Below are 72,089 nucleotides of genomic sequence, written 5' to 3'. Positions count from 1 at the left end.
CAAGGAAATGGAAAGTCCCCAAAGTAGATTTCCTATCAACCAAGTCACGTGCGTAATCTGAGTCTGAGATCAAACTGTGCTCCCTTATGATACCTGTAGCGACTATGATCCGAATGGACCGAAGTCTCTATGCATCAGTGCCATCCCTGGATCTGTAATGCTGACACGGACAGTACTTGAGGAATTATAACAGAGTTCAATCATGCACTTATTACATAGAGTCCTCATAAAGAGTATGATTACACAAAAATATCATGGCTTAAGGCCATCTAACTAAATAATTGTGGGAGCTTCGAAGGTAAATGAGTCCATCAACTCCAACGGCATAGCTGAGTGTAAAACAATGACCTCTCGCACCTTATTTGTCCTCTGAGTAGTCTGCAACATGAGACGTTGCTGCCGTGTAGGTCAGCACATTGAATATGCTGGCAGAGTTACACTGTAAAGCAATGAAATGCAAGAACTATATCTACATGCAATGTTTGGCTAGTGGAGGCTCTAAGTTTATGATTTTGCATAAAGCTAGTTTTTCCCTACAACAAAGGAATACAATTATTTAACTACTCCCAAGTTGCCCAATATTTGAGAAGGTAACCCCAACTCAAATCCCAATTAAAAGTATCATCATTAACCCAACAAATTCATTAAGTAAAGTGATGAGATCAAATCAATAATTCAAATACCAGATACTCAAGATGTCCATAACCGGGGACACAGCTAGCCATGATTAGTTTATACACTCTGCAGAGGTTTTCCCACTTTCCCCACAAGACTTGACCGCATCCATGATGGGATGATCGAGACATAGTCTTTTTGAAGCACTTACTCTCTACTCCGGGCGGACCAGTACACCTACTTTCCCCTAAATATGCTAGTCCACCTCTTAAAGAGCTCACACAACTTACTCAACTATGCCAGAGCCCATAATGGCTTGTGGTTGCACACGGAAGTTTCTAGGCATGAAATATCATATGATCCCTTTGAGCCTGGGTGGCGAACCAAAGGAAAAATTACATGGGTACTCCAGGATTTTCTTAAATAGACAACACTGGGTTCCCCAGGTGCCTCAACCAATCCACCCAGATGTATATTAAAGTTGCCACCTTAATGTTATCCAAGATTAATAACTCTCAAACTTCCATGTGTAAATCACGATCCAATCCCTGTCTACGAGCATGGCTAAACAATAATTAAGCATAACATATATTCCCGGGGTGATCAAAAGGTATTAGGTTCCTACCTCAAGTACTATAACCAAACCACATCTTCCCAATCCCACTCATGCAAATTCTTGAAGGGCAATACTAATGCATAGTACAAACTGGGTATAGAAGAGTATGATCAAAGTGTAACTTGCCTTGCTGACGATCTGCAAACTCTAGAGATTCGTAGTAACAAGCTTCGCACTCCGGGTAATCTAGCGTACACAAACAATAGCATACATAAGAAATCACTCAAACGAAACAACGAGAAAACCGAGAAAAGATCCAAATCAAACACGAAACAAGCAAACGGCTTAGACTAACAAAAAGTAAAACCTAACAACATTATTATCATGTGGATTAGATCTTAATAGTAGGTACAAGTGATTAGCTACGATTTGTAAAAAGAAACAACTCAAACGGAGAAACGAAACTCAAAATACGAACGAGACAAGATCGTTTACTAATCTGGACTAAACTCAAATTTTACAGTGTCAAAATCATGTTCAAGTTGGTTAACTGCAAAGAAAACAATGATACGAATATTTAGGCACTGGTTTCATCTAATTTGGATAAATGAGTAAAAAGTTACGCTAGTTTTAAGACAAGGGGCTAAATCGCGAGAAAACTATTCGTGGATAGGTCCCTGGCCGGAAATAAACTAAAAAGAAAAAACTATGGCGCGAACGTTCGCTAACAGAACTAATCTGACGAAAACTGTCCATTAAAATGAACGAACGTTCGTTAAATAAGTAAACCTAATATATCGATCTAACTACCGAACCGACTAAACCATAAAAAACGGGAAAAGACCGAATGGTTTTATACCGTTAGCCGAGGTTTAACCGATAGAGAGATCCGGCGGTGGCGGCGGCTCGTGAGGGGCGGGCGAGGCGACGCGAGCGGCTGTGTGCAGCGACGGTGGCGCGAGGCGCTGGGGCAGCGGCGGCGGCTGGAGGCGGCACGACGCGACGGCGGTGGAGCGGCGGCGGCGGTGGGGCTGCGGCGGTGGCGACGGCTTTGGTGGGGTGGAGAGGCGGCAGCGGGGCGGTATATAAAGGACCGGCGGGGGGCTCCCCAACTTGGAGGCGAAGCCGGCGAGGGGCGTGGCCGACCCGGACTCCAGCGAGTCCGGCTCTCGCACGACGCGGGGAAGGCGGTGGCGCTAGCTGGGCCGGCTGGGCCTTTGGCCCAATTCGGTCCGAAAAGAAATATTTTTTAAATATGATTATCACGCCGCAAAATAAAAATATGAAATAAATGTAAAAAAATTCTAGAAATTCCAGAAACTATTTTCACCGTCCAAACCTAATATTTAGGACAAGATGAACATTTTTCTGGACTAATATGCAATTTTCAAAAATGCAATTTTTTTTCTAATTCAAATAAAATATCAATAAAATAATAATTTGATTTAAAAATTCTTTCTCCAATATTTCTCTTAGGTTGAAGAAGTCATATTATCTTCTCTCATTTATTTTTGGTTATTGGAAATAATTGGAGAGAAAAATATTAAAATCAAATTCATCCTCTCTTCAAATTTGAAATAAATTCAAATATGAATTTTGTGAAACCTCCAACTCTCTCCTTGGGTCCTTCTGTTGCTTAAGATTTTTAGGATCACAACAAAATGCAAAATTAAATATGATATGCATATGATGATCTATGTATAACATCCAAATTGAAAATTGGGATGTTACAAACCTACCCCCCTTAAGAAGAATCTCGCCCTCGAGATTCGGGTTGGTCAGCAAAATGGTTTGGGTGGTCTTTGCGGAGATCTTCTTCTCGCTCCCAGGTGTCTTCCTCCTCGGTATGGTGGCTCCACTAAACTTTGCAAAACTTGATAACCTTGCTACGGGTAACTCGACTGGAAAACTCGAGAATCTTGACTGGCTTCTCTTCATAGGTCAGACCACTATCCAACTGAATTGCTTCCAGTGGCACTGTATCTCTCAGAGGAATATCGACCATCTCTGCGTGGCACTTCTTCAATTGGGAAACGTGAAACACATCATGAACTCCTGACAATCCTTCTGGCAATTCTAGCTTGTATGCAACTTCTCCCATGCGTTCCAAAACTCTGTATGGTCCCACAAAATGTGGCTCTAGCTTTCCCTTGACTCCAAAATGTTTAACTCCTCGAAGTGGGGACACACGAAGATATGCTGTGTCGCCGACTTCGTAAACTATCTCCTTGTGTTTAGTATCCGCATAACTCTTCTGCCTGGACTGGGCTACCTTGAGTCTGTCGCGAATCAACTTATGCTTCTCTTCAAAGTCTTTGATTAAGTCTGGTCCGAAAAACTGTCGATTTCCAACTTCATACCACGATAACGGTGTCCTGCACCTCCTTCCGTACAAGGCTTCGAAAAGGGCCATCTTCAAACTGGCTTGATGACTATTGTTATAAGAGATCTCTGCATATGGCAAATTGTCATCCCAACTAGATCCATAATCTAGCGCACAAGCTCTCAACATGTCTTCCAGAATCTGATTGACTTTCTAGGTCTGTCCATCGGTCCGTGGATGAAAGGCTATACTGAACTCTAGCCTGGTACCTGAAGTTTCATGCAATTGATTCCAAAACTTTGAAGTAAACTGGATTCCTCTATCTGATACAATGGTCCTCGGAACTCCATGCAGACATACGATCCTGGTCATGTATATCTTTGCCAACTTAGCACTCATATATAAATGTCTTCACCAGGATAAAATGAGCTACTTTCGTCAAACGATCGACTACAACCCAGATAGAGTCACAGCCTAAATGAGTCCTGGGTAACCCGGTGATAAAATCCATGCCAAGTTTATCCCACTTCCATTCGTGTATCGGCAATGGCTGTAGCAATCCTGCTGGCTTCTGATACTCTGCCTTGACTCTCTGACATACATCACATACTGCTACATATTTGGCAATATCCTTCTTCATTCCTGTCCACCAGAAACTTTCCTTCAAATCCAAATACATCTTGGTGTTGCCTAGGTGAATAGAGTATGGTGAATCATGGGCCTCCTATAGAATCAACTTCCTGATCTCGGGGTCATTAGGCACATATATGCGATCTTCAAAGCATAAAGTGTCATGCTCATCCTCACGAAATTCTTTAGCTTTTCCTTTGCATATCCTTTCCTTTATCTCAACAATCTCCTTGTCAGTCTTCTGGGCTTCTCTGATTTTACACAACAAAGTGGACTCAATTTCTAATGCTGCAACGTAACCTCTTAGAAATATTTCCAAGCATAGCTCTTGAAGGTCATCAGTTAACTCCTTTGGTAATCCTCTGGTTATTAGCGTGTTAACATAACTCTTGCGGCTCAACGCATCGACTACGACATTTGCCTTTCCTGGATGATAATGCAATCTCATGTCGTAATCCTTTATGAGCTCCAACCATCTCCTTTGCCTGAGATTCAACTCCTTCTGCATGAAAATGTATTTCAAAATCTTATGATCCGTGTATACATCACAATGGTTTCCAATGAGCAAGTGTCTCCATGTCTTCAACGCATGCACTACGGCGGCTAACTCCAAATCGTGCGTAGCATAATTCAACTCATGAGGTCAAAGCTGTCGTGAGGCATATGAAACAATTATTCCTTCCTGCATAAGCACACCTCCAAGTTCTCGATGTGAAGCGTCGCAATACACTTGGAAATCCTTATGTTGGTCTGGGAGAATCAACACTCGGCTGTAACCAAACGTTTCTTCAACTCCTGAAAACTGGCCTCACAATCCTAAGTCCATTTGAACTTGGTGTCCTTCTTCAATAAATCCGTCATGGGTTTTGCAATCTTGGAGAAATTCTCGATAAACCTCCAGTAATAACCTACGAGTCCATGTAAACTTCTGATCTCTCCAACTGACATGGGTGCCAACCATTTAGTGACAGAAGCAACCTTGGTAGGGTGTACTGCTATTCCTTCTCCGGATATAACATGTCCGAGAAATCCAACTTCCTTTAACCAAAACTCACATTTGTTGGCATACAACTGATGTTCTCTGAGCTTCTCAAGAACCAAACGCAAATGCTCCTTATGCTCTTCTTCATTCTTCGAGTAGACCAATATATCATCAATAAACACCAGGACGAACTTATCCAAAAACTCCATAAACACTTTGTTCATCATACTCATGAAATAGGCAGGTGCGTTAGTTAAACCAAATGACATAACTGTATACTCATATAGCCCATACCTTGTGGTAAAGGCTGTCTTAGGTATATCCTGCTCTCGGATCTTCAACTGGTGATAACCTGATCGAAGATCGATCTTGGAGAAAACTTTAGCTCCTTGCAACTGGTCAAACAAATCATTGATCATCGGCAGAGGGTATTTGTTCGTGATCTTCACCTCATTGAGCACATGATAATCAACCACCATCCTCAAAGATCCATCCTTCTTCTCCACTAGAAGTACTGGGGCTCCCCAACGTGATGAACTTGGTCGAATGTAACCTTTCTCCAGTAACTCCTTAATCTGCTTCTTAATTTCCTCCAGATCTTTTGTGGGCATCTGATATGGTCTCTTTGATATTGGTCCGGTGCCTGGCAATAGCTCAATCAAAAACTCAATGTCTCGATTCGGTGGCATGCCTGGTAACTCTTCCGGAAATACGTCAGGATAATCTTTCACCACTGGTACTTCCTCTTGAACAACTCCTGATAAGAAATTCACCTGAGTTCTCCTCGGTGCATGCCAGGATACATACTTGATCCTCTTTCCTTCTCGGGTGGTGAGAAGAATTGATTTACTGGCGCAATCGATGTTTCCCTCAAACTTAGATAGCCAGTCCATGCCTAGTATCGCACCCAATCCTTGTGACTCCAGAACAATCAGGTCGGTGGGGAAAACATGTCTACCTATGGTTACTGGCAACTGATAGCATCCCCTACTAGCCATATACTCCGCTCCTGGGGAACTTACTAACATAGGTGACTTAAGGGCTATGGTTGGCAATTTATACTTATCCACAAATCCCCTTGATATGTATGAATGCGATGCACCAGTATCGAAGAGAACAAGTGCGGTAAATGCATTAATCAAAAACTTACAGACAACTGCATCGGGTTGATCTTCAATCTCCTCCACACTAACGTGGTTCACCTGGCCTTTGGTTAAGGGGTTGGGCTTCTTTGCCGAACCTCCATTGCCATTTCCATTCTTTGCTTCAGGACATTCAGTGGCATAATGTACGGTCTTCTGGCACTTGAAACAAGTAATGTGGCTCAGATCCCTCTTGGCTGGCATTGCGGGGTTGGAACGGTTCTGGCTGTTGCTTCCTCCATTCCAATTTCCATTCTTAGGGCCTGATAACCCACAAGTGTAGGGGATCGCAACAACTTTCGAGGGTAAAGTATTCAACCTGAATTTATTGATTCGACACAAGGGGGGCCAAAGAATATTCTTGAGTATTAGCAGTTGAGTTGTCAATTCAACCACACCTGGATAACTTAGTATCTGCAGCAAAGTATTTAGTAGCAAAGTAGTATGATAGTAATGGTAACTGTGTTAAAAGGTAAAGATAGTAATAACAATATTTTTGGTGTTTTGTAGTGATTGTAACAGTAGCAACGGAAAAGTAAATAAGCGAAGAACAATATATGAAAAGCTCATAGGCAATGGATCAGTGATGGATAATTTTTCAGATGCGATTCCTCATGTAATAGCTATAACATAGGGTGACACAGAACTAGCTCTAGTTCATCAATGTAATGTAGGCATGTATTCCGTAAATAGTCATACGTTCCTATGGAAAAGAACTTGCATGACATCTTTTGTCCTACCCTCCCGTGGCAGCGGGTTCCTAGTGGAAACTAAGGGATATTAATGCCTCCTTTTAATAGAGAACTGAACCAAATCATTAACACATAGTGAATACATGAACTCCTCAAACTACGGTCATCATCGAGAAGTATCCCGATTATTGTCACTTTGGGGTTGTCGGATCATAACACATAATAGTTGACTATAGACTTGCAAGATAGGATCTAGAACAAACATATATTCATGAAAACATAATAGGTTTAGATCTGAAATCATGGCACTCGGGCCCTAGTGACAAAGATTAAGCATAGCAAAGTCATAGCAACATCAATCTCAGAACATAGTGGATTCTAGGGATCAAACCCTAACAAAACTAACTTGATTACATGGTAAATCTCATCCAACCCATCACCGTCTAGCAAGCCTACGATGGAATTACTCATGCACGGTGGTGAGCATCATGAAATTGGTGATGGAGGATGGTTGATGATGACGACGACGACGAATCCCCCTCTCCGGAGCCCCGAACGGACTCCAGATCAGCCCTCCCGAGAGAGATTAGAGCTTGGCGGCGGCTACGTATCGTAAAACACGATGAAACTTTCTCTCTGATTTTTTCTCCCCGAGACGGAATATATGGAGTTGGAGTTGACGTCGGTGGAGGTCCAGGGGCCCACGAGATAGGTGGCGCACCCTATAGGGGGGGGGCTGTCTCGTGGACAGGGTGTGGGCCCCTTGGTGTATTTCTTTCGGCCAGAAATTCTTATTAATTCCAAAAAGTGCCTCCGTGGATTTCCAGGACATTCCGAGAACTTTTATTTTCTACACATAAAACAACATCACGGCGGTTCTGCTGAAAACAGCGTCAGTCCGGGTTAGTTTCATTCAAATCATGCAAGTTAGAGTCCAAAACATGGGCAAAAGTGTTTGGAAAAGTAGATACGTTGGAGATGTACCAACTCCCCCAAGCTTAAACCTTTGCTTGTCCTCAAGCAATTCAGTTGATAAATTGAAAGTGACAAAGAAAAACTTTTACAAACTCTATTTGCTCTTGTTGTTATAAACATGCAAAGCCATCATTCAGGTTTCAACAATATTATAAACTAACCATACTCACAATAACACTTAGGTCTCACAATTACTCATATCAATAACATAATCAGCTAGCGAGCCACAATAATAAAACTCGGATGACAACACTTCCTCAAAACAATCATAACATGATATAACAAAATGGTATCTCGCTAGCCCTTTCTGAGACGGCAAAACATAAATGCAGAGCACCTTTAAAGATCAATGACTGACTAAACATTGTAATTCATGGTAAAAGAGATCCAGTCAAGTCATACCCAATATAAACCAATAGTAATGAATGCAAATGATAGTGTGCTCTCCAGCGGGTGCCTTTTAATAAGAAGGGTGATGACTCAACATAAAACTAAATAGATAGGCCCTTCGCAGAGGGAAGCAGGGATTTGTAGAGGTGCTAGAGCTCAATTTTAAAACAGAGATTGAATAACATTTTGAGCGGCATACTTTCGCTGTCAATGCAACAACTATGAGATGGTTGTATCTTCCATACTACATGCATTATAGGCAGTTCCCACGCAGAATGGTAAAAGTTTATACTCCCCCAACCACCAACAAGCATCAATCCATGGCTTGCTCGAAACAACTAGTGCCTCCAACTAACAACAATCTTGGGGGAGTTTTGTTTAATTATTTTGATTTGCTTTGATCTTTTTGGATCATGGGACTGGGCATCCCGGTTACCGGCCCTTTCTCATGAATGAGGAGCGGAGTCCACTCCTCTGAGAATAACCCACCTAGCATGGAAGATATAGGCAGCCCTAGTGGAAACATGAGCGGCTAGAGCATACAAAACAGAATTTCATTTGAAGGTCTAGAGTTTGGCACATACAAATTTACTTGGAACGGCAGGTAAATACCGCATATAGGAAGGTATAGTGTACTCATATGGAACAACTTTGGGGTTTAAGGAGTTTGGATGCACAAGCAGTATTCTCGCTTAGTACATGTGAAGGCTAGCAAAAGACTGGGAAGCGACCAACTGAGAGAGCGACAACAGTCATAAACATGCATTAAAACTAATTCACACCGAGTACAAACATGAGTAGGATATAATCCACCATGAACATAAATATCATGAAGGCTATGTTGATTTTGTTTCAACTACATGCATGAACATGTGCCAAGTCGAGTCACTCAATTCATTCAAAGGAGGATACCATCCCATTATACCACATCATAATCATTCTAATAGCATGTTGGCACGCGAGGTAAACCATTATAACTCAAAGCTAATCAAGCATGGCACAAGCAACTATAATCTCTAAATGTTATTGCAAATATGTTTACTTCATAATAGGCTGAATCAGGAATAATGAACTCATCATATTTACAAAAACAAGAGAGGTCGAGTTCATACCAGCTTTTCTCATCTCAATAAGTCCATCATATGTCGTCATTATTGCCTTTCACTTGCACGACCGAACGATGTGTATAATAATAAGAGTGTATGTGCATTGGACTAAGCTGGAATATGCAAGCATTCAACTCAAAAGAGAAGACAAGTAATATGGGCTCTAAGTTAAATAAATAATCATGCATATGAGAGCCACTAAACATTTTCAATATGGTCTTCTCGACCCCCAAAGGAAAGAAAAGAAAAATAAATCTATTTACACGGGAAAGCTCCCAACAAGAAAGAAGAAGAATTAGAAATCTTTTTGGGTTTTCATTTTAATTTCTACTACAAGCATGGAAATTAAACTAACTAATTTTTTTGGTTTTTCTCAAGGTTTATCAAACACACAAGAAGAAAACTAGAAAAAGGAATTTTAAACTAACAATGATATTACAATGAAAGAGTATGAGCACCGACAACTAGTGTGTGAACATGAATGTAAAGTCGGTGAGAAATACGTACTCCCCCAAGCTTAGGCTTTTGGCCTAAATTGGTCTAATACCAAGGACCGCCGCTACTCTCTCCGGTGTAATGAGAGGTGGAATCAGGATACAACTGGATGGTCATCTCCGGATCCCACTGGACAGATGATGCACGATAAGGGTCCAGTTCAGGTTCCGGCTCAGGTTCAGGTTCTGGAGTAAAAGCTTGGGCTTGATGATTGTTCACTGCTTCCGGTGTGACCAGAAAATTTTCTGCAAGCAAATCAAACAATAGAGGCGCAGGCAAAATAATAATCTCAAAGTGTTTCTTATTGAATGTAAGTTTATACAAGAGCATCCTCTCTGCGTTGTCGACAATAAACTTGTGTGCTACCATGCTCTTGTAATCCAAAATGCGAGAAGGCAATGTTGTCTCCTCTTTCTCAAGATGCCTAATAGGTATCCTAAAATGTCTAGCAAGACGTGAAGCATAGATACCTCCAAATGTGGGGCCTTTGTACGATTCAGAGCTAGCCTTTTAGCAACGACGGCACCTATACTAAAAGTATTATCTCCAAGCAAGGCATGTTGAAGAATGATAATATCAGGAACACTTAAGTTTCCACTATTTCCATGACCAATCAAGCATCTACTAGCAAATATGGCAAAGTAGCGTAAAATAGGAAAGTGTATGCTAGAGACTTTTGCCTCGGAACCCTTCTTTGACTCGTCTACAGAGATAGTGTTAACAAAGCCATCCACATCTTTACGATGGGGTTCCTCTAATTCTCCCTCATAAGGTATCCTACACACCGCGCAAAAATCACGTAAAGACATTTCTCTGAATTTATCATATAAATGAAATGATACTGCAGGCGGTGACTTCTTAGGATAATAATAAAAGTTTTACACGAAAGTATTAGTGAGTAAGAGATACTGATAAATCCGGTCGTTTATGAAACCGTTGAGGCCTGCAATCTCGATCAAAGAATAAAAATCCTCATGAATTCTGGCTTCCTTCAAGAAATCATTGCATGGCCATTCACACGACTGCACTTCCGCTAAGCGAGGAAGATTATACTTGTCTTTTTCCTTCTCTTTGGCTTGTTTTTCCTGAGAGCCTTGGCTAGAAGAGCCCCTGAAAAATTTCCTTAACATTTTCTGAAAGTTTCTGAAATTTTAGTAACTTCAAAATAAAAGTGAATAAAACTTAACAAGAATGGTAGCAACTACTCCTACAAGTGCCTAGACCCTACATCATGCATCAGAATTACTTGGAACCTCATAAATTTAACATGCAAGCTCAAGAATAGGGTCACCAAGGCAGCAAGGATTTGCAATGAATAAAGCACTAGAACAAAAACTAATTGAACCAATGGAGGAGTCACATACCAAGCAACAATCTCCCAAAGCAGTTTTGTGAAAGGAGCTTTGAGCAAGGAGATCGAAAATCACAGCAAAATGAGCTAGAACTCGAGCTTGAGCTGGATGGGGATTTTTTTGGGTAGAAGATGAAGTGTGTGGGTGCTGGCATAAGTGGAGGGGGGCCACCAGGGGCCCACAAGACAGGGGGGCGTGCCCCATAGGGGGGTGCCCTCCACTCTCGTGGCCTGGTGCTTGCCCCTCCTGCAGTGATTTCAGTGCCTAAAGTCCTCAAATATTCCATAAAAAATCATACTAAATTTGCAGGGCATTTGGAGCACTTTTATTTTCGGGATATTTTCTATTGCACGGATAATTCAGAAAACAGACAGATAATACTATTTTTGCTTTTATTTATTGTAAATAACAGAAAGTAAAAAAGAAAGTACAGAAGGTTGTGCCTTCTAGTTTCATCCATCTCATGATCATCAAAATGAATCCACTAACAAGGTTGATCAAGTCTTGTTAACAAACTCATTCCGAATAACACGGAATCAGAGAAATTTCGAATAACACTAAGTTACCTCGATAGGGATATGAAAATCCCCAATAATAAGAGTATCATACTTTTTCTTGACAGTAGGGAGAGGAAATTCAAAACCTCCAATAATAATTGATGGAATTTTCTCAATAGTATGTATGCTATGAACTTGGATTTGCTTCCTCGGAAAATGTACCGTATGCTCATTTCCATTAACATGAAAGGTGACATTGCCTTTGTTGCAATCAATAACAGCTCCTAATAGACATACTATCGTCCTTGGGAATATCAAGAATAACAAAGTCTATTAAGATAGTAACATTCGCAACAACAACAACAGGCACGTCCTCACAAATACCGACAGGTATAGCAGTTGATTTGTCAGCCATTTGCAAAGATATCTCAGTAGGTGTCAACTTACTTAATTCAAGTCTACGATACAAGGAAAGAGGCATAACACTAACATTGGCTCCTAAATCACATAAAGCAGTTTTAACATAATTTCTTTTAATAGAGCAAGGTATAGTGGGTACTCCGGGATCACCAAGTTTCTTAGGTATTCCACCCTTCAAGGTATAGTTAGCAAGCATGGTGGAAATCTCAGTTCTAGGTATTTTCCTCTTATTAGTGATGATATATTTCATATATTTAGCATAAGGGTTTGTTTTAAGCATATCAGTTAAGCGCATGCGTAAGAAAATAGGTTTAATCATTTCAGCAAAACGCTCAAAGTCCTCATCATCCTTTGTCTTGGATGGTTTAGGAGGAAAGGGCATGGGTTTCTGAACCCATGGTTCTCTTTCTCTACCATGTTTCCTAGCAACAAAATCTCTCTTATCATAACATTGGTTTCTTGATTGTGAGTTATCAAGATCAACAGCAGGTTCAACCTCTACTTCATTGTTTTTGCTAGGTTGAGCATCTACATGAACATCATTATTAGCATTATCATCAGGTTCATGTTCATCTCTGGATTGTGTTTCAGCATCAGAGATAAAAGTATTATTAGGATTCTCAGGTATTTCTACATTAGGTTCACTAGAAGTTTGCAAATTCCTATCATTCTTCTTTTTCTTCTTCTTAGAAGAACTAGGAGCATCTAGATTATTATTCTGAGAATCCTGTTCAATTCTCTTAGGGTGGCCTTCAGGATACAAAGGTCCTGAGTCATTCTACCAGTTCTAGTAGCCACTCTAACAGCAAAGTCATTTTTATTATTTAATTCCTCAAGCAAATCATTTTGAGCTTTAAGTACTTGCTCAGCTTGAGTAGCAACCATAGACGCATATTTCTAATGAGTTGAAGTTCACCTTTAACTCTAGCTAAGTTATCGCTCACACGTCCTATCTCGAAAGCATTATTCTTTAACTCTCTACCAACATAAGCATTAAAACTTTCTTGTCTAGCCATAAAGTCATCAAATTCATCTAAGCATGGGCTATGAAATTTAGTAGAGGGGATTTCAACTTTATCATATCTATAGAGAGAATTTACCTTTACTACCTGTGTCAGGTTATCAAGACAATGTGGTTCTTCAACAGGCGGTATATTAAGACCATGTATTTCTTCAATAGGTGGTAAATTCTTAACATCTTCAGCTTTAATACATTTTTCTTTCATTGATTTCTTTGCCTCTTGCATATCTTCAGGACTGAGAAATAAAACACCTCTCTTCTTCGGAGTGGGTTTAGGAATAGGCTCAGGAGTTGGCTCAATTGGTTCAGGAATTGTCTCAGGAGTTGGATCAGGAAGAGTCCAATTATTTTCATTAGTCAACATATTATTCAATAGTAATTCATCTTCCTCGACTGTTCTTTCCCTGAAAACACAACCAGCACAACTATCCAAGTAGTCCTTGGAAGCATCGGTTAGTCCATTATAGAAGATATCAAGTGTTTCATTTTTCTTAAGTGGATGATCAGGGAAAGCATTAAGTAATCGGAGAAGCCTCCCCCAAGCTTGTGGGAGACTCTCTTCTTTGATTTGCACAAAGTTATATATTTCCCGCAAGGCAGCTTGTTTCTTATGAGCAGGGAAATATTTAGTAGAGAAGTAATAAATCATATCCTGGGGACTACGCACACAACCAGGAGCAAGAGAATTATACCAAGTCTTAGCATCACCCTTTAACGAGAACAGAAAAATCTTAAGGATATAAAAGTAGCGAGAGTTATCATCATGAGTAAACAGGGTAGCTATATCATTCAACTTGGTAAGATGTGCCACAACAGTTTCAGATTCAAGGCCATAAAAAGGATCGGATTCAACCAAAGTAATAATTTCAGGATCAACAGAGAATTCATAATCCTTATCAGTAACACAGATAGGTGAAGTAGCAAAAGCAGGGTCAGGTTTCATTCTAGCATTAAGGGATTGCTGCTTCCATTTAGCTAATAGTTTCTTAAGATCATATCTATCATTGCAAGCAAAAATAGCTTCAGCAGCTTCTTTATTCATAACATAACCCTCAGGAACAACAGGCAATACATAATTATTGGGAGAATTTTCATCATCACTATCATCAATAATAGCATCTTCGATGATTTCATTCTCTCTACCTCTAGCAAGTTGTTCATCAAGAAATTAACCTAATGGCAAAGTAGTCTCACGCACAGAAGTAGTCTCATCATGCATAGCAGAAGTGGCATCATCGGTAACATGCGACATATCAGAATTCATAGCAGTAGCAAGTTTAGGTGTCGCAAGCTTACTCATAACAGAAGGAGAATCTAGTGCAGAGCTAGATGGCAGTTCCTTACCCCCCCTCGTAGTTGAGGGATAGATCTTGGTTTTAGCACCTTTCAAGTTCTTCATAGTGATCAACAGATATAAATCCCAAGTGACTCAGAGAATAGAGCTATGCTCCCCGGCAATGGCACCAGATTTTAGTCTTGATAACCCACAAGTGTAGGGGATCGCAACAACTTTTGAGGGTAAAGTATTCAACCCAAATTTATTGATTCGACACAAGGGGAGCCAAAGAATATTCTTGAGTATTAGCAGTTGAGTTGTCAATTCAACCACACCTTGATAACTTAGTATCTGCAGCAAAGTATTTAGTAGCAAAGTAGTATGATAGTAATGGTAATAGTGGTAAAAGGTAAAGATAGTAATAACAATATTTTGGTGTTTTGTAGTGATTGTAACAGTAGCAACGGAAAAGTAAATAAGTGAAGAACAATATATGAAAAGCTCGTAGGCAATGGATAAGTGATGGATAATTATGTCGGATGCGATTCCTCATGTAATAGCTCTAGTTCATCAACGTAATGTAGGCATGTATTCCGTAAATAGTCATACGTGCTTATGGAAAAGAACTTGCATGACATCTTTTGTCCTACCCTCCCGTGGCAGCGGGGTCCTAATGGAAACTAAGGGATATTAAGGCCTCCTTTTAATAGAGAACCGGACCAAAGCATTAACACATAGTGAATACATGAACTCCTCAAACTACGGTCATCACCGAGAAGTATCCCGATTATTGTCACTTTGGGGTTGTCGGATCATAACACATAATAGGTGACTATAGACTTGCAAGATAGGATCAAGAACACACATATATTCATGAAAACATAATAGGTTCAGATCTAAAATCATGGCACTCGGGCCCTAGTGACAAGCATTTAGCATAGCAAAGTCATAGCAACATCAATCTCAAAACATAGTGGATACTAGGGATCAAACCCTAACAAAACTAACTTGATTACATGGTAAATCTCATCCAACCCATCATCGTCCTGCAAGCCTATGATGGAATTACTCACGCACGGCGGTGAGCATCATGAAATTGGTGATGGAGGATGGTTGATGATGACGACGGCGACGAACCCCCCTTTTCGAAGCCCCGAACGGACTCTGGATGAGCCCTCCCGAGAGAGATTAGGGCTTGGCGGCGGCTCCGTATCGTAAAACGCGATGAAACTTTCTCTCTAATTTTTTTCTCCCGAGACGGAATATATGGAGTTGGAGTTGAGGTCGGTGGAGGTCCAGGGGACCCACAAGATAGGGGGGCGCGCCTATAGGGGGGGGGCGCACCCCCTGTCTCGTGGACAGGGTGTGGGCCCCCTAGTGTATTTCTTTCGCCCAGAAATTCTTATTAATTCCAAAAAGTGCCTCCGTGGATTTCCAGGACATTCCGAGAACTTTTCTTTTCTACACATAAAATAACATCATGGCAGTTCTGCTGAAAATAGCGTCAGTCCGGGTTAGTTTCATTCAAATCATGCAAGTTAGAGTCCAAAACAAGGGCAAAAGTGTTTGGAAAAGTAGATACGTTGGAGACGTATCAGGGACACTGTGGTTGTTGGAACTTGCTCCATTGTGCGTATGTTCTCCATGGTTGTGGGCATGTCCTCCCGAGTACGGGGAATAGCGGGGCTTCTGCTGAGCTCCAGAAGTGTACCTCCCCTGTCCATACTTCCTCTTGGGATTATCAATCTGATGTTGATTGCCTTCAATCATGAGGGCCCTGTCTACCAACTCCTGGTAGTTGTTGAAGGTTTCCACCATCAAATGCATGCTCAGCTCATCGTTGAGTCCCTCAAGAAACTTCTCCTACTTAGCGGCATCTGTGGCTACATAATCTGGGGCATAGCGTGCTAACTTGCTAAACTCATCCACATATTGGCCCACTGTACGCCCTCCTTGGCGCAAGTTGCGAAACTCGTGCTTCTTCATGCTCATAGCTCCTGCTGAAATATGGCCAGTGCGAAAAGCCTGCTGAAATTGATCCCATGTAACTATATCAATGGGGTAAGTGGCGGTTAAATTCTCCCACCAAGATGTTGCGGGTCCATCAAGCTGATGTGAGGCAAAGCGCACTCTCTCCGCATCTGTGCATCCTGCAGTGGTCAGCTCTCGTCCAATCTTGCGGAGCCAATCATCTGCAACAATCGGCTCGGTGCTACTAGAGGACACCAGCGGATTCAACCTTACAAAACGGGCTAGGTGGTCAATAGGGGGGCGGCGGTGGGTTGTTGTTGTTGCCTTGGTTCTGGTTCTAAACTAGTATCTGCATCAAGGCATCCTGCTGCTGGATCAACTGAGTGAGCTCCGGTGGGAATGCAAATCCATTGTCACGTCTCGGAGGCATATGATGGGTTAGAAGGGGTGAGAAAACAGAATAGAATTGAGGTCTAAGAGAGACTCACTACCCATATGCTCATGAGACAAACACAATCAATTCACTTCATTCAATAGCACATAAGATTCACACAAATGATCTAACCTATGATTACACACTTGATCGTTGCTAACTACTTGGAGGAATGCTACTAGTTACATGGTGGTCATCTAGAAATTTTTATCAGAGGAAGACTCCATAATATCTGCTCTAGCTTCGTCAACGTAGTCGTCTTCACTGTCATCACTTACATCACTATCCGTGTCGGTGTCGTCTAGGATGATGTAGTCCTCCGAACAGATCTTCTTTGCTGGTTCTCGCTTGTGATTCTCCACTGGTAGTCCTAGCTTCCTCTTCAAGTCTTCGTGCTTCTCTAGTAGTACGGCAATCTCTTCCTCATATCCATTGCAAGTAAACTTGAGTTCCTCTTCTAGCTTGTTGTTTCTCTTCATCGGCTTCTTGATCTTCTTCATGTGGATAATTTGTTGATTCTCTTGTCGACGAATATGATCTCCCATCTCTTGAATGCAGGCTGCAATTGATCCATCTCTCCTGGTACAAATCATCTCCCATTCTTCATTTCAGCGGCCACATATTTGATAAACGGTCTTCTCCAGCTCCTTGTGATACACCACACATATGCGTCCAACGGTGATATGGGCTGCCATGCTCTTTCCTAAACTGCACCTTGGTGCATCCAGGTAGAAATAAATAGGCTCCATTGTTGGCACAAATGTCCTCCCAGGTACCCAGACTTTGATCTTCCAGCACTCCTCTTCCGGTACTGTTGTAGAGAAAGTCCCTGTGAAGCTTGGTAGTCCAATGTTCAGGTACTTAGTGACTTCCTGCAAGTGTCATCCGAAAGGGGTGTCGTCATCTGGCTGAGTGAACTTGTTCGTGGGATCCTCCATCTATAGAGTAGAAATAGAGGAGAATTAGAAATGAGCAGAGAAGAGAAATCATGTGGCTTATTCTAGTGGTCACGTCCTACAGTCAGCGTGTGCTCTGATACCATCTTGTAGCGACCACAATCCGAATGGACCGAAGTCTCTGTGCATCAGTGTCATCCCTGGATCGGTAATGCTGACACGCACAGTACTCGAGGAATTATAACAGAGTTCAATCACACACTTATTACATTGAGTCCTCATAAAGAGTATGGTTACACAAAAATATCATGGCTGAAGGCCATCTAACTAAATAACCGCGAAAGCTTCAAAGGTAAATGAGTCCATCAACTCCAACGGCATAGCTGAGTGCAAAACAACAACCTATCGCATCTTATTCATCGTCTGAGTAGTCTGCAATATGAGACGTTGCAGTCGTGTAGGTCAGCACATTGAATATGCCGGCAGAGTTACACTGTAAAGCAATGAAATGCAAGAACTATATTTACATGCAATGTTTGGTTGGTGGAGGCTCTAAGTTTATGATTTTGCATAAAGCTAGTTTTTTCCTACAACAAAGGAATAAATTTATTTAACTACTCCTAAGTTGCCCAATATTTGAGAAGGTAACCCAACTCAAATCCCAATTAAAAGTATTATCGTTAACCCAACAAATTCATTAAGTAAAGTGATGAGATCAAATCAATAATTCAAATACCAGATACTCAAGATGTCCATAACCGGGGACACGGCTAACCATGATTAGTTTATACACTCTGCAGAGGTTTGCACACTTTTCCCCACAAGACTCGACCGCATCCATGATCGAATGATCGAGACATAGTCTTTCTGAAGAACTTACTCTCTACTCCGGGCGGACCGGTACACCTACTTTCCCCTAAATATGCTAGTTCACCTCTTCAAGAGCTCACGCAACTTACTCAACTATGCTAGAGCCCATAATGAGTTGTGGCTGCACACGGAAGTTTCTAGGCATGAAATATCATATGATCCCTTTGAGCCTGGGTGGCGAACAGAAGGAAAAATCACACGGGTACTCCGGGATTTCCTCAAATATACAACACTGGGTTCCCCAGGTGCCTCAACCAATCCACCCAGATGTATATTAAAGTTGCCACCTTAATGTTATCCAAGATTAATAACTCTCAAACTTCCATGTGTAAATCACGATCCAATCCCTATCTACGAGCATGGCTAAACAATAATTAAGCCTAACGTATATTCCTGGGGTGATCAAAAGGTATTAGGTTCCTACCTCAAGTACTACAACCAAACCACATCTTCCCAATCCTACTCATGCAAATTCTTGAAGGGCAATACTAATGCATAGTAAAAACTGGGTATAGAAGAGTATGATCAAAGTGTAACTTGCCTTGCTGACGATCTGCAAACTCTAGAGATTCGTAGTAACAAGCTTCGCACTCCGAGTAATCTACTGTACACAAACAATAGCATACATAAGAAATCACTCAAATGAAACAACGAGAAAACCGAGAAAAGATCCAAATCAAACACGAAACAAGCAAACGACTTAGACTAATAAAAAGTAAAACCTAATAACATTATTATCATGTGGATTAGATCTTAACAGTAGGTACAAGTGATTAGCTATGATTTGTAAAAATAAACAACTCAAACGGAGAAACGAAACTCAAAACACGAACGAGACAAGATCGTTTACTAATCTGGACTAAACTCAAATTTTACAATGTCAAAATCATGTTCAAGTTGGTTAACTGCAAAGAAAAGAACGATACGAATATTTAGGCGATGGTTTCATCTAATTGGGATAAATGAGTAAAAAGTTACGCTAGTTTTAAGATTAGGGGTTAAATCGCGAGAAAACTATTCGTGGATAGGTCCCTGGCCGAAAATAAACTAAAAATAAAAAAACTACGGCGCGAATGTTCGCTAACAGAACTAATCCGAAAAAAATCGTCCCTTAAAATGAACGAACGAACGAATGTTCGTTAAATAAGTAAACCTAAAAAACCGATCTAACTACCGAACCAACTAAACCGTAAAAAAATGGGAAAAGACCGAATAGTTTTATACCGTTAGCCGAGGTTTGACCGACGACAAGATCTGGCGGCGGGAGCAATTTTCGACAGCGGCGGCGGCTCCTATGGGGCGGGCGAGGTGACGCGGGCGGCGGCACGGGGTGGCGGCGGCTGCGTGCAGCGACGGTGCCGCGAGGCGCTGCGGCAGTGGCGGCGGCTGGTGGCAGCGCGACGCGGCGGCGGCGGCTTTGGTGGGGTGGAGAGGCGGCGGCGGGGCGGTATGTAAAGGCCCGGGGGGGTTCTCCGACTGGGAGGCGAAGCCAGTGAGGGGCGTGGCCGCCCCGGCCTCTGGCGAGTCCGGCTCTCGCACAGCACGGGGAAGGCGGCGGTGCTAGTTCCGCTAGCTGGGCCTTCGGACCAGTTCGGTCCGGAAAGATTTTTTTTAAATATAATTATCACGCCGTGAAAGAAAAATCCTAAATAAATATAAAGAAGTATAAAATTCCAGAAACAATTTTCACCGTCCAAACCTAATATTTAGGATAAGATGGACATTTTCCTGGACTAATATGCAATTTTCAAAAATGCATTTTTTTTCTAATTCAAATAAAATAGCTAATAAAATATCAATAAAATAATAATTTGATTTAAAAATTCTTTCTCCAATATTTCTCTTAGGTTGAAGAAGTCATATTATCTTCTCTCATTTATTTTTGTTACTGGAAATAATTGGAGAGAAAAATATTAAAATCAAATTGATCCTCTCTTTAAATTTGAAATAAGTTCAAATATGAATTTTGTGAAACCTCCAACTCTCTCCTTGTGTCCTTGAGTTGCTTAAGATTTCTAGGATGACAACAAAATGCAAAAATAAATATGATATGCATATGATGATCTATGTATAACATCCAAATTGAAAATTGGGATGTTACAATACCATAAACCTAAGGTGGGAGTGTGAGCCAAATATCTCAGAATATGCTTGACTGCTTGGTGATGCGATTCTTTCGGTGCAACTTGATAGCGGGCACACATACAAACAATCAACATAATATTAGGTCTAGATGCACATAGATAGAGTAAAGAACCAATCATCAAACAATAAGCTTTCTTATCGTAATCCTTACCATACACGTTTGCATCCAGCTTACCATTCATGGGCATAGGAGTTTTGTAGCCCTTGAGTTTGCAATCTTGCATTTTTGAACTTCTTCAGACAGTCTCTCAGATATTCTCCTGAGATATGAAAATTCCATTGTCTTGTTGACATATTTGTAGTCCGCGAAAGAACTTATGTTCACCCATCATAGACATTTGATATTTCTCGGACATCATTTGCCCGAACTCCATGCTGCAAGCATTGTTAGTACAGCCGAAAATAATATCATCCACATAAATTTGACACACGAAAATATCACCATCAATAGCATGGGTGAAAAGAGTGGAATCAGTGGATCCTGGCTTGAACCCTTTGTCAAGCAAAAACCTCTTCAAGGTGTCATACGAAGCTCGAGGGGATTCCGTAAGTCCATATAAAGCCTTTTTCAACTTGAAAACTTTGTTAGGAAACTGAGGGTTTTCAAAGCCAGGTGGCTGCCTAACATATACTTCCTCATCAATTTCACCATTGAGGAAAGCACTTTTCACATCCATTTTATAAAGCATGATATTATTGTAATGTGCATAAGCGAGAAGAATACAAATTGCATCAAGGCGAGCAACAGGAGCATATGTTTCATCGAAATCAATACCTTCTACCTGTGTATACCCTTGAGCAACAAGACGTGCTTTGTTTCTCAGAACAATGCCATTTTCATATTGCTTATTCCCGAATATCCATTTAGTGCCGATGATATTGTGCTTCTTAGGATTTGGTTTGTCAACCAACTTCCATACATCATTTAATTCGAATTGCACCAACTCTTCTTGCATAGCATTCATCCAATCGGGATCATTCATGGCATCCTCATACATAGTAGGTTCTGTCAATTAGACAAAAGAGAAACTGCCATAGTAGTTAGCCAAATGAGTGCAAGAACGAGTTGTGGGTCGATAACCTGGATTCCCAAGATCTTTGAGAATTAAGGTAGGGTCGACTTGATTAGCCACTCGAGGGTGAAGATTTTCATCTTGAGTATCATTTTCATTTTCCTCAATATCAGCATCGAGATTGGCATTTGTGTCGCCATTGTCATTGGGATTTCCATTGAGATTGACATTTTCATTCTGATTGCCATTTGTGTTTGGAGAGGTATTTTCTTCGGCAGTGGCTCGGCGTGTTCTTCTTCGAATCATGGGGGCAACATCATCAGATGAGTCAGGTACATTTCCTTCAACTGGCTTGATGCTCCCAATGGCCATTTGCCGAATAGCATCCGAAATCGATGGTTCATCAATCACATTAGGTAGGTACACCTTTTGGGAGCCGTTAAATTCATCAAACCGCACATTTACCATTTCCATAACTTTCCCGTGGTGAGAGTTATAAACACTATAAGTATGCGAGTTCGAGCCATAACCAGGAAGAAAACCTTCATGTGCCTTGGGTGCAAACTTGGAATTCTGATTCATGTCACGAATATAACAAGGTGCACCAAAAATATGTAAGTAAGAAACATTTGGTTTCTTGCCAGTGATAAGCTCATACAAAGTTTTTTTAAGGAATTTGTGAAGATAAACACGATTGATAACATGACAAAGCAGTGTTAATAGCATCAACCTAGAAGCAAATAGGAGTTTTGTACTTAGCGAGCATTGTTCTTGCCATTTCAATGAGAGTTCTATTCTTTCGCAAAAACTCCATTCTGTTGCGGAGTGTATGTGGCAGAGAACTCACGAGTAATACCATTTTCGTTGAGAAAATCCTCGATATGAGTATTTTTGAACTCAGTACCATTATCGCTTTTGGTATGCTTAATACACACATCATATTCATTCTAGGCCTTCTTTGTGAATCTTTTGAAGATGTCTTGGGTGCAGGTTTTGTCTTCCAGAAAAAATACCCAAGTGTAACGAGAGAAATCATCAACAATAACCAGAGCATAATGACTGCCTCTGAAACTTGCATAGTTTTAAGGTCCGAATAAATCCATATGAAGAATTTCTAGAGGTCTTATTGTGGTGATGACAGTCTTTGATGAATGATGCTTGTTGGCCAATTTACTAGCCTCACCCGCAGCACAAAGACGATCTTTGTCAAATTTTACATCAGAAATGCCACGGAGATGATTTTTATTCACAAGAGTTGGTAAATTTCTCATACTTGCATGACCAAGTCTTCGGTGCCACAACCATACTTCAATTGCTTTTGCAAGCAAACAAGTTTGGACTGAGGGACCTTTAGAGAAATCCACAATATACATATCACATTTTATAATTCCCTCAAAGATGAGGGAATTGTGAGTGGCCATAAAGACAATGCATTTGGATATAGAAAGTAGAACTAGCATGCCTAGATCATATAGCTTGCCAACAGACATAAGATTAAATCCAAGAGACTGAACAAGTAAAACATCATCAATAGTCTTGTCTCTGGATATAGCGATTTTACCTAATCTAATTACCTTTCCTTTATTGTTGTCGCCGAAAGTAACTAATACGTCTCCGTCGTATCTACTTTTCCTAACGCTTTTCCTCTTGTTTTGGACTCTAATTTGCATGATTTGAATGAAACTAACCCGGACTGACTCTGTTTTCAGCAGAACTACCATGGTGTTGTTTTTGTGTAGAAATAAAAGTTCTCGGATTGGAATGAAACTTTTTGGAGAATTATTTCATAATAAAAGAAAAATACTGGAGCCAAGAACCACCGGAGGGGGCACCTGGGTGGGCACAACCCACCAAGGTGTGCCCCCCTCCAGGCGCGCCCAGGTGGGTTGTCCCCATCTTGTGGCCCCACAGACCCTGAAACCACCGCTACAAAATCACATTTTTCTAGAAAAAAATCAGGGAGAATGAATTATCGTGTTTCACGAGACGGAGCCGCCATGCCTCCTTTTCTTCATCAGGAGGCCAGATCTGGAGTCCGTTTGGGGCTCCGGAGAGGGGGATCTTCGATCTTCGTCATCACCAACCCTTCTCCATCGCCAATTCCATGATGCTCCCCACCGGGAGTGAGCAATTCCTTCGTAGGCTCACTGGTCGGTGAGGAGTTGGATGATATTCATCGTGTAATCGAGTTAGTTTTGTTAGGGCTTGATCCCTAGTATCCATTATGTTCTGAGATTGATATTGCTATGACTTTGCCATGCTTAATGCTTGATCCCTAGTACCATTTATGTTATCACCATTATATCTATGTTCTAGATCTGATCTAGCAAGTTATAGTCACCTACTACGTGTTATGATCTGGCAACCCTGGAGTGACAATAGTCGGGAAACTTCCCGGCGATGACCGTAGTTTGAGGAGTTCATGTATTCACTGTGTGTTAATGCTTTGTTCCGGTTCTCTATTAAAAGGAGGCCTTAATATCCCTTAGTTTCCAATAGGACCCTGATAATCCCCAAGAGCAGGGAATCATCATAGCAATTTCCAAAGGTGGAAGTGATAAGTATGGAGTGTCGAACCCACAAGGAGGTAAAGGTAAGATCAATATTCTCTCAAGTCCTATCTGCCACCGATATGACTCTACGCACACCGAACGTTTGCTTCCAACAAGAAACGAGAAAGAAAACTATGTTGTGGGTATGAAGTGGATAACTATGCATGGCATTAGAGAGCTAAAATATAAAAGTAGGTGTTGTTATCATAAACTTAGAATATATTACTAAATATTATAAATACCGAGTGTGGAATAATGATGGGCCGGCGTGCGGAATTATCCTAGGCAATTGGTAGCAATACTGGTAATCACTATTGCAATTTCATATGAGGGAGAGGCATAAGCTAACATACTTTCTCTTCTTGGATTGTATGTACTTATGATTGGAACTCTAGCAAGCATCCGCAACTACTAAAGATCATTACGGTAAAACCCAACCATATCATTAAATCAGCAAGTCCCATTTATCCCATATGCAACAACCCCCTTACTTGGGTTTATGCTTCTGTTACTGAAGCAACCCACTATAAGTGAATCATGAACGTATTGCAACACCCTACAGCGAGAATCCATCATGCTTGCGCGACACGGAGGGCACAATAGGACAACACCAAAATAAAACATACAACTCATACCAATCTAGATCATCAATCAACCCAAAGACAAAAGATATCTACTCAAAACATCATAGGATGGCAACACATCATTGGATCATAATATGTGGCATAAAGCACCATGTTCAAGTAGGGATTACAGCGGGGTGCGGGAGAGTGGACCGCGTAAAAGAGATGAGGATGGTGATGATGATGCTGATGTTGATGAAGACGATCACTGCGGTGATGATTCCCCTCCCGATGGCACTCCGGCGCCACCGAGAGAGAGGAGGAGAGGTTCTCCTCCTTGTGCTTCCTCCTCCATGGCCTCCCCCCTGGATGGGGAGAGGTTCCCCCTCTGGTCCTTGGCCTTCATGGCGATGATGGACCCTCCGAGATCCTTCCCCATGGCCTTTGGTGATGATGGCCCCCCTCCGGCAGGGTGCCAGAGAGGGCCTAGATTGATTTCTCGTGGCTATAGAGGCTTGCGGCGGCGGAACTCCCGATCTAGGTTATTTTATGGAGGTTTGGGCATTTATAGGAGAGGTTGGCATCGAGGACAAGTCAGGGGGGCCCATGGAGAGTCCACGAGGCAGGGGGCGCGCCCCAGGGGGGTGGGCGCGCCCTCCACCCTCATGGGGCCCATGGGAATCCCCTCCGGTAACTCTTTGTTCCAGTATTTTTTATATTTTCCAAAAAAATTCTCCGTTGATTTTCACTGCATTCCGAGAACTTTTATTTCTGCACAAAAACACCACCACGATAGTTCTGCTGAAAACAGCGTCAGTCCGGGTTAGTTCTAATCAAATCATACCAAAATCATATAAAACTATTGTAAACATGGCATGAATACTTCATAAATTATAGATACGTTGGAGACATATCAGCATCCCCAAGCTTAATTCCTGCTCGTCCTCAAGTAGGTAAATGATAAAAGAAATAATTTATGAAGTGTGAATGCTAGAAAGTGCTTAAGTTTGATCAATGATAGTTTCAATCACTTTTTATAGCATCATTATATATCATAACAGTAGCTCAACTCTTAAAACTTCTCATGATCAAGTAACAATCTATTCACATGTTAAAGTATAGATCATAAACTTTCTTGAAAACTAACAAACCATGCTCTTAGTCATCAAATAGTTGCAATTCATCTTATTTTCAGGAAGGGTCTATGTAAGAGCTTTGATTTTGCAAACTCCACATACTCAACTATCATTTAATCTTTCACAATTGCCAACACTCATGTGATATTTATGGGTTCAAAGTTTCAGTTGGACACAGAGAAAGATAGGGACTTATAGTTTTGCCTCCCAACCTTTTACCCCAAGGGTAATGTCAACAATAATAATTTATGAAAACCTACATCCAAGTGGATATATATATCCGGATCACTCCAACACAAAGTGCTTGCAAAAGGAAAAAGTGTAAAAAGGAAAGGTGATGATCACCATGGCTCTTGTATAAGGGTAGAAGATAAAAGTAAAAGATAGGCTCTTCGCAGAGGGAAGCAGAGGTTGTCATGCGCTTTTATGGTTGGATGCACAAAATCTTAATGCAAAAGAACGTCACTTTATATTGCCGCTTGTGATAAAGACCTTTATTATGCAGTCTGTTGCTTTTATTTCTTCCCTATCACAAGTTCGTATAAAGCTTATTTTCTTCGCACTAATAGATCATACATATTTATGGAGCAATTTTTATTGCATGCACGATGACAACTTACTTGAAGGATCTTACTCAATCCATAGGTAGGTATGGTGGACTCTCATGGAAAAATTGGTTTAAGGGATGTTTGGACGCACAAGTAGTATCTCTACTTTGTGCAAATAATTTGGCTAGCATGAGAGGGAAAGGCTAGCTCAACATGTTGGATGATCAAAGACAATATAACATTTAGGATATAGGAAAACATAACCCATTAAGTTGTCTTCCTTGTCCAACATCAACCTTTTAGCATGTCATATTTAATGAGTTCTCACAGCTACAAAATATGTCCAAGATAGTATATTTATATGTGAAATCTCTCTTCCTTCAATATTCTTTCATGAATTGTTCAAGTGACCAATTCTGTGTTTGCTAACTTCCAATAAGTTTACCACCTATACTTATTATGTCTGAAGTCATTACTCCCCATGGTATAAGCATATGAAACATATATAAATTCAGATTTATAATATTCAATTCATTCAACCATTTACTCGTAGGATATTCGTGAAGCACGTGAGTAAATGACAAACTACTCCAAAAAGATATAAGTGAAGAACACTGAGTAGTCAAATAATTAACTAGCCATGGGAGGATTATTTTTCATTCAAGATTTCAGATCCAATGGTTTTATTCAAATATAAAGTAAAATTGAGAATACGCTCCAAGCAAAACACATATTATGTGATGAATAAAAATATAGCTCCGAGTAAGGTATGCCGATAGTTTTGAAGACGAAAGAGGGGATCCCTTCCGGGGCATCCCCAAGCTTGGGCGCTTGAGTCTTCTTTTACTATTACCTTGGGGTGCCTTGGGCATCCCCAAGCTTATGGTCTTTCCACTCCTTATTCTCCTCATATCGATATCTCACTCAAAACTTGAAAACTTCAATCACACAAAACTTAACAGAACTTCGTTTGATGGGTTAGTATGATAAAGAGTAAACCATTCACTTTGGTACTGTCAAAGACAAGATTAATAATTGTTATAACATAATTCATACTGTACCATATCATTTCTACAATTTATATTGAGCAATATAAGCCATAGAAACTAGAAAACAAGCAAACTATGCATTGAAAACAGAATCTGCCAGAAACAGAACAGTCTGTAATGATCTGAACAACAACCATACTTACGCTATTCCAAAAATTCTGAAATAAATTGGTGTACGTGAGGAATTTTTCTATTAATCTTCTTCAAAAAGAATCAACTCAAAAGCACTCTTATGTAAAAAATGACATCTAATCTTGTGAGCGCAAAGTTTCTGTTTTTTACAGCAAGATCACATTAACTTTCACCCAAGTCTTCCCAAAGGTCTTACTTGGCACTTTATTGAACAAAAGCTACAAAACATGATTACTATAGTAGCTTAATCATGTGAACACACAAAAACAGTAATGGTAAATATTGGGTTGTCTCCCAACAAGCGCTTTTCTTTAATGCCTTTTCGCTAGGCATGATGATTTCAATGATGCTCACATAAAAGATAAGAATTGAAACATAAAGAGAGCATCATGAAGAATATGAATAGAAAATTTAAACCAAACACACTTCCTATGCCTAGGGATTTTATGAGCACACAGTTTATAGCAACAAGAATCAACTAGCATAGGAAGGCAAAACAAGTATAACTTCATAACTTTAAGCACATAGAGAGGAAACTTGGTATTGTTGCAACTCCTAGAAGCATATATTCCTCCCTCATAATAATTTTCAGTAGCATCATGAATGAATTTAACAGTACAACCATCACATATAGCATTCTTTTCATGATCTACAAGCATAGAAATTTTACTACTCTCCACATAAGCAAAAATTCTTCTCATTCAAAATAGTGGGAGCAAACTCAACGAAATATCTGCCATGTGAGGCATAATCCAATTGAAAATTAAAAGCATGATGACAAGTTTCATGGTTAACATATTCCTTTATAGCATACATGTCATCACAATAATCATCATAGATAACAACTTTGTTCCCATAATCAATTGGAACCTCTTCTGAAATAGTGGAATCATTACTAACTAAAGTTGACACTCTTCCAAATCCACTTTCATAAATATCACACTAAGATTCAACACCCTCCAAAATAGTGGGATCACTAATTACTAAAGTTTACACTCTTCCAAACCCACTTTAGATTAAAGTATTACTCATACTCCAAAAGATATAAGTGAAGTTCATGGTGCATTCTACAATATATATATATACTAACTGATATCCAAGCTCAAAATATATAAGTGAAGCACACGAAGCATTCTATAACCATACTCAAAAGATTTAAGTGAAGCACAAAGAGCATTCTATAATATCATTGAAGGTCTATCTCATACTAGCATGGTTCCTAAAGAAAAATAAAAACACAAAGGACACAAATCATGCGAACAAAACAAAAACCGAGGTATATCGATAATTGATGAAGAAGAAAGATGGGATGCCAACCGGGGCATCCCCAAACTTAGATGCTTGAGTATCCTTGAAATATTTACTTGGGGTTCCTTGGGCATCCCCAAGCTTTAAATCTTTCGTCTCTTTATTCTTCTCACATCGGCAACTCCTCGTTCTTCGAACACTTCATCCACACAAAACTTAACAAAAACTTTGTGAGATCCGTTAGTATAATAAAGCAAATCACTACCTTTAGGTACTGTTGCAAACTCATTTCAGTTCAATATTATCACTTTATATACTGTATTCCAACTTCACCATGATTCATACCCCCTGATACTACCCATGGATTCATCAAAATAAGCGAACAACGCATAAAAACAGAATCTGTCAAAAACAGGACAGTCTGTAGTAATCTAGAGATTTAGTAAACTTCTGTAACTCCAAAAATTCTAAAATAAATATGAAAATTTAAAATTTTTGTACATAAGTAATGTGCAAAAAGTTTCAGACCCATTTGACTTTCCAGTAAAAAACTTAAATTCATGTGCGACAGCCAAAGTTTCTGTTTTTGTACTGCACATAGTAAACAAGCAATCTAATCATCCTAAAACCAAAGCTTGGCACATTAATTTTATAATACAATGGATATATAAAAGGGGATAATTATTTACAGAGAAAATTACATGAAAAAATCTACATTTTTTCCATGAGCATGAACACAGGTGCTCAAGGTCGACCCTCACTTCTTCAATGCATAACTTTCCAATCACTTCTCTTTTTGAAAAACTTTTTAGGCATATGAGGCAAGTGCATATTTTTGTATTTTCATTTTTTTGTTTTTTTATGTTTCACCCACAACTAAGCAAAACTAAAAGGGAAAACAAAAACTACTTAGTGAAGAAATCAAACAAGCACACACGAGAATATCAACCCCACGCTATTGCTCTCCGGCAACGGCGCCAGAAAAGAGCTTGATAATCCCCAAGTGCAGGGAATCATTGTAGCAATTCCCAAAGGTGGAAGTGATAAGTATGGAGTGTCGAACCCACAAGGAGCTAAAGGTAAGATCAATATTCTCTCAAGTCCTATCTGCCATTGATATGACTCTACGTACACCGAACGTTTGCTTCCAACTAGAAACGAGAAAGAAAACTATGTTGTGGGTATGAAGTGGATAACTTTGCATGGAATTAAAGAGCTAAAATATAAAAGTAGGTGTTGTTATCATAAAGTTAGAATATATTACTAAATATTATAAATAGAGAGTGTGAAATAATGATGGGTCGGTGTGCGGAATTATCCTAGGCAATTGGTAGCAAGACCGGTAATCACTATTGCCATTTCATATGAGGGAGAGGCATAAGCTAACATATTTTCTCTTCTTGGATCGTATGCACTTATGATTGTGTAGCGACCATACCTCAAACAGTCTGATCTCTGTGCATCAGTGTCATCCCTGGATCGGTAATGCTGACACACACATTACTCGTGGATTTATAACAGAGTAGCAATCACACACTTATTACATCGAATGTCTCAAAAGAGAACTTATTACAATAATATGGCTTAAGGCCATCTTAAAACGATAACAGTGGAAGGCTTGGAAGATAAAGTGATCCATCAACTCCAACGGCATCACTGAGTGAAAGATCACAACCTAAGGCACCTTACTCGTCGTCTGAAAAGTCTGCAACATGAACATTGCAGCCTGAAAATGGGTCAGCACATGGAATATGCTGGCAATGTAACAAATAGAGTAATGAACAGAATAATTGCTATCACTACATGCAATATGGCTGGTGGAAAGCTCTATGGTTACAATTTTGCATAAAGCCAATTTTTTAACTACAACAAAGGAATAAATTTTATTTAACTACCATGGTGGTTGTTAAACATTGAGAAGGTTCACCCAACTCAATCCCAATTAAGCATCATCATTAAACCCAATCAAATTATATTAAGAGTGATGAGATCAACATGATAATCCAAGAACCAGATACTCAAAATGTCCATAACCGGGGACATGGCTAACCATGATTAGTTTGTACACTCTGCAGAGGTTTGCACACTTTTTCCCACAAGACTCGATCTCCTCCGTTGGATTTCTTGCACTACATGGTGTTTGAGAAATGGATGACCGAGACACAGTCTTTCAGAAGCGTTAGCACCTTACGATGGGTAGACAGTTACACCTACTTTCCCCTACATCTGCTAGTCTACCACTGTAAGAGTTCACACGACTTAATCAACTATGCTAGAGCCCATAATAGCTTGCGGCTGCACACAGAAGTTTCTAGCATTAATAATCTTATGGTCCCTTTGAGCCTGGGTGGTGGTCCATAGGAGAATCACATGGTACCCCGGGATTTCCAAAAAAACAGGCAACACTGGGTTCCCCAAGTGCCTCAATCCACCCAGATGTCTATTTAAGTAGCCACCTTAAGTTAACCATTAATTAACAAAACTCACATCTATCATGGATACACTCACCGAATCCACGTCTACTAGCATAGCATAGCAATATAAGCAGTACGTAGAAGTAACTCCCAAGGGTTTGATAATAAATAGGTGAATATGTACTACCTCATCTACTTCCCAAAACCCTCATATTAGTCAAATCCTAGTCATGCAATGTTTGAGGATTGATCTAATGCAATAAAACTGGGTAGTAAAGAGGTATGATCAAAGTGTTACTTGCCTTGCTGATGATCCGTGAAACCTAGAGACTCATAGTAGCACGCTTCACACTCCGGGTACTCTATCGCAAACAAACAAACACGCAATAAGCACTCAACTAGAGGCATGAGTAAAACTCAAATAAGAGATCTAACAAGAAAGTTCAACTTAAGAACTCCGGTTTGCAAAAAGAAACAAATCAAACGAAGGAAAGAAACTCAAATTGCGAAAGAAACAAGATCCGATTACTAATCTGGACTTAGATCAAATTTTACAGTACCAAAATCTTGTTCAAGTTGGTTAAGCAGAAAGGGGGCTTCGAAACGAAGCTCTAGGCACTTGAATCGCCTGATTCCGATAAACGAGCGAAAAGATAAACTATAACTAAGATTCGGGCTGAAGTCGGGATCGAAAATAATCGCGGAAAAACCCTGGAAAAAGAAAACTGACGAACAGGCTAACGAACGAACGTTCGCTGTCTGCGGCTAATGAGTGAACAACGTTCGTTAAAACGAATGAACGAGTGGACGCTCGCTAAATAACTAAACCAAGAAATAAAACTGATCTAATCTAAAAAAAACTAGACCTAGGGTTCTTTAAAAACCCGAACGAACCGAGAAAAAAAACCGGCCGTGGCGGACGGAAACCGAACGGCGGCGGCGGCACAGTTCTGCGGAGGCGGCGGGGCTTGGGTGCACTGCGGGGTGGTGTAGGCGGCGGCGCTAAGCGGCGGCAGCAGCGCTAGCAACGGCGGCGGCAAGTGCGGCGGCGGCGGTGGCGGGGCTGGCGAGGGATGGTGGGCGGTGGCAGGGCGGTATTTAAAGAGGGGGCGGGGTGGCGCCTGGCTTGGAGGAGGGGCCTTCATGGGAGGCGTGCTCCTCCGAGACTCGGGCGGCGGCGGCGCCATTGCTCGGGACTCCGGTCCCGAGCCGGTGTGGGAGGCGGCGGCGTGGTGTGGGCCGGCTGGGCCTTCGGCCCAGTTCGGTCCACGGGGAACTTTTTTTTAATAATTCCACCTAAACTTAAATAAATGCTAGAAAATAAATTAAAAAATGAAAAAATGCCAAAACAAATATTCATCGTCTAAATAAAATATTTAGAACGGGATGAACATTTTCTTGGCCCTAAAATGCAATTTTGAAAACATGCAATTTTTCTAATTCGAATAAAATTGCAATAAAATTACCAAATAAAATACTTATTTGATTTAAATATTTTTCCTCTAGTATTTCATTTATTTTGGGAAAGTCATTTTATTCCCTCTCTTTTATTTTGCAAACGAAATATACAGAGAGAAAAATAATTAAAACCAAACGATCCTCTTTTCAAAATTTGAGAAAACTCAAATATGAAAATATCGAAATCCCCAACTCTCTCCATGGGTCCTTGAGTTGCGTAGAATTTCGAGGATCAACCAAAATGCAAGAAAATATGATATGCAAAGATGATCTAATGTATAACATGCCAAATTGAAAATTTGGGATGTTACAAACCTACCCCCCCTTAAGATGAATCTCGCCCTCGAGATTTGGGTTGGCTAGAAAATAGGTGAGGGTGGTCCTTCCGTAGGTCTTCCTCTCGTTCCCAGGTGGCTTCATCTTTATATGGTGGCTCCACTGAACTTTGCGGAACTTGATAACCTTGCTACGTGTAACTCGGCTGGCAAACTCGAGGATCTGACTGGTTTCTCCTCGTAGGTCAAATCGCTATCCAACTGAATGGCTTCCAGTGGCACTGTATCTCTTAGAGGAATATCGGCCATATCTGCGTGGCACTTCTTCAACTAGGAAACGTGGAACACATCGTGAACTCCTGATAATCCTTCAGGCAATTCCAATTTGTAAGCAACTTCTCCCATACGTTCCAAAACTTTGTATGGTCCCACAAAACGTGGTGCTAACTTTCCCTTAACTCCAAAACGCTTAACTCCTCGAAGTGGGGACACACAAAGATATACTCTCTCTCCGACTACATAAACTGTCTCCTTGCGTTTTGAATCTGCATAGCTCTTCTGCCTGGACTGGGCTACTTTGAGTCTATCACGGATCAACTTAACCTTCTCTTCAGACTCTTTAATCAAATCTGGTCCAAACGACTGACGGTCTCCAACTTCATCCCACAGCAACGGGGTCATGCACCTCCTTCCGTACAAGGCTTCGAAAGGGGCCATCTTCAAACTAGCTTGATAGCTATTATTGTAAGAGAACTCTGCATATGGAAAATTGTCATCCCAACTAGATCCATAATCTAGCGCACAAGCTCTCAACATGTCTTCCAGAATCCGATTGACTCTCTTGGTATGTCCATCCGTCTGTGGGTGAAAGCCTGTACTGAACTCTAGCCTGGTACCCAGAGTTTCATGTAACTGATTCCAGAACTTTGAGTTAAATTGGGTTCCTCTATCTGGTACAATGCTCCTCGGAACTCCATGCAGACATACGAATCTGGTCATGTATATCTTTGCCAACTTAGCACTGGTGTAAGTGGTCTTCACTGGGATGAAATGAGCTACCTTCGTTAATCGATCGACTACAACCCATATCGAGTCATAGCCTGAACGAGTTCTGGGTAATCCCGTGATAAAATCCATGCCTAGCTTATTCCACTTCCATTCGAGTATCGGCAATGGCTGCAGCAATCCTGCTGGCTTATGATGCTCTGCCTTCACTCTCTGACAAACATCACAAATTGCTACATACTCAGCAATATCGTTTTTCATTCTGATCCACCAGAAACTGTCCTTCAAGTCCAGATACATCTTGGTGTTTCCTGGGTGAATCGACTATGGTGAATCATGGGCCTCTTGCAGAATCAGCTTCCTGATCTCCGGATCCTTGGGCACATAAACGCGGTCCTCAAACCATAAGGTATCGTGTTCGTCCTCACGAAATCCCTTAGCTTTTCCCTTGCTCATTCTTTCCTTTATCTCGGCAATTGCCTTGTCCGTCTTCTGAGGTTCTCTGATCTTAGACATCAAGGTAGACTGAACTTCCAATGCTGCTACATAGCCTCTCAGAACTATCTCCAAACATAGCTCACGAAGATCCTTTGCTAACTCCTTGGTTAACTCTCCGGTCAAGAGTGTATTAACATGGCTCTTGCGACTCAACGCATCAGCTACTACATTAGCCTTTTCGGGGTGATAATGCAACTTCATATCATAATCTTTGATGAGCTCCAACCATCTCCTTTGCCTGAGATTCAGCTCCTTCTGCGTGAACATATACTTGAAACTCTTGTGATCCGTGTACACCTCACAGTGATTTCCGATGAGAAAATGTCTCCACGTGGTCAAGGCATGCACTATGGCTGCTAACTCCAAATCGTGTGTAGCATAATTTAGCTCATGGGGTTTAAGCTATCATGAGGCATATGAAACCACTCTTCCATCCTGCATAAGCACTGCTCCAAGTCCTCTACGAGAAGCGTCGCAATACACCTGATAATCCTTGCGTTGGTCTGAAGAATCAACACTCGAGCTATAACCAAGCGTTTCTTCAACTCCTAAAAACTGGCCTCACATTCCTTAGTCCATTTGAACTTGGTGTCCTTCTTCAACAATTCCGTCATGGGCTTTGCAATCTTGGAGAAATTCTCAATGAACCTCCTGTATTATCCTGCGAGTCCCAGAAAACTCCGGATCTCTCCAACTGACGTGGGTGCTTCCCAATTTGTCACGATGACAACATTGGTGGGGTCTACGGCTATTCCTTCTCCGGATATAACATGTCCGAGGAATCTAACTTCCTTCAACCAAAATTCACACTTGCTAAACTTGGCATATAGCTGATGTTCTCTGAGCTTTCCAAGTACCGAACGCAAATGCTCCTTATGCTCCTCTTCATTCTTTGAGTATACTAGAATATCATCAATAAACACCACGACGAACTTATCCAAGAACTCCATAAATACTTTGTTCATCATGTTCATGAAATAGGCAGGTGCGTTAGTCAGGCCAAACGACATAACAGTATACTCATATAGCCCATACCTTGTGGTAAAAACTGTCTTAGGTATATCCTACTCTCGAATCTTCAGCTGGTGATATCCTGAGTGCAGATCGATCTTGGAAAATACTTTATCTCCTTGTAACTAGTCAAACAAATCATTGATCATCGGCAACGGGTACTTGTTCTTGATCGTCACCTCATTCAATCCACGATAATCAACAACCATCCTTAATGATCCATCCTTCTTCTCCACTAGAAGCACCGGTGATCCCCAAGGTGACGAACTTGGGTGAATATAGCCTTTATCCAGTAACTCCTTAATCTGCTTCTTAATCTCCTCCAAATCCTTTGCAGGCATCCTGTACGGTCTCTTAGATATAGGCCCCATGCCTGGCAAAACCTCAATCAAAAACTCAATGTCTCTATCTGGTGGCATACCTGGCAACTCCTCCAGAAATACATCAGGGAAATCCTTCACCACTGGTACTTCCTCCTGTACAACTCCTGATAAGGAATTCACTCGAGTCCTCTTCGGCATATACCTGGATACATACCTAATCCTTCTTCCTTCTGGGGTGGTGAGTAAAACCGACTTACTGGCGCAATCAATGTTTCCTCCATACATCAATAGCTAATCCATACCCAGAATCACATCCAATCCTCGCGACTCCAGAATTATCAGATCTGAGGGGAAAACATGCCTACCTATGGTCAATGGCATCTAAAAACATCCTTGACTTGCCATATGTTCCGCTCCCGACGATCTTACTAACATAGGTGTTCTAAGGACTTTGGTGGGCAACTTATCCTTTTCCACAAATCCCCTTGATATGTATGAATGCGATGCACCAGTATAAAAAAGAACGATTGCAGTAAATGTCTTAACCAAAAACTTACCTATTACTGCATCCGGCTGTGCTTCAACCTCCTCCACGCTAATGTGGTTCACTTGTCCCCAGTTGAAAGGGTTGGGCTTCTTCCCAGATCTTCCATTGCCATTTCCATTCTTAGCTTCAGGATATTCATTGGCATAATGTCTAGTCTTTTGGCACTTGTAGCAAGTAACGTGACTTAAATTCTTCTTGGCGGGCGTTGCTGGGTTGGAACGGTTCTGGCCGTTGCTTCCTCCATTCCCATCTCCATTCTTGGGGCCACTATGGTTATGCGGAATCCCTCCCTTTGAATTATGACCTCCACGGTTATGGTGAATGTCTCCTCCCGAATTTGAGGTAAAACGGGGTTTCTGTTGAGCTCCTGAATTGTACTTCCCTTGTCCATACTTCCTCTTGCGGTTGTCAATCTGCTGCTGCTTCCCTTCAATCATGAGCGCTCTATCTACCAACTCCTGGTAGTTGTTGAAGTTTGCCACCATCAACTGCATGCTCAGCTCATCATTCAGTCCTTCCAGAAACTTCTCCTGCTTAGCAGCGTCTGTAGCAACGTCATCAGGGGCATAACATGCTAACTTACTAAAGTCATCCCCATACTGGCCTACTGTGCGTCCTCCTTGGTGCAAGTTGCAAAACTCGCGCTTCTTCATGGCCATAGCTCCTGCTGAAACATGGGTTATACGTATCCAACGTATCTACTTTTCCAAACACTTTTGCCCTTGTTTTGGACTCTAACTTACATGACCCGGCCTAACGCTGTTTTCAGCAGAACTACCATGATGTTGTTTTATGTGTAGAAAAGAAAAGTTCTCGGAATGTCCTATAAATCCACGGAGGCACTTTTTGGAATTAATAAGAATTTTTGGCGAAAGAATTAATGCCAGGGGCCCACAGCCTGTCCACGAGATAGGGGGCGCCCCCCCTAGGGCGCGGCCTCCTATCTCGTGGGCCCCCTGGACCTCCTCCGACCTCAACTCCAACTCCATATATTCTGTCTCGGGGAGAAAAAAATCAGAGAGAAAGTTTCATCGCGTTTTACGACACGGAGCCGCCGCCAAGCCCTAATCTCTCTCAGGAGGGCAGATCTGGAGTCCGTTCGGGGCTCCGGAGAGGGGGATTCATCGCCGTCGTCATCATCAACCATCCTCCATCACCAATTTCATGATGCTCACTGCTGTGCGTGAGTAATTCCATCATAGGCTTGCTGGACGGTGATGGGTTGGATGAGATTTACCATGTAATCAAGTTAGTTTTGTTAGGGTTTGATCCCTAGTATCCACTATGTTCTGAGATTGATGTTGCTATGACTTTGCTATGCTTAATGCTTGTCACTAGGGCCTGACTGTCATGATTTCAGATCTGAACCTATTATGTTTTCATCAATATATGCGTGTTCTTGATCCTATATTGCAAGTCTATAGTCACCTATTATGTGTTATGATCCGACAACCCCGAAGTGACAATAATCGGGGTACTTCTCGGTGATGACCGTAGTTTGAGGAGTTCATGTATTCACCATGTGTTAATGCTTTGGTCCGGTTCTCTATTAAAAGGAGGCCTTAATATCCCTTAGTTTCCGCTAGGACCCCGCTGCCACGGGAGGGTAGGACAAAAGATGTCATGCAAGTTCTTTTCCATAAGCACGTATGACTATTTACGGAATACATGCCTACATTGCATTAATGAACTGGAGCTAGTTCTATATCACCCTATGTTATAACTATTGCATGAGGAATCGCATCCGGCATAATTATCCATCACTAATCCATTGCCTACGAGCTTTTCATATATTGTTCTTCGCTTATTTACTTTTCCATTGCTACTGTTACAACTACTAAAAAACCCAAAAACATTTATCTTTACTGTTGCTATTGTTACCATTATTATCATACTACTTTGCCACTAAATACTTTGCTGCAGATACTAAGTTATCCAGGTGTGGTTGAATTGACAACTCAGCTGCTAATACTCAAGAATATTCTTTGGCTCCCCTTGTGTCGAATCAATAAATTTGGGTTGTACTTCACCCTCGAAACCTGTTGTGATCCCCTACACTTGTGGGTTATCAAGACTAATTTTTGGCGCCGTTGTCGGGGAGCATAGCTCTATTCTCAGAGTCACTTGGGATTTATATCTGTTGATCACTATTAAGAACTTGAAAGACGCTAAGACCAAGATTTTGCCCTCAACTACGGGGGGGGGGGGTAAGGAACTGCCATCTAGCTCTGCACTAGATTCTCCTTCCGTTATTAGTAGGCTTGCGACACCTAAACTTGCTACTGCTATGAATTCTGATATGTCGCATGTTATTGATGATGCCACTTCTGCTATGCGTGATGAAACTACTTCTGTGCGTGATACTACTTTGCCATTAGGTGAATTTCTATATGAACAACTTGCTAGAGTTAGGGGGGATGAAAATATTGAAGAACCTATTATTGATGATAGTGATGATGAATGCTCCCCCAATGATTATGTATTACCTGTTGTTCCTAAGGGTTATGTTATGAATGAAGCAGCTGCTATGGAAATTCTTTCTTGCAATGATAGAAATGATCTTAAAAAATTATTAGCTAAATGGAAGCAGTAGTCTCTTAATGCTAGAATGAAACCCGATCCTGCTTTTGCTACTTCACCTAGCTGCATTACTGATAAGGATTATGAATTCTCTGTTGATCCTGACATTATTACTTTAGTTGAATCCGATCCTTTTTATGGCCTTGAATCTGAAACTTTTGTGGCACATCTTACCAAGTTGAATGATATAGCCACCATGTTTACTCATGATGAGAAGTCTCGCTGCTTATATATCCTTAAGATATTTCCGTTCTCATTAAAGGGTGATGCTAAGACTTGGTATAATTCTCTTGCTCCTAGTTGTGTGCGTAGTCCCCAGGATATGATTTATTACTTCTCTGCTAAAGATTTGCCTGCTCATAAGAAACAAGCTGCCTTGCGGGAAATATATAATTTTGTGCAAATCAAAGAAGAGAGTCTCCCACAAGCTTGGGGGAGGCTTCTCTGGTTACTTAATGCTTTGCCTGATCATCCTCTTAAGAAAAATGAAATACTTGATATCTTTTATAATGGACTAACTGATGCTTCCAAGGACCACTTGGATAGTTGTGCTGGTTGTGTTTTTAGGGAAAGAACAGTCGACGAAGCTGAAATATTATTGAATAATATGTTGGCTAATGAAAATAATTGGACTCTTCCTGAGCCAGTTCCTGAAGTAATTCCTGAACCAATTGAGCCAACTCCTGAGCCTATTCCTAAACCCACTCCGAAGAAGAGAGGTGTTTTATTTCTCAGTCCTGAAGATATGCAAGAGGCAAAGAAATCAATGAAAGAAAAAGGTATTAAAGCTGAAGATGTTAAGAATTTACCGCCTATTGAAGAAATACATGGTCTTAATTTACCGCCTGAAGAACCACATTGTCTTGATAACTCGACACAGGTAGTGAAAGTAAATTCTCTCTATAGATATGATAGAGTTGAAATACCCTCTACTAAATTTCATAGCCCATGCTTAGATGAATTTGATGACTTTATGGCTAGACAAGAAAGTTTTAATGCTTATGTTGGTAGAGAGTTAAAGAATAATGCTTTCGAGATAGGACGCATAGGTGATAATCTGGCTAGAGTTAAAGATGAACTTCACCGCGTTAGCAAATCTGCTTCAATGGTTGCTACTCAACCTGAGCAAGTACTCAAAGCTCAAAATGATTTGCTTGATGAATTGAATAATAAAAATGACTTTGCCGTTAGAGTGGCTACTAGAACTGGTAGAATGACTCAGGAACCTTTGTATCCTGAAGGCCACCCTAAGAGAATCGAGCAAGATTCTCAGAGAAATAATTTAGAGGCACCTAGTTCTTCTAAGAAAAACAAAAACAAAAATGATAGAATGTTGCATGCTTCTAGTGAACCTACCGTGGACACACCTGAGAATCCCAATGATATTTCTATCTCTGATGCTGAAACACAATCAGGTGATGAACATGAACCTAGTGATAATGTTAATGATAAAGTTCATGTTGATGCTCAACCTAGCAAAAACAATGATGTAGAGATTGAACCTGCTGTTGATCTTGATAACCCACAATCAAAGAATCAACGTTATGATAAGGGAGATTTTGTTGCTAGGAAGCACGGGAAAGAAAGAGAACCATGGGTTCAGAAACCCATGCCCTTTCCTCCTAAACCATCCAAGTCAAAGGATGATGAGGATTTTGAGCGCTTTGCTGAAATGATTAGACCTATTTTCTTATGTATGCGCTTAACTGATATGCTTAAAGTAAATCCTTATGCTAAGTATATGAAGGATATCATCACAAATAAAAGAAAGATATCGGAAGCTAATTACACTTTTAAGGGTGGAATACCAAAGAAACTTGGAGATCCGGGTGTGACAACTATACCATGCTCCATTAAAAGAAATTATGTTAGAACTGCTTTATGTGATCTTGGAGCCGGTGTTAGTGTTATGCCTCTCTCCTTATATCGTAGACTTGAATTGAATAAGTTGACACCTACTGAAATATCTTTGCAAATGGCTGATAAATCAACTGCTATACCTGTCGGTATTTGTGAGGATGTGCCTGTTGTGGTTGCAAATGTCACTATCTTAACGGACTTTGTTATTCTTGATATTCCCGAGGATGATAGTATGTCTATTATCCTTGGTAGACCTTTTCTTAATACTGTAGGGGCTGTTATTGGTTGCAACAAAGGCAATGTCACTTTTCATGTTAATGGCAATGATCATACGGTACACTTTCCGAGGAAACAATCTCAAGTTCATAGCATCAATTCTATTGAAAAAGTTCCAACTATCATTTTGGAGGTTTTGAATTTCCTCTTCCTACTGTCAAGAAAAAATATGATATTATTATTGTTGGGGATTTTCATATCCCCGTTGAGGTAACTTAGTGTTATTCGAAATTTCTCCGGCTCCGTGTTATTCAGAATGAGTTTGCTAACAAGACTTGATCAACCTTGTTAGCGGGTTCATTTTGATGATCATGAGATGGATGAAACTAGAAGGCACAACCTCCTGTACCCTCCTTTTACTTTCTGTTATTTAGAATAAATAAAGCAAAAATAGTATTATCCCTCTGTTTTCTGAATTATCCGTGCAATAAAAAAATAGTCCAAAAATAAAAGTGCTCCAAATGCCCTGCAAATTTAGTATGATTTTTTCTGGAATATTTGAGGATTTTAGGCACTGAAAACACTACAGGAGGGGCAAGCACCTGGCCACGAGAGAGGAGGGCGCGCCCCCTTGTAGGGCGCGCCCCCTGTCTCGTGGGCCCATGGTGGCTCCGCCTCCACTTATGCCAGCTCCCACACACTTCATCTTCTACCCAGAAAAATCACCATCCAGCTCAAGCACGAGTTCTAGCTCGTTTTGCTGCGATTTTCGATCTCTTAGCTCAAAGCTCCATTCACAAAACTGCTTTGGGAGATTGTTGCTTGGTATGTGACTCCTCCATTGGTCCAATTAGTTTTTGTTCTAGTGCGTTATTCATTGCAAATTTTTGCTGCTTAGGTGACCATGTTCTTCAGCTTGCATGTTAAATTTTTGAGGTCCCAAGCAATTCCAATGCATGATATGGGCTCTAGGCACTTGTAGGAGTAGTTGCTATCAATCTTATTTAGTTTTATGCACTTTTATTTTGAAGTTACTAAAATTTCAGAAATTTTCATAGAATGTTAACGAGACTTTTGAGGGGCTCTTCTAGCCAAGGCTCTCAGGAAAAACAAGCTAAAGAGAAGGAAAAAGCCAAGTATAATCTTCCTCGCTTAGTGGAAGTACGACCGTGTTAATGGCCATGTGATGATTTCTTGAAAGAGGCTGGAATTCATGAAGACTTTTATGCTTTAATCGAGACTGCAGGCCTCACCGGTTTCATCAACGACCGAATCGATCAGTATCTCTTACTCACCAATACTTTCGTGCAAAACTTTTATTTTTATCCTAAGAAGTCACCGCCTGCAATATCATTTCACTTATATGATGAGTTCAAAGAAATGTCTTTACGTCATTTTTGCGCGGTATGTAGGATACCTTATGCGGGAGAATTAGAGGAACCCCATCGTGAAGATGTGGCTGGGTTTGTTAATACTATCGCTGTAGAGGAGCCAAAGAAGGGTTCCGAAGCAAAAGTCTCTAGCATACACTTTCCTGTTTTACGCTACTTTGCCATATTTGCTAGTAGATGCTTGATTGGTCGTGGGAATAGTGGAAACTTGAGTGTTCCTGATATTATCATTCTTCAACATGCTTTGCTTGGGGACAATAGTTTTAATATGGGTGCCGTCATTGCTAAACGGCTAGCCCTTAATCGTACAAAAGGCCCCATATTTGGAGGTATCTATGCTTCACGTCTTGCTAAACATTTTCAGATACCCATTAGGCATCTTGAGGAGGAAGAGATAAAATTGCCTCCTCACATTTTAGATTACAAGAGCATGGTAGCACATAAGTTTATTATTGACAACGAAGATAGGATGCTCTTTTATAAACTTAGATTCAATAAGAAACACTTTGAGATTATTATTTTGCCTGCGCCTCTATTGTTTGATTTGCTTGCAGAAAAATTTCTTGTCACACTGGAAGCAGTGAACAATCATCGAGCCCAAGCTTTTACTCCAAAACCTGAACCTGAGCCGGAACCTGAACTGGACCCTTATCGTGCATCATCTGTCCAGTGGGATTCGGAGATGACCAGTCAGTGGTATCCTGATTACCCTCTCATTACACCGGGGAGAGTAGCGATGGTCCCTGGTATTAAACCAACTTAGGCCAAAAGCCTAAGCTTGGGGGAGTACGTATTTCTCACCGACTTTATATTCATGTTCACACACTAGTCGTCGGTGCTCATACTCTTTCATTGTATTATCCATGCTAGTTTAAATTTCTTTTTCTAGTTTTCTTCTTGTGTGTTTGATAAACCTTGAGAAAAAACCAAAAAATTAGTTAGTTTAATTTCCTTGCCTGTAGTAGAAATTAAAATGAAAACCCCAAAAAAGACTTCTCGTTCTTCTTTTACTTGTTGGGAGCTTTCCCGTGTAAATAGTTTTATTTTCTTTTCTTTCCTTTGGGGGTCGAGAAGACCATATTGAAAATGCTTAGTGGCTCTTATATGCATGATTGTTTATTTAATTTAGAGCCCATATTACTTGTCTTCTCTCTTGAGTTGAATGCTTGCAGATTCCAGCTTAGTCCAATGCACATGCACTCTTATTATTATACACATCGTTCGGTCGTGCAAGTGAAAGGCAATAATGACGATATATGATGGACTTATTGGGATGAGAAAAGCTGGTATGAACTCGACCTCTCTTGTTTTTGTAAATATGATGAGTTCATCGTTCCTGAGTCAGCTATTATGAAGTAAACATATTTGCAATGACATTTAGAGATTATAGTTACTTGTGCCATGCTTGATTAGCTATGAGTTATAATGGTTTACCTTGCGTGCCAACATGCTATTAGAATGATTATGATGTGATATGATGGGATGGTATCCTCCTTTGAATGAATTGAGTGACTTGACTTGGCACATGTTCACGCATGTAGTTGAATCAAATCAACATATCCTTCATGATATTTATGTTCATGGTGGATTATATCCTACTCATGCTTGTACTCGGTGTGAATTAATTTTAATGCATGCTTACGACTGTTGTTGCTCTCTCAGTTGGTCGCTTCCCAGTCTTTTGCTAGCCTTCACCTGTACTAAGCGGGAATACTTCTTGTGCATCCAAACTCCTTAAACCCCAAAAGTTGTTCCATATGAGTCCACTATACCTACCTATATGGTGTATCTACCTGCCGTTCCAAGTAAATTTGTATGTGCCAAACTCCAAACCTTCAAATGAAATTCTGTTTTGTATGCTCGAGCGGCTCATGTTACAACTAGGGCTACCAATATATTCCATGCTAGGTGGGTTATTCTCAAGAGGAGTGGACTCCGCTCCTCATTCACGAGAAGGGGCCGGTAACCGGGATGCCCAGTCCCATGATCCAAAAAGATCAAAGCAAATCAAAATAATTAAAAAAACTCCCCCAGGGCTGTTGTATGTTGGAGGCACTCGTTGTTTCGAGCAAGCCATGTATTGATGCTTGTTGGTGGTTGGGGGAGTATAAACCTTTACCATTCTGTTTGGGAACTACCTATAATGCATGTAGTATGGAAGATACAGCCATCTCATAGTTGTTGTGTTGACAGCAAAAGTATGCCGCTCAAAATGTTATTCAATCTCTATTTTAAAATCGAGCCCTGGCACCTCTACGAATCCCTGCTTCCCTCTGCGAAGGGCCTATCTATTTACTTTTTGTGTTGAGTCATCACCCTTATTATTAAAAACACCCGCTGGAGAGCACACTGTCATTTGCATTCATTATTACTGGTTTATAATGGGTATGACTTGACTGGATCTCCTTTACCATGAATTACAATGTTTAGTCAGTCCTTGATCTTTAAAGGTGCTCTGCATTTATGTTTTGCGGTCTCAGAAAGGGCTAGCGAGATACCATTTTGTTATATCATGTTATGATTATTTTGAAAAAGTGTTGTCATCCGAGTTTTATTATTATGGCTCGCTAGCTGATTATGCTATTGATATGAGTAATTGTGAGAGCTAAGTGTTATTGTGAATATGGTTAGCTCATGATATTTGCTGAAACTTGAATGCTGGCTTTTCATGTTTACAACAACAAGAGCAAACAGAGTTTGTAAAAGTTCTTCTTTATCACTTTTAGTTTATCAACTGAATTGCTTGAGGACAAGCAAAGGTTTAAGCTTGGGGGAGTTGATACGTCTCCAACGTATCTACTTTTCCAAACACTTTTGCCCTTGTTTTGGACTCTAACTTACATGATTTGGATGAAACTAACTCAGACTGACGCTGTTTTCAGCAGAACTACCATGATGTTGTTTTATGTGTAGAAAAGAAAAGTTCTCGGAATGTCCTGGAAATCCACGGAGGCACTTTTTGGAATTAATAAGAATTTTTGGCGAAAGAATTAATGTTAGGGGGGCCATAGCCTGTCCACGACACAGGGGGCGCCCCCCGTAGGGCGCCCCCTATCTCGTGGGCCCCTTGACCTCCACCGACCTCAACTCCAACTCCATATATTCCGTCTCGGGGAGAAAAAAATCAGAGAGAAAGTTTCATCGCGTTTTACGACACGGAGCCGCCGCCAAGCCCTAATCTCTCTCGGGAGGGCTGATCTGGAGTCCGTTCGGGGCTCCGGAGAGGGGGATTCGTCGCCGTCGTCATCATCAACCATCCTCCATCACCAATTTCATGATGCTCACCGCCGTGCGTGAGTAATTCCATCGTAGGCTTGCTGGACGGTGATGGGTTGGATGAGATTTACCATGTAATCAAGTTAGTTTTGTTAGGGTTTGATCCCTAGTATCCACTATGTTCTGAGATTGATGTTGCTATGACTTTGCTATGCTTAATGCTTGTCACTAGGGCCCGAGTGCCATGATTTCAGATCTGAACCTATTATGTTTTCATGAATATATGTGTGTTCTTGATCCTATCTTGCAAGTCTATAGTCACCTATTATGTGTTATGATCCGACAACCCCGAAGTGACAATAATCGGGATACTTCTCGGTGATGACCGTAGTTTGAGGAGTTCATGTATTCACTATGTGTTAATGCTTTGGTCCAGTTCTCTATTAAAAGGAGGCCTTAATATCCCTTAGTTTCCGCTAGGACCCCGCTGCCACGGGAGGGTAGGACAAAAGATGTCATGCAAGTTCTTTTCCATAAGCATGTATGACTATTTACGGAATACATGCCTACATTACATTGATGAACTGGAGCTAGTTCTGTGTCACCCCTATGTTATAGCTATTACATGAGGAATCGCATCCGGCATAATTATCCATCACTGATCCATTGCCTACGAGCTTTTCATATATTGCTCTTCGCTTATTTACTTTTCCGTTGCTACTGTTACAACTACTACAAAAACCCAAAAACATTTATCTTTACTTTTGCTATTGTTATTGTTACCATTGCTATTTTTACCATTATTATCATACTACTTTGCTACTAAATACTTTGCTGCAGATACTAAGTTATCGAGGTGTGGTTGAATTGACAACTCAGCTGCTAATACTCAAGAATATTCTTTGGCTCCCCATGTGTCGAATCGATAAATTTGGGTTGTACTTCACCCTCGAAAGCTGTTGCGATCCCCTACACTTGTGGGTTATCAATGGGCAGTGCGGAAAGCCTGCTGAAACTAATCCCATCTGATAGTGTCGATGTGGTAAGTGGCTGTGAAATTCTCTCACCATGATGCCGCCGGTCCATCAAGCTGGTGTGCGGCAAAACGCACTCTCTCTGCATCTGTGCATCCTGCAGTGGTCAACTCCCTTCCAATCTTGTGGAGCCAATCATCTGCAACTATCGGCTCGGTGCTACTGGAAAACACCGGCGGATTCAGCCTTAGGAAACGGGCTAAGTGATCAACAGGTGGTGGTGGTGGTGGGTTGTTGTTGCTGTTGCCTTGGTTCTGATTCTGGACTAGCAGCTGCATCAGGGTATTCTGCTGCTGGATCAACTGGGTGAGCTCCGGTGGTAAAGCAAATCCATCGTCACGTCTCGGAGGCATCTGATAGGTTTTAGAAAAGATGAGAAAACAGAATAGATTGAGGTCTAGGGGAAAACACTACCCATATGCTCATGAGATGAACACAATCAATATCACTTCAATCAATTCAAACAAGGGCATACAATCGGTCTAACTATCGTTACAAAAGTGCTCGGACTATACTATATACATGGGGGAATACTACTACTGATATGGTGGTTGACTAGAAAGCTTGATCGGTGGAAGACTCCATGATATCTGCTCCAGCTTCATAAACATAGTCATCATCGCTATCGTCGAGATCTGAGTCGGTGTCCTTGATGATGATGTAGTTCTCCGGACAAGTGGAATCATCGTCTTCTCCTCCTGGCGCTGGGTCTCCCATGAACACACCTAGCTTCCTTGTCAAATCGTGATTCTTCTCCACGAGTATCTTCATTTCCACCTCGTATCCATCGCGTGTAGACTTAAGTTCTTCTTCCAGCTCCGTGATCCTGGTCATTGCCTTCTTCAGATTTATCATGCATGCGCACATCTGGTTCTCCTAGCGATGAATGTGCTAGTTTAATTCCTGGATAAAAGTTGCAATGGACCTGTCCTTCCTGGTGCTGATCATCTCCCATTGCTCATCTCGGCGCCCACAAATCTAGTAGATAGTATCCTTGAGGTCCTTGTGGTAAACTTCTCCAATGCGTCCCATGGCGATGTGGGCTGCCATGCTCTTTCCTAGACTCCAGGTTGGTGCATCAAAGGAAAACTCTATGGGCTTAGTGACTGGCATGAATGTCCTTCCTGGAACTTGAACTTGAATCATCTAACGCTCCTCTTCTGGTAAAGTGGCGATGTAGGTCCCGATGAAACTTGGTATTCCTATGCTCAGGTACCTAGTGACTTCCTTCAAGTGTCGTCCAAAAGGTGTATCTTCATCCGGTTGCGCGAACTTGTTCCTTGCATCCGCCATCCTATAGAGTAGAAAAGGGAGAGGAGTCAGAAATGAGTAGAGAAGAGTGTACTATGGTCTTTAGCTTAGTGGTCGTGTCCTACAGTCAGCGTGTGCTCTGATACCATCTTGTAGCGACCAGACCTCAAACAGTCTAGTCTCTGTGCATCAGTGTCATCCCTGGATCGGTAATGCTGACGCGCATAGTACTTGAGGATTTATAACAGAGTAGCAATCACACACTTATTACATCGAATGTCTCAAAAGAGAACTTATTACAATAATATGGCTTAAGGCCATCTAAAACGATAACAGCGGAAGGCTTGGAAGATAAAGTGAGTCCATCAACTCCAACGGCATAGCTGAGTCAAGACAACGACCTATGGCTCCTTACTCGTCATCTGAAAAGTCTGCAACATGAATGTTGCAGCCCGAACGGGTCAGCACATGGAATATGCTGGCAATGTAACACATAGAGTAATGAACAGAATAATTGCTATCACTACATGCAATATGGCTGGTGGAAAGCTATATGGTTACAGTTTTGCATAAAGCCAATTTTTCCCTACAACAAAGAAATAAATTTTATTTAACTATCATGGTGGTTGTTAAACATTGAGAAGGTTCACCCAACTCAATCCCAATTAAGCATCATCATTAAACCCAATCAAATTATATTAAGAGTGATGAGATCAACAGGATAATCCAAGAACCAGATACTCAAAATGTCCATAACCGGGGACACGGCTAACCATGATTAGTTTGTACACTCTGCAGAGGTTTGCACACTTTTCCCCACAAGACTTGATGTCCTCCATTGGATTTCTCGCACTACATGGTGTTTAAGAAACGGATGACCGAGACACAGTCTTTCAAAAGCGTTAGCACCTTATGATGGGTAGACAGTTACACCTACTTTCCCCTACATCTGCTAGTCTACCACTGTAAGAGTTCACATGACTTAATCAACTATGCTAGAGCCCATAATAGCTTGCGGCTGCACACGGAAGTTTCTAGCATGAATAATCTTATGATCCCTTTGAGCCTGGGTGGAGGTCCATAGTATAATCACACGGTACCCCGGGATTTCCAAAAAAATAGGCAACACTGGGTTCCCCAGGTGCCTTAATCCACCCAGATGTGTATTTAAGTAGCCACCTTAGGTTAACCATTAATTAACAAAACTCACATCTGTCATGGATACACTCACCCAATCCACGTCTACTAGCATAGCATAGCAATATAAGCACTATGTAGAAATACCTCCCAAGGGTTTGATAATAAACAGGTGAATAGGTACTACCTCATCTACTTCCCAAAACCCTCATATTAGTCAGATCCTAGTCATGCAATGTTTGAGGATTGATCTAATGCAATAAAACTGGGTAGTAAAGAGGTATGATCAAAGTGTTACTTGCCTTGTTGATGATCCGTGAAACCTAGAGACTCGTAGTAGCACGCTTCGCACTCCGGGTACTCTATCGCAAACAAACAAGCACACAATAAGGACTCAACTAGAGGCATGGGTAAAACTCAAATAAGAGATCTAACAAGAAAGTTCAACTTAAGAACTCCGGTTTGCAAAAAGAAACAAATCAAACGAAGCAACGAAACTCAAACTGCGAAAGAAACAAGATCTGATTACTAATCTCAACTTAGGTCAAAATTTATAGTACCAAAATCTTGTTCAAGTTGGTTAAACATAAAGAGGGCTTCAAAACGAGGCTCTAAGCCCTTGAATCACCTGACTCCGATAAACGAGCGAAAAGATAAACTAAAACTAAGATTCGGGCCGAAGTCACGATCGAAAATAATCACGGAAAAACCCTGGAAAAAGAAAACTAACAAACAGGCTAACGAACGAACGTTCGCTGTCTGCGGCTAACGAGTGAACAGTGTTCGTTAAAATGGATGAACGAGCGGACGCTCGCTAAATAACTAAACCGAGAAATAAAACCGATCTAATCTAAAAAAACTAGACCTAGGGGTTCTTAAAAAAAACCCGGAACGAACCGCGAAAAACCCGGCGGCGGCGGACGGAAACGAAATGGCGGCGGCGGCGGCGCGGTTCCATGGCGGCGGCAGGGCTCGGGTGCGGCTGCGGGGTGGCACAGGCGGCGGCGCTACGCGGCGGCAGCAGCACGGGCGGCGGCGGCGGCGACGGGGCTGGCAAGGGGTGGTGGGCGGTGGCCGGGCGGTATTTAAAGAGGGGGCGGGGTGGCAACTGCCTTGAGGGAGGGGTTGTCTCAGGAGGCATGCTCCTCCCGGACTCGGGCGGCAGCGACGGCATCGCTCGGGACTCCGGTCCCGAGCCGGTGTGGGAGGCGGCAGCGCGCTGTGGGCCCGCTGGGCCTTCGGCCCAGTTCGGTCTGCAGGGAACTTTTTTTTTTAATAATTCCGCCAAAACTTAAATAAATCCTATAAAATAAAATGAAAAATGAAAAAAATGCCAAAACAAATTTTCATCGTCTAAATAAAATATTTAGAACGGGATGAACGTTTTCTTGGCCCTAAAACGCAATTTTAAAAATGTGCAATTTTTCTAATTCTAATAAAATTGCAATAAAATTACCAAATAAAATACTTATTTGATTTTAATATTTTTCCTCTAGTATTTCATTTATTGTGGGAAAGTCATTTTATTCCCTCTCTTTTATTTTGCAAACGAAATATGCGGAGAGAAAAATAATTAAAACCAAACGATCCTCTTTTCAAAATTTGAGAAAACTCAAATGAGAAAATATCAAAATCCCCAACTCTCTCCGCAGGTCCTTGAGTTGCGTAGAATTTTGAGGATCAACCAAAATGCAAGAAAATATGATATGCAAAGATGATCTAATATATAGCATGCCAAATTGAAAATTTGGGATGTTACAGATTGGAACTCTAGCAAGCATCCACAACTACTAAAGATCATTAAGGTAAAACCCAACCATAGCATTAAAGCATCAAGTCCCCTTTATCCCATACGCAATAACCCCCTTACTCGGGTTTATGCTTCTGTCACTCAAGCAACCCACTATAAGCAAATCATGAACGTATTGCAACACCCTATAGCGGGAATCCCTCACGCCTGCGCGACACGGAGGGCACAATAGGACAGCATCAAAATAAAACATACAACTCATACCAATCTAGATCATCAATCAACCAAAAGACAAAAGATATCTACTCAAAACATCATAGGATGGCAACACATCATTGGATCATAATATGTGGCATAAAGCACCATGTTCAAGTAGGGATTACAGCGGGGTGTGGGAGAGTGGACCGTGTAAAAGAGATGAGGATGGTGATGATGATGGTGATGTTGATGAAGACGATCACCGCAGCGATGATTCCCCTCCCGATGGCACTCCGGCGCCATCGAGAGAGAGGAGGAGAGGTTCTCCCCCTTGTGCTTCCTCCTCCATGGCCTCCCCCTAGATGGGGAGAGGTTCCCCCTCTGGTCCTTGGCCTTCATGGCAATGATGCCCCCTCCGAGATCCTTCCCCATGGCTTTCGGTGATGATGGCCCCCTCCGGCAGGGTGCTAGAGAGGGACTAGATTGATTTGTCTTGGCTACAGAGGCTTGTGGCGACGGAACTCCCGATCTAGGTTATTTTCGGGAGGTTTGGGCATTTATAGGAGAGGTTGGCGTCGAGGACAAGTCAGGGGGCCCCACAAGGAGTCCATGAGGCAGGGGCATGCCCAGGGGGTGGGCGCACCCTCCACCCTCATGGGGCCCACGGGAATCCCCTCCAGTAACTCTTTGTTCCAGTATTTTTTATATTTTCTAGAAAAATTCTCCATTGATTTTCACCGCATTCCGAGAACTTTTATTTCTGCATAAAAACACCACCACGGTAGTTCTGCTGAAAACAGCGTCAGTCCGGGTTAGTTCTAATCAAATCATACCAAAATCATATAAAACTATTGTAAACATGGCATGAATACTTCATAAATTATAGATACGTTGGAGACGTATCAGACCCCGCTGCCACGAGAGGGTAGGACAAAAGATGTCATGCAAGTTCTTTCCATAAGCATGTATGACTATTTACAGAATACATGCCTACATTATATTTATGAACTGGAGCTAGTGCCGCATCACCCTAGGTTATGACTGATACACGATGAATATCGTGCCTACGAATTTCTCTTATATTGTTTTTGCTAAGTTACTACTACTACTGTTACTATCGTTACTTCTACAAAACTATTGCTATCACTGTTATCGTTACTGTTGCTGCTACCACTATTATCAAAACTATCATACACTTTGCTACCGATCACTTTGCTGCAGATAATTAATCTCCAGGTGTGGTTGAATTGACAACTCAGCTGCTAATACTTGCAAATATTCTTTGGCTCTCCTTGAGTCGAATCTATAAATTTGGGTTGAATACTCTACCCTCGAAAACTGTTGTGATCCCCTATACTTGTGGGTGGTACGTATTATGAAGTGTACTCCTATACTTGTAGAGTACTTCCACCGACATATCTTACGGATTACCAACTTAGGCTAAAAGCCTAAACTGGGGGAGTACATATTTCCACCGACATTACATTTATGTTCACACATTTCATTCCAGTTGTCGGTGTCCACACTTTTCCACTATATTATCCATGCTAGATTTATTTTCTCGCCCTCTTCTTGTATGTTTGAAAAACTTTGAAAAAATACAAAAATATTTCTTGCTTCTTTTTATTTTTCTTCCTAGTGTAGTTAGTTGTAGTATTTAAATAGAAAACTCAAAAAGATTTCCTTGATCTTCTTTTGCTTGTTGGGAGCTTTCCCGTGTAAATAATTTTTTCGTTTTTGTTATTCCCTTTTATTTGCTCATTCTTGAAAAACTAAAAACTCCAAAAATATTTTAGTGTGTTTCTCTGAATTTCTTTTTCTTGCTATTGAGTCATACCGAGGAGAAGACCACAATGAAAATGTTGAGTGGCTCTCGTGTGCATTATTGTTGATCTAATAAAGAGCCCATATTACCTTGTCTTCTCCTTTTGAATAAAATGTTTGCAGATTCCAGCTTAGTCCACGACACTCTTGCACTATTATTATTTTCACATCGTTTGATCGTGCAAGTGAAAGGCAATAATGACGACATTTGATGAACTGGTTTTGGCAGAGAGAAACGGGTATGAACTCGACTTGTTTTGTTTTTGTAAATATGTTCATTCAGCATATTATGATCAAACATGTTTGCAATGACAATTAGAGATTATAGTTTCTCATGCTATGCATAAGTAGCTAGGAGTGGATAATGATTTATCTTGGATGTCAACATTGCGTTAAAATGATTGTGATGTAGTATGATGATATGGTATCCTCCTCTGAATGTTCGAGTGGCTTGACTTGGCACATGTTCATGCATGTAGTTGAATCAAAACCAACATAGCCTCTATGATATTTATGTTCATGGTGTTCATATCCTACTCATGCTAGTATCCAATGTTACTTATGCATAATGCATGTTCATGACTGTTTTCGCTCTCTAGCTGGCCGCTTCCCAACCTAATTGCTAGCCTTCACCTGTACTAAGCAGGAATTCTGCTTGTGCATCAAAACCATGAAACCCAAGTTATTCCATATGAGTCCACCATACCTACCTATATGCGGTATTACCCTACCGTCCTAAGTAAATTTGCACGTGCCACCTCTAGAAACTTCAAATAAATATCCTTTTGTGTGTATGGATTGTTCATAGAGCGACATGAGGTAGTCAGTGTCTTCCATGCTAAGCGGGTTATTCTCATGATGAGTGTTTATTCACTCGTCCTTGCACGAGAGGGGCAGTAATAGGGATTCCCAGTCCCGAATTCAAATTGCAAATAATTAAACAAAACTCCCCCTGGACTGTTGTTGGTATGGACGGCACCCGTTGTTTCGGACAAGCCGTGGAGTGTGATTGTTGGTGGAGGGGGAGTAAACCTTTACTTTTATCGTTTGGGAACCGCCACTAATGTGTTTAGCATGGAAGATACCGATAACTAATGGTCGCGAAGTAAACAAGAAGGGTGCATTTCTCAAAATTTTCATTTACCTCTGTTTTAAAAACATGACCTCTAGCACTGCTGCAAATCACAGCTTCCCTCTACGAAGGGACTATCTATTTACTTTTATGTTGTGTCATCACCTTCTCAAATAAGCGCCAGAACATGAGAGCACTACTGTCATCCTCATGCATTGTGTGTAGCTAATGTTGGGTGCATCATGACTGGATCTTTTCTACTATGAATTACAATGTTCAGTCGCTGCTTGAACTTTGGAGGTGCTCTACATTTATGTTTTGCGGTCGCAGAAAGGGCTAGCAAGATACCACTATTGTCATATTATATCATGGTTGTTTTGACAACGTGTTGTTGTTTGAGATATCTTATTATAGCTCGCTAGTTGATTATGACATTGATACGAGTTAATATAATTTTAAGAGTTATTGTCGACATGGTTAGTTATAATCTTGGTTGAAAACCTGGGTGCTACTTAAGCTTATTTATGTAAACAAGAGCAAAAGAGTTCGCAAAAGTTTTTCTTTTTCACTTTCAGTTTATCAACTGAATTTCTTGAGGACAAAAAAAGGTCTAAGCTTGGGGAGTTGATACGTCTCCGTCGTATCTACTTTTATCTAACGCTTTTCCTCTTTATTTGGACTCTAATTTGCATGATTTGAATGAAACTAACCCGGACTCACTCTGTTTTCAGCAGAACTACCATGGTGTTGTTTTTGTGTAGAAATAAAAGTTCTCGGATTGGAATGAAACTTTTTGAAGAATTATTTCATAATAAAAGAAAAATACTGGAGCCAAGAACCACCAGAGGGAGGCACCTGGGTGGGCACAACCCACCAGGGCGCGCCCAGCTGGGTTGTCCCCACCTGGTGGCCCCGCATACCATGAAACCGATGCTGTGTATTCACTGTGTGTTAGTGCTTTGTTCCGGTTCTCTATTAAAAGGAGGCCTTAATATTTCTTAGTTTCCAATAGGACCCCGCTGCCACGGGAGGGTAAGACAAAAGATGTCATGCAAGTTCTTTCCATAAGCACGTATGACTATTTACGGAATGCGTGCCTACATTATATTAATGAACTGGAGCTAGTGTCACATCGCAATAGGTTATGACTGATACATGATGAATATCGTCCAACAAATCACCGATCCGATGCCTATGAATTTCTCTTATATTGTTTGTGCTAAGTTACTATTGCTACTATTACTATCATTACTACTACAAAACTATTGCTATCATTGTTACCGTTACTGTTGCTGCCACCACTATTATCAAAACTATCATACACTTTGCTACTGATCACTTTGCTGCAGATAATTAATCTCCAGGTGTGTTTGAATTGACAACTCAGCTACTAATACTTGCAAATATTCTTTAGCTCCCCTTGTGTCGAATCTATAAATTTGGGTAGAATACTATACACTCAAAAACTGTTGCGATCTCCTATACTTGTGGGTTATCAGTAATATACTAATACGTCTCCAACGTATCTATAATGTTTGATTGTTCCATGCTATTATATTATCTGTTTTGGATGTTTAATAGGCATTCATATGCTATTTTATATTATTTTTGGGACTAACCTATTAACCGAAGGCCCAGTGCCAGTTTCTGTTTTTTTGCCTATTTTAGAGTTTCGCAGAAAAGGAATACCAAACGGAGTCCAAACGGAATGAAACCTTCGTGATGATCTTTCTTGGACCGAAAGCAAACTAGAAGACTTGGAGATGAAGTCGGAGATGCAACGAGGAAGCTACGAGGCAGGAGGGCGTGCCTGGGGGGTAGGGTGCGCCCCCCACCCTCGTGGGCCCCTCGTAGCTCCCCTGACCTAGTTCCTTCGCCTATATGTACTCTTATACCCTGAAAACATCCAGGAGAGCCACGAAACCTATTTTCCACCACCGCAACCTTATGTACCTGTGAGATCCCCTCTAGGGACCTTTTCTGGCGTCCTGCCGGAGGGGGATTCGATCATGGAGGGCTTCTACATCAACACCATTACCTCTCTGATGAAGCGTGAGTAGTTTACCACAGACCTTCAGGTCCATAGTTATTAGCTAGATGGCTTCTTCTCTCTCTTTGATTCTCAATACCATGTTCCTCTCGATGTTCTTGGATATCTATTCGATGTAATATTCTTTTGCGGTGTGTTTTGCGGTGTGTTCACCCACCATAATATTTGCTATCTTGAGAGAAGCCACTAGTGAAACCTATGGCCCCCGGGTCTCTTTTCCATTATATTGAATCTTGTTTACATCTTGCTAGTTTCTGATCTACTATTTTGCAATCTTTTACTTTCCGATCTATAAACCAAAAATACCAAAAACATTTACTTCACCGTTTATCTATCTCTATCATATCTCACTTTTGGAAGTGACCGTGAAGGGATTGACAACCCCTTTATCGCGTTGGGTGCAAGTTGTTGATTGTTTGTGCAGGTATTCGGTGACTTGTGCGCTGTCTCCTACTAGATTGATACCTTGGTTCTCAAAACTGAGGGAAATACTTATGCTACTTTGCTGCATCACCCTTTCCTCTTCAAGGGAAAACCAACGTAATCTCAAGAGGTAGCAAGAAGGATTTCTGGCACCATTGTCGGGGAGATCTACGTCAAGTCGAGCCATACCAAGTACCCATCATAAACTCTTCTCCCTTGCATTACATTATTCGCCATCCGCCTCTCCTTTTCCTCCCCCCACTCATAAAACGATTTTCTAAAACCTTTGCCTTTTCTTCGCCCCTCTCCCGTATGTCTTTTTGTTTGTGTTTCCATGTGACTTCCATTTGCTTGCATCTTTTCTTGCTAAAAATCTATTGATATGGATCCACTTAAAGTGTTCTACTTGGATAATCTTCAATCTATTTGTGCTCGTGCTGAAACCCCAACTAGTTTAGTTGACTGAAAATCTTTAGATGAGCATGCTCATTCTGTGCATCACCATTTGTCTGAAAAAGGGAGACTCTTATGGAATCAAATAAATACTTTGCTATGTTATGCTTGGAATCTTTGTGAAATTTATGATTTTACTTGTTGCTCTAAGAACCCTAAAAACACCTTCCCTACCTATGTGAGTTTAATGATAATGAAATCTTATCTTCTTATGCAAAGGGTGTTTATAGTTACTATGATATCGAACAAATTGAAGAATTTGTTGCTTTTAAGGGTGCTTATGAAGTTGCTTCTTTGATTGAAAAGTATGATATTACTCTCTACAAATCTGAAAATTTTGACATACTTAAATATTGCTATGAAAACTATGCTCATAATGTCTATGTCAAAGAATTTATTGATAGAATAACCATTGCTTTGGAAGAAAATAATGATATGCATGAATCTGTAGATAATTATGATTCCAATGATTTGAAATATCCCTTGATGGACATGATGCTTGCTATTCTTGTGGCCATGATGCCAATATTTATGGAGATGAATTTGCTATAGTCCCTTACGTTAAACATCACATTGTTGCTATTGCACCCATACTTGATAGTTCCTTCGATGAAAAGCATGATTGCAATGATGTTATTAAAAATTCTATTAATGTCAATTGTGCTAGTAATATGCAAAACCCTAAGCTTGGGGATGCTAGTTTTGCTATGTCTACTATTTGTTTCAATGATCATGATTGGGGTGATTCTTTTTATGATCTTGGAAAATTTATTTAAGCCCCATGATGAATATGAGATTGATAATAGTGTTTGCAATAATATTCAAAGTGGGTTTGTAAGAGTGTCAACTTTAGACCCCACATATTTGGAGAATATTCAATCTTATGAAATTTTTGATAAATGTGGGTTTGGAGAGGTCATGACTTTAGTTAATGTTAATCCCACTATTTTGGAAGAGTGTCAACTTTGAATGCATGTGGATCGTGTTGAGAATATGTTATGTGATAGCTATATTGTTGAATTTTCTTATGATCCTACATGTAATTATTATGAGAGAGGAAAATATGGTTGTAGAAATTTTCATGTTACTAAATTACCTCTCTTCATGTTGAGATTGCTATCGTCTCTTTCTTCTTCCTTGCATATGCTAGTTTTTCTTGCCTTGCTAATTTGTTTGCTTATAAAATGCCTATGCATAGGAAGTATGTTATACTTAGATCTGTTTGTCGCATGTTTTATGATGCTCTATTTGTGCTTCAATTCTTGTCTTTTATGTGAGCATCATTAAAATTATGCCTAGCTAAGGACGTTAAACAATAGCGCTTGTTGGGAGGCAACCCAATTTTATTTTTGTTCTTTGGTTTTTGTTCCTGTTTAGTAATAAATAATTCATATAGCCTCTGGTTAGATGTGGTTTTATTTTTTAATTAGTGTTTGTGCCAAGTTAAACCTTTAGGATAGCTTAGGTGATAGTTGTGTTGATCCTGCTGAAAATCAGAAACTTTTGCGCTTAGTAAATTAGTTTTGCAAATTCATAGAAACGTGATCTTGATATGATTCTTTTTTATCTGGATTGTTACACAAATTGCTCAGGTCTTCTTTGGTAGTATTGTTAGAGTTACATAAGTATTCTAGAGTTACAGATTACTACAGACTGTTCTGTTTTTGACAGGTTCTGTTTTTCGCGTGTTGTTTGCTTATTTTGATGAATCTATGGGTAGTATCGGGGGTATGAACCATGGAGAAGTTGGAATACAGTAGATATTACACCAATATAAATAAAGAATGAGTTCACAACAGTACCTTAAAGTGGTGATTTATTTTCTTATACTAACAGAGCTCATGAGATTTTCTGTCGAGTTTTGTGTTGTGAAGTTTTCAAGCTTTGGATAAGGATTTGATGGACTTTGGAATAAGGATTGGCAAGAGCTTAAGCTTGGGGATGCCCAAGGCACCCCAAGGTAAAATTCAAGGACAAACAAAAGCCTAAGCTTGGGGCTGCCCCGGAAGGCATTCCCTCTTTCGTCTTTGTCTATCGGTAACTTTACTTGAGGCTATATTTTTATTCACCACATGATATGTGTTTTGCTTGGAGTGTCTTGTTTGATTTGAGTCTTTGCTTTTTAGTTTACCACAATTATACTTTCTGTACACACATTTTGGGAGAGACACGCATGAATCATGATTTATTATAATACTCTATGTGCTTCACTTATATCTTTTGAGCTAGACAATATTGCTCTAGTGCTTCACCTATATCTTTTTAGAGCACGACGGTGGTTTATTTTATAGAAATTGTTGAACTCTCATGCTTCACTTATATTATTTTGAGAGTCTTTTAGATCAACATGGTAATTTTCTTTGGTTATAAAATTAGTCCTAATATGATGGGCATCCAAGATGGATATAATAAAACTTTCATATAAAGTGCATTGAATACTATGAGAAGTTTGATTCTTTATGATTGTTTTGAGATATGAAGATGGTGATATTAGAGTCATGATAGTAGAGTAGTTATGAATTTGAGAGATACTTGTGTTAAAGTTTGTGATCCCCGTAGCATGCACGTATGGTGAACCGTTATGTGATGAAGTAGGAGCATGATTAATTTATTAATTGTCTTCCTTATGAGTGGCGGTCGGGGACGAGCGATGGTCTTTTCCTACCAATCTATCCCCCTAGGAGCATGCGCGTAGTACTTCGTTTCGATAACTAATAGATTTTTGCAATAAGTATGTGAGTTCTTTATTACTAATGTTGAGTCCATGGATTATACGCACTCTCACCCTTCCACCATTGCTAGCCTCTCTTCTGTCGCGCAATTTTCGCCGATACCATGCACCCACCATTTCCTTCCTCAAAACAGCCACCATACCTACCTATTATGGCATTTCCGTAGCCATTCCGAGATATATTTCCATGCAACTTTCCACCGTTCCGTTTATTATGACACGCTCCATCATTGTCATATTGCATTGCATGATCATGTATTTGACATCGTATTTGTGGCAAAGCCACCGTTCATAATTTTTTCATACATGTCTGTGACGCCCGGGTATTTAAGCTACAGTGAACCGCTGCTAATGATGCCACGTCACCCCGATTACTGTTGCTAATCTCTCGTTAGTTCGAAACTGGTCCGCGTTCAAATTCAAAATCAAAATCAAGCTAACAATAAAAGTTTTCAAACATTAAAACTAAAATGTTCTAAATGTGACAAATAAATTCATGAGTAATAATGTTGGAGAAACCAACATTTCTTATAATATTTAAATGCACTAAAACAACCAAAACGGAGGGCAAAATAATTAATCAAATGCCTTTTATAAAGTTATAATAATATAATTAATTTAGTAGTGTACCAAAATAATTGTGGCAGTGGACTAATTAGTAATACTAATTTAGGTGCTCATTTGGTATTTTATAAAACTAACATAAAAGAAACTTCAAGTGACGCAGTAAAGAAATAAAATAAATAAAAAGAAACAGAAAAGGTCTAAACAATAACAAAACAAAGAAAAGAAAAGAAAGAAAACACCCCCCACGCTCCGGCCCAGCAGGCCACCAGCCCAACTGGGCCAACCAGGCCGGCCCAGCCGCACCCTGACCCTCACTCGCTTATCCCCCTGGGCGACCAAACCCTAACCCCGACCGCACCACTTGCCCCCACTCGTCCCACTCCTCCCTCTGCTCCCCCGATCCAGATTGGATCGGGCGCTCGGCGGCGCCTCTCGCCGCGCCGGCCGCGTCGGCCATCGACCTGGACCTTGATGGACCTTCCCCCGTCGTCCTCTACGCCATTATCCCCGTCTTCCTCTCCGTCGGACTGCACGCCTCCTGGTGCCTCTGCTTCCTCCCGGCGCCGCCCTGTCATCGCCGCGTCAACCCCGACCCCGTCGCCCAAAGCCGTCCCGGACGCCGCCGGACTTCGCAGTCGCACCGCACGTCGTCCCCGTCCTCCTCCCCTAGCAACGCTGCCCTTAACCCTACGACCCTAGTGAGCGCCTCCCTCTCCTTGTCTCTCTCTCACCGCGCCTCGCCCGGGCCCCGTCCCTGCTCACCATCGTCGCCACCTCGCACCGCTGCCGTGCTGCTCTCCCATGACGGCCGCACCCCACGCCCCTCCTGGCGAGCACCGTCGCCGCTCCCGCTGTTGCTTCTACATCGATTCGGCCTCCGGCGGCCGCCCGTGCATCACCTTGGCCCCGCCCCGCTCCGCGCCTCGCCAGCAACCCCCCCCCCCCGGGCGCCCTATCGGGCGCAGGCCACCACACCCGCACACCCGGCCATTTGGGCTGGCACCCGCGCGCCCGTTAACCTACCCCGTTTGGCCCCTGGGGCCCATGAGAGATGGGGCCCATGCCCAGAACATTTTCATAAAAAAAGAGAATTAAAAAATAGTAATAAAAATAAAAATAAAAATTATTTATTTAATTAAATAATTAATTAACTTAATTAGTCTAGTTAATTAAACCTAATTAACCTGCTAATAAATCTAACTACTTTCAATTAGATAACAACCTATGACATGCGGGACCCACCCATTAGTTGACTGGTCAATGGTTAACTTTGACCGCTTGCATCACGCACATGTCATGATGATGTCATAAATGCCTTTTGATTTAATTAATTCTGTTAATCCTAAAAATGATTTAAATCTTTTAAAATTAATATAAAATAAAACGTAGCTCGGATGGAAAAACTTTGTACATGAAAGTTGCTCAGAACGACGAGACGAATCCAGATACGCAGCCCGTTCATTCGCCACGCGTCCCTAGCATAGCGAACCTGCAACATTTCACCTCCGATTCATCTGTCCGAAAACGCGAAACACCGGGGATACTTTCCCGGATGTTTCCCCCTTTCGCCGGTACCACCTATTGCCGCGTTAGGGCACACCTAGCACCGCTCATTGTCATGTCATGCATCGTCATGCTTATGTTTGCATTGAATTTATTGTTTCTTCCCCCTCTTCTCTCTGGTAGACTACGAGACCGACGCTGCTGCTGCCCAGTACGACTACGGTGTTGATGACCCCTCCTTCTCGGCTGAGCTTCCAGGCAAGCCCCCCCTTGATCACCAGATATCGCCTATTCCTCTCTCTACTGCTTGCATTAGAGTAGTGTAGCATGTTACTGTTCGGTTACTCCTATTTTGTTGCATAGCCTGTCATTGTTGCCACATTCATTGATACCTTACCCGCAATCCTAAATGCCTAGTATAGGATGCTAGTTTATCATCATTGGCCCTGCATTCTTGTCAGTCTGCCTTGCTATACTATCGGGCCGTGATCACTCGGGAGGTGATCACGGGTATATACTATACATATATACATACTATACAGATGGTGACTAAAGTCGGGTTGGCTCGTTGAGTACCCGCAAGGGATTCCGATGTGGGGGCTGGAAGGACAGGTGGCTCCATCCCGGTAGAGGTGGGCCTGAGTTCCCGACGGCCCCCGACTGTTACTTTGTGGCAGAGCGACAAGGCAGGTTGAGACCACCTAGGCGAGAGGTGGGCCTGGCCCTGGTCGGCATCCGTGGTTACTTCAAAATAACACGCTTAACGAGATCTTGGTATTTGATCTGAGTCTGGCCACTGGCCTATACGCACTAACCAACTACGCGGGAAAGATATTGGCACTCGACGTCGTGGTATTAGCCGAAGCCTTCTAGACGTTAGCGACTGAGCGATGCATGCCGGATTGGACTGGAACGCCTGCTCTTGTATTAGGGAGGCTAGGTCTGCTTCTGGCCGCCCACACAACATGCAGGTGTGCAATGGGTGATGGGCCCAGACCCCTGCGCCATAGGAGTTAGACCGGCGTGCTGACCTCTCTGTTAGGCCTAGGTGGGGCTGTGACGTGTTGATCTTCCAAGGCCGGGCATGACCCAGAAAAGTGTGTCCAGACAAAGGGGATCGAGCGTGTTGGGTTATGTGGTGCACCCCTGCAGGGAAGTTGATCTATTCGAATAGTCGTGTCCCTCGGTAAAAGGACGACCCGGAGTTGTACCTTGACCTTATGACAACTAGAACCGGATACTTAATAAAACACACCCAGACAAGTTCCAGAGACATCCCGGTGATCGCTTTCCCACAGGGCGACGAGGGGAGGATCGCCGGGTAGGATTATGCTATGCGCTGCTACTTGGAGGAGTTCAATCTACTCTCTTCTACATGCTGCAAGACGGAGGCTGCCAGAAGCGTAGTCTTCGATAGGACTAGCTATCCCCCTCTTATTCTGGCATTCTGCAGTTCAGTCCATCGATATTGCCTCTTTACACATATACCCATGCATATGTAGTGTAGGTCCTTGCTTGCGAGTACTTTGGATGAGTACTCACGGTTGCTTTTCTCCCTCTTTTCCCCCCTTCCATTCTACCTAGTTGTCGCAACCAGATGCTGGAGCCCAGGAGCTTGACGCCACTGTTAATGACGACTCCTACTACACCAGAGGTGCCTACTACTATGTGCAGGCCGCTGACGACGACCAGGAGTAGTTTAGGAGGCTCCCAGGCAGGAGGCCTGCGCCTCTTTCGATATGTATCCCAATTTGTGCTAGCCTTATGAAGGCAAACTTGTTTAACTTATGTCTGTACTCAGATATTATTGCTTCCGCTAACTCTTTGATGTTCGAGCACTTGTATTCGAGCCCTCGAGGCCCCTGGCTTGTAATATGATGCTTGTATGACTTATTTTACTTTTAGAGTTGTGTTGTGATATCTTCCCGTGAGTCCCTGATCTTGATCGTACACATTTGCGCGCATGATTAGTGTACGATTGAATCGGGGGCGTCACAATGTCACTCTTGATTCATTGCACCTGCCGATACACCACCGGAGGCATTCACATAGAGTCATATTTTGTTCTAATGATTTGTAATTCTTGAGTTGTAAGTAAATAAAAGTGTGATGATCTTCATTATTAGAGCATTGTCCCATGTGAGGGAAGGATGATGGAGACTACGATTCCCCCACAAGTCGGGATGAGACTCCGGACGAAAAAAAGAGGCCATAAAAAAGGCCCAAATAAAAAAATGAGAGAAAAAGAGAGAAGGGGCAATGTTACTATCCTTTTTGCACACTTGTGCTTCAAAGTAGCACCATAATCTTCATGATAGAGAGTCTCCTATGTTGTCACTTTCATATACTAGTGGGATTTTTTTCCATTATAGAACTTGGCTTGTATATTCCAATGATGGGCTTCCCCAAAATGCCCTAGGTCTTCGTGAGCAAGCGAGTTGGATGCACACCCACTTAGTTTCCTTTTGATCTTTCATACACTTATAGCTCTAGTGCATCTGTTGCATGGCAATCCGTACTCACTCACATTGATATCTATTGATGGGCATCTCCATAGCCCGTTGATACGCCTAGTTGATGTGAGACTATCTTCTCCTTTTTGTCTTCTCCACAACCACCATTCTATTCCACCTATAGTGTTATATCCATGGCTCGCGCTCATGTATTGCGTGAAGATTGAAAAAGTTTGAGAACATCAAAAGTATGAAACAATTGCTTGGCTTGTCATTGGGGTTGTGCATGATTTAAATATTTTGTGTGATGAAGATAGAGCATAGCTAGACTATATGATTTTGTAGGGATAGCTTTCTTTGGCCATGTTATTTTTACAAGACATGATCGCTTTGTTAGTATGCTTGAAGTATTATTATTTTTATGTCAATATTTAACTTTTGTTTTGAATCTTTCGGATCTAAACATTCATGCCACAATAAAGAAAATTACATGGATAAATATGTTAGGTAGCATTCCACATCAAAAGTTCTGTTTTTATCATTTACCTACTCGAGGACGAGTGGGAATTAAGCTTGGGGATGCTTGATACGTCTCCAACATATCTATAATTTTTGATTGTTCCATGCTATTATATTATCTATTTTGGATGTTTAATAGGCATTTATATGCTATTTTATATTATTTTTGGGACTAACCTATTAACCGAAGGCCCAATGCCAGTTTTTGTTTTTTTTGCCTATTTTAGAGTTTCGCAGAGAAGGAATAGCAAACGGAGTCCAAACGGAATGAAACCTTCACGATAATCTTTCTTGGACCGAAAGCAAACTGGAAGACTTGGAGATGAAGTTGGAGACGCAACGAGGAAGCCACGAGGCAGGAGGGTGCATCCAGGGGTAGGGCGCGCTCCCCACCCTCATGGGCCCCTCATAGCTCCCCTGGCCTAGTTCCTTCGACTATATATACTCTTATACCTTCAAAACATCCAGGAGAGCCACAAAACCTATTTTCCACCGCTGCAACCTTCTGTACCCATGAGTACCCCTCTAGGGACCTTTTCCGGCATCCTGGCAGAGGGGATTCGATCATGGAGGGCTTCTACATCAACACGATTACCTCTCCGATGAAGCATGAGTAGTTTACTACAGACCTTCGGGTCCATAGTTATTAGCTAGATTGCTTCTTCTCTCTCTTTGATTCTCAATACCATGTTCTCCTCGATGTTCTTGGAGATCTATTCGATGGAATATTATTTTGCGGTGTGTTTGCCGAGATCTGATGAATTGTGGATTTATGATCAAGATTATCTATGATTACTATTTGGTTCTTCTCTATATGCATGATTTGATATCTTTGCAAGTCTCTTTGAATTATCGGTTTAGTTTGGCCTACTAGATTGATCTTTCTTGCAATGGGAGAAGTGCTTAGTTTTGGGTTCAGTCTTGCAGTGTACTTTCCCAGTGATAGTAGGGGCAGCAAGGCACGTATTGTATTGTTGCCATCCGGGATAAAAAGATGGGGTTTTCATCATATTGCTTGAGTTAATTCCTCTACATCATGTCATCTTGCTTAATGCGTTACTCTGTTCTTTTTGAACTTAATACTCTAGATGCATGGTGGATAGCGGTCGATGTGTGGAGTAATAGTAGTAGATGCAGGCAGGAGTTAGTCTACTTGACATGGACATGATGCCTATGTTCATGATCATTGCCTTAGATATCATCATAACTATGCACTTTTCTATCAAGTGCACAACAGTAATTTGTTCACCCACCATAATATTTGCTATCTTGAGAGAAGCCACTAGTGAAACCTATGGCCCTCGGGTCTCTTTTCCATTATATTGAATCTCGTTTACATCTTGCTAGTTTCCGATCTACTATTTTGCAATCTTTTACTTTCCGATCTATAAACCAAAAATACCAAAAATATTTACTTTAACGTTTACCTATATCTATCAGATCTCACTTTTGCAAGTGACCGTGAAGGGATTAACAACCCCTTTATCGCGTTGGGAGAAAGTTGTTGATTGTTTGTGTAGGTATTCGATGACTTGTGCGTTGTCTCCTACTGGATTGATACATTGGTTCTCAAAACTGAGGGAAATACATACGCTACTTTGCTGCATCACCCTTTCCTCTTCAAGGGAAAACCAACACAAGCTTAAGAGGTAGCATATACTTCAGAGATGAAGCAGATAAGTTGGGGTTGACAAACAACGACTTGTCTCTGGTCATATGACTAGTGCATCCACTATCCATTATCCCTTCGGTACACCCGAAGACATAGTCCTGCAGAAGAATTAGGCGTTTTTAACCACCCACATCTTCGCCGGTGGCTTAGAAATAGTAGGGCAAGCATGATATGATTTCCTTCGATAACCATAATAGTTATTCAAAGAAGTATGAGCATAATCGAAGGAATAGGCATTGAAATTCTTTCCAGATGAATGAGTGTAGTGATTGAATGAGGTATGCATGTATTCAATCTGTCGAACAAAGTAACGAGCATTTTCTTCCTGCATGGTTAGTGATGAAGTAATAGGTAATGCATCGATAGTTTTCCTGGGTACCCAAATAGCTTTCTTTGGGGGGGGCATTTCTGCTATTTGGTCCAACATAACAAGCAACAGCCTCACCATGTTCGTTTTTGAACAACTTATAGTTGTCCATAGAATCATCAAGAGAGTATTGAGGGGTAGGAGAATCATATCCCAAAAACAAAGCTGGATGGAGCATTTTGCTCTTGGCAGGCACCCACACGGTGCGAGGATATTGATCAGGTTCCCAGTAGGTGCCATTTTCATCCAGTTTCCTTTCGAAACCGATACCTTCTTTCCTAGGATTTTTATGAAGAATAGATTTCTTCAGAACCTCACACAGTCTGATGCCCTTTGAGAGATTTGAACATTCCTATCTGCAAAAGTTCATTCAACCTAGCAGTCCCATCAGACACAAAACAATTTTCCTCGACAGAGGGGTTAGCATTCACAGAAGATTCAACATTTGATTCAGCATTGCTACGTTCAAGGCATTTAAGCAAGGTGGTGTAAACACTTCAGGTTTCTCTTTGAGTTGTTGGGTGAGAAGAGAAATTTATCTGATAAAATCATCATGAGCCTCTCTCAGCGACTCGAGTTCCTATTTCCTTTTCAGGTAATCATATGTCAATCTCTCATGGTCGGTCGAGAGAAAATCATGACGATTTGATAGTTCTTCCAATCGTGACTAGAGAGCTGAATACTCTTCTGTTAACGACTGGGTTTTCTCCATCTCCTCAACCAACAACCCTTCATATTTCATTAGGGTTTTCTCAATTTTCTCAAGAGAGTTTTGTTGTATATTAGCAATTTTGATCAATTTAGCATGGCCATCCTCATCCGAAGAATATTGATCACTGGAGTGAACCTTGTGATGTTTAGAGGATAGCTTTTCTTTCTAAGCTTTGGCCATGAAGCAGTAGCCAGAGGTTCGTCATCGCTCGAATGTTTCTCGAAGAAGTTTGATGTAGGGGTGGAGGCACATGCTATGTCATCCATGCCGGAATAAGAATCCTCATCAGATTCTTCAATTTCTCCGGAGTCAGATGACTCTTCTTCATCGGAGTCCATCTCCTTGCCGATGTATGCCTTAGCCTTGCGAGAGGTATTCTTGCAGTTGGAGGAGGACTTTTTTTTACTATAAACAGTAGGGTAAAACGCCCCACTGCAATTTTTATAAATATGAAAGAGCAGAATGTCCAATGTACCAGAAATAAAAGACAGTAAGGGCTTGAGAAAAGCCCCCTAGAAAATAAGAAAGAAGAAAGAGAAAGAGAAGAGAGAAAACAAAGAAACTAGAACAACAGTACAAACAACAAATACTAAGTCTAAGGCTAAAGACCTAGGCAGAAAGCTAGGCTGCCAAAGAAAAAGGGAAAAAAATTATCCTTGAAGATCCAGCCATGAGATGAGCTGATTGGCATGTTTTGGTCTTATCCTGTGCTTGAGTAACTTCAGCTCCAGCAAATAAATCCGCTTCCATCCTTGAAATGTGGGGTGAATATGTTCAAAGATCTTGTTGTTTCCGGAAATCCAGATAGCCCAGGAGGTGAGTATTATTATATCCATGAAGAAGGGGAGTCTCAGCTTTTCCTTGATATCCTGGAAGGCCTCTAGGACAGATAAATTTGGTGTTCTAGTGGGACAAATGTGATCCCAACACCTCTTAGCAAATGAGCATCCCCAAAACAAATGATACAGAGTTTCCTCATGTTGGCATCCCCTGAGAGCACAGTTATAGTCTTCTGGCACAAATGTTTTCCTTCTCAGAAGATTTCTTGTATTGAGTCTGTCATGTAAGAGCATCCAGAAGAACATTTTGTGTTTAGGTTGGCAGGAGGAATTCTAAATCCAGTTGAAGTGTGGTGGGGTTTGCTTGAAACCAATCATGACATTGTAAGCTTTGGTTGTAGAAAAGTGCTCATTACCCTAGATATAGCTCCATGTGTCTGTGAGGTTCTGGTACTGTGATTGCCTCATAGTGTAGCACAATTCTTCAAGCTGTAAAAATTGTTCATGGGCCTCTATTGATAATGGAAGGTGGAATAGATCTTCCATATATTCTGTGGCAAGAACCTGCTGCACTGTAAGTCTGTGATTAATCACAAAAGAGAAGAGATGAGGGAACTTATGCTGCAAGAGTTCCTCAGACCATAAGTCAGACCAAAATTAAGCACTTCTGCCATCTCCCAAGTTGCACCTTGCTAAAGCTTTAAACTGTTGGATCAACTGCAAGTTTGCCTTCCACCAGAAAGATCCCACTAACTCATCTCCTGGCAACTTATTTTCAGAGTAATGAGTTTGCCAAATAAATTGTACCCAGGGAATGTCATGTCTGTTATAGAATTTGTCTAACTTCTTCATAAGCAGTGCCTTGTTTTGTGTGAAAATATCCATGACTCCTAGCCCTCCTTGATTCTTTGGCCTACAAACAATGGTCCATTTCACTAGAGCTGGTCTATGATCATCCATATCTGGGCCTCTCCACGAGCAGTGTCTGAAATATTTTAAGATCTGCTACTTAATAGTAACTGGTACATCCAAATAGCTCATGAAGAATATTGTGAGAGATGCCAGAACAGATTTAACCATTAACAATCTGCCTGCATAGGTCATAAATGTGGCAATCCAACCAATCTTTTTGCAACCCTATTAACCAATGGGAGACATTGTCCCACTGTTGGTTTGTGAAGGCCTAAAGGAAGGCCAAGGTATGTGAATGGAAAGTGTCACATCTGACAATTAAGAGTTCCAGCAAAGATTTGTGCCCTCTCCTCTTGAATATTAATAGGTACCATGATAGACTTCTGATAATTTACTTTGAGACCAGTGGCAGAAGCAAAAGTGTTCAGTAGGGCTTTAAGACAGATGAGTTGTCTGGAATCAGCTTGCATTATTACCAAGGTGTCATCTGCATACTGAACAATTGGAAAGTCAGTGATGGAGTTAATTTGCAGAGGTGCATGAAGGAGGCCTACTCCAATTACTTTATTGATGACTGATTGAAGAAGATCTGCAGCTATGACAAACAACAGTAGTGATAGAGGATCTCCTTGTGGAACTACCCTTCCACAGTATTTTTTTACCAGGCACTCCATTCAGCATCACAGCAGTTGAGTCAGAGTTAAAGATCATTTCTATCCATGAGATCCACTTATCTCTAAAACCTTTAGCTCTGAGGATGTCTATAATTGCTTGATGTTCAATGGTATCAAATGCTTTTTGAAAGTCTAGTTTGTGCACAAGCAATTCTTCTCTAGATTTCAGACATTGGTGAATGTATTCGTAAGACCACCCCAAACAATCTTGAATTACCCTGTCTTTAAGAAATCCATATTGGTTAATGTGAATCATTTGCAGAATAACCTTTTGCAATTTTTTGCCAATAATTTAGTGATGATCTTGAGCACCACATTAATCAAAGAAATTGGTCTAAAATCACTTGGGGTGAGAGGAGCATTATTCTTGGGGATTAGTGCGATGTATGAAGTGTTGATGCTCTCAAGAGAAATATTACCTTCATGGAAGGCATGCACTAATTTTCTTACATCATCTCCTATAATGTCCCAGCATGCTTTCAAAAACTCATTGTTAAATCCATCTGGCCCAGGGGATTTGTCAGTAGGCAGGTTCTTAACCACATTATTTATTTCCTCATCTGAAAATGGCTGTTCAATATCCTTGAAGATATCTGGGTTAATCTGATTAGCAAGAAGGTTGTGCAAATCAAAATGCATAGTGTGACCCTCAGATTTTCCTAATCTCTTTTTGGATGATTCCCAAAGAATGCCAGCCTTGCCAGCATGATCTGTTATTTCAATGTGATCCTCATTAAGGAGCATGGCAATTTTATTATGCCTGTGATTAATGGATGCTCTGGTGTGGAAAAACTTTGTATTTTCATCTCCAAATTTTACTCCTTTAAATTTTCCTCTCTGCTTCCAGTATATCTTTTGGTTCTTCAAAATAGTCAGCAAGTGTTCTTTGAGCAAACCTCTACAATTCCACTCCATTGTGTCCAATCTTCTAAATTCCTCAAAGAAGTTTAGGAGGAAAATGCACTCATTAATATCTGCAATCTGTTTATGAAGGCAAGTCAAGCTCTTTGACCATAATTTTAAAGCCCTCCTGAGGTTCTTAAATTTAGCATTGATCATCTTAGCAAGATTTGTGTAACCCACAAGAATGTCCCAAGCTGCTTTAACTATCTCCTTAAAAGAGATGTGTTTCAACCAGAAATTCTCAAATCTAAACACTTTTTCTTTTGGAATAGAGGTGCCCACTTCAACCAAGCAGGGCAGATGGTCAGAAATAGGCCTTGCAAGTGGAAGAGCAATAGTATCTGGGTATGAAATCATCCAGGAAGTTGAGGTGAAGAACCAGTCAAGCTTTTCTAACAGTGGGTTTTCCTGCATGTTACTCCAACTAAATTGCCTACCTTTTAAGGGCAATTCAAGCAAACCTAGATCACTAATAGCTTCATTAAAAAGAAGAATTTGATTGACACCCCCCTGGTTTGTTCCTGTCACTTGGGGATCTGATAAAAGTGAAGTCACCCATCACTATCCAATCCACCTCAGGGGGCATTTGAATATTACTAAACCATTGCAGAAATTCAGCTTTGTCTTCCTGGTTACTAGGACCATAGATGTTTGTCAAAACCCAAGACTGGTTGGAGATGCTGCAAGTGAATTTCACTAAGAGAGAAAACCTATTCTGGAACAGAACTTCTCCTTGGAAAAGAGAACCAACCCAGATGATAATAATTCCTCCAGAAGCCCCAACAAAAGGGAGATACTCAAATTTATTAAATCTGTGTGGGAAGAAGTTATTAACATAAGTCAGATCAAACCCCTCCCTTTTGTTCTCCTATAAACAGATGATCCTAGCTGCACTTTCCTCAATTTTTTGCTTTAAAGCTAACCATTTTGCTTCTGCATTGATGCCCCTAATGTTCCAGTTTAATATGTTCCAAGATCTTTTATTATTCATTATGTAACATGTTAGATATTATATTATTGTCAAAGACCACCCCTTGACAGACCACAACAAAGCAAACATAGGATGTGAATAAATATTTGGGTGTAGCATAGAATATTCATAGATCTAGGTATGCAAATCATCATCTTACAAGTCTCCCAGAAGAGCAAATCATTACAGCAAAAGCAACAAAGTCTGCATGGAAAGATGTCAAGCAAGTACATAACAAAATGCCTCTGGCAGTACTTAGAGCCCATAATCTGAAATACTATCTTAGGAACATTCTCCCTATGGTCCCTGGCTT

The sequence above is a fragment of the Triticum aestivum genome, chromosome 2B (genome assembly GCF_018294505.1).
Source record: "Triticum aestivum cultivar Chinese Spring chromosome 2B, IWGSC CS RefSeq v2.1, whole genome shotgun sequence".
Classification (NCBI taxonomy): domain Eukaryota; kingdom Viridiplantae; phylum Streptophyta; class Magnoliopsida; order Poales; family Poaceae; genus Triticum; species Triticum aestivum.
Note: the sequence above shows the minus strand (reverse complement) of the source record.